The sequence below is a fragment of the Papaver somniferum genome, chromosome 7 (genome assembly GCF_003573695.1).
Source record: "Papaver somniferum cultivar HN1 chromosome 7, ASM357369v1, whole genome shotgun sequence".
NCBI lineage: Eukaryota > Viridiplantae > Streptophyta > Magnoliopsida > Ranunculales > Papaveraceae > Papaver > Papaver somniferum.
Window position 1 is genome coordinate 73,819,260 of NC_039364.1, and position 72,089 is coordinate 73,891,348.

General features: G+C 41.4%; 1 protein-coding gene across 1 annotated transcript; it reads right to left on the bottom strand.

Annotated features, from left to right (window-relative positions):
• Positions 1–35,815: 35,815 nt before the first annotated feature.
• Positions 35,816–36,199, bottom strand: LOC113294767. Its single transcript, XM_026543144.1, has one exon. The coding sequence runs from the start codon at positions 36,197–36,199 to the stop codon at positions 35,816–35,818; it is 384 nt and encodes a 127-aa protein (XP_026398929.1).
• Between the last annotated feature and the right edge of the window lie 35,890 nt (positions 36,200–72,089).

The following is a 72,089-nucleotide window of genomic DNA, read 5'->3' on the forward strand; positions in this document are numbered from 1 at the left end:
ACGTGATGTGTACAGCTCAAGGATATGATACTAAGGAGTATCGATACCTCTGTTGAACTGATTAAGCTAAGAAATAAATGGTATCTAAGATCACAATAATAACAAAGAACATAAGAGTAATGTAAAAGCCTCTAAGTTATCATGAGACACAAGATGTAACGTGGTTCGACATTTGTCTATGTCCACGGGGTAATGAGTGATAGAATCGTATTAAGTATGTGGTGGTTACAAAGATCTTAAATGCTTCCCAAAGTAATAGAGAGAACTCAAGTTGAAGTAACTACTTAAGTTCTAAACATTAAAGAGGTATAAGCTTAATACTAGATCTTCTCTCCTAGATATTGAATGCCCCTAATTTATTGGTGAAGCTTGGTATTTATAGCCCCTTCCGCTCCTGGTACATCTTTGCTGCCTCTGGGTCCATCGTCTGCTGATATACCTTCTGTACCAGTGGTACCTTCGTCCACCGCATGCTTCTCCAGTTGTATCTCTCCACCTCAGCTGACCCACGTTCCTTTGGGAACTACCCAGCCTCAGTGCACATTGTACCTTCGTTCACAGCTTGCTTCCGCCAATCAGGTTCTGACACGCTTCCTCTCTCCGCGTTCTTTGACTCATGCGTGTAGATAAGAATCAGAGCATTTAATGCTGATTGGATGCGTCATCTACCTCTGTTCCTTTGCCAGCTGACCCTATGTAGACTAGCCTTTTTCTTCCTTTATCTTGACCGTTCACGTCCTTTCTCTTGGGATGATATAAAGCAGATCTGCAAAGGTATCCCTTGCTACTCACGCTCCTCTTTCTAGCAAAGGCTATACAGTTTTAGACACGTATGCGGCCACTAAGATCGTGACACGTGCTCTGCAAAATATTGGTATTCACAGTTTTCCCCTTTTCTTTCATCTTCTGCCGTTTGGTAGAAGTGGAAGGAAACTTCCGTTACGCCGCCAATTTTGCACGTACCGATTGGGTGGCTGTAGATGGGGAAAAACGATTTGCTGGTTTCTAAGGAATTGAGGAGACGACCGTACGGAGGAGACTCCTCGAACCGAGCGAAATGTTAAACCTCACACAGATGCACCGCTGCAAAGGGGGTGCTTTAGATTCGAGAGATCAATCTGTAGTACTCCGGCCTAAATCAAGACAAAGACCGTTCCAGAGTAAATTCGGTCACAAGAGAGGATGGGTTGATCTGTAGGAGGGAAGCTGAGAAATGTGTGGAATCAATGGTAATCAAAGATTGTGGGTGTGTGAATTCTGAATATGATAAGCTCTGCATGATTGAAATTGCTCAATTGAGAGTAGTTGCTCAATTGATGAATTGATGATCTCGTGTTGTCAGTTTGACGTGAGATTGATGATACTGATGATGCCGATGATTCAATCATGTTTTAGAGACTTATTTATATTGCTGGAATTTTAGACACCATGATTCCATGAAGTGTGACAGTTGATGGAATCAAGGAGTGGGGAAGTGGAGATCGTGTTTGAAACCATTTCTCAACATGTGGAGACTTGGTCTATTTTCCACCCACTACCTCGTGAATTCCTTCAACTGATTGCACGACTTTCTCACATTCCATCGTGTGTTTGAACACACGTGCCGTAGACCGCCAGACCAAAACCCTAAGTGATATCCCCCCAAGTGACACGATTGACGTCTTGTTAGTCAATTGATGACTTCGTGGTTTGATGGGATGATGAGTCCATGTAGTTGCTGAGTTGAACATGATGTTCTGAAACTCATGAATTGAACATGTCATGAGACAGAGGTATAGTTCTTACGATGAAGTGAGCAAGTGTTGCTCATTCGATGGGTCGTTGAATATTGATTGTTGAACCAATATTCCTTGGTTTGAGCAAATATTTATCATCTGAGCAAGTGTTGCTCATGTGATGAATTGTTGAATATTTGATCGTCTGAGCATGTGTTGCTCATCTGATGGATTATTGGTACCAAAATATTAAATAGAATACTGGTCGTTGAACCGAGCATAATTAATAAAATTAATGACCATGAGGTCGTCATAAAATTATTAAGGTTGGAATCTGGAATGATGATCCTTGGATTCAGAAACCCTAATTTGATCAATTGATGATCAATTCATGGTTCGTCAGAAGTTTAACCATGGAACGAAGGAGGGAGCGACTACATGGGAACGTGGATCAAACATATAGTGTCCATATGCTCACGTGAGCAAATACAAAGAACTCCTGAAGAGTTGACGATTTGTTGGTGGAAGAATGATTAAATGCTGGCTTAATCATTTATTCAAAATACTCGTCTGAGCCTTAGGTGAGAAAACCTAATTAATTACGACGAGGCGAGGGACCGACCATGGGGTCATGAAACTGGCCCTGGGTTTTCACGTGACCTCCTGACGATCGCTTGATGAAAATCCAAAGTGTTTGGAAGAGTTTTGGACCTAATACGAGCAATTGTGCAAATTAGGTCAAAACTGTGAAAATTGATGGGACTGGCTTCCGTAAGCCAAAGAGCCAATCTTGGTCGGTCAAGATAGCATGCTCGTGTACCTAAGGCGTCTGCGTCTCAGTCCTGAGAATTTTGATATTTTTTGGTGTGCAATTGAGCATCCATTCGAGAAAATATGCCAAAATTAGGGTTTCGACGAAACTGAGGAAAACACCATGAGATAATGAAATGTAATTATAAAATAAGGAATGAGGAGGCGTGGGACCGCCGTGGTCAAGGCATGGTCGGCCGGTCGTGACCACGGTCCCGTGGTGCCTTTTTCTTAATTTTATAATATTTTGATGATTTTATGAAACATTCATGAATTTTGAGAAATTTGATGAATTTAAGGAGTTTCCATGAATTGAAGGAGTTTTCATGAGTTCATGGAAGCAAAATATTAAAATAATAAAAAACACGGGCGTGTGGGACCATGGAGGCATGACCGGCCGGCTATGGACCGGTCCCACGAGTTTTTCATAATTTTTTAATATTTTTAGGTATTTTTGATGATTTGAGGGAATTTTTCCTAATTTGAGAGAAATACCATAAAATCAAGGAATTTGATGAATTCAAGGAAAAATAGGAAAAATAATAATAAAATAATAAAGCAAAGGGCGTGTGGGACCGGCTAGGGCATGGCCGGCTAGTGGCCCGGTGCCAAAAGTTTTTCATAATTTTATTTTATTTATTATTATATGACGATTTGTGCAAAAATACCATGAAATCAAGGAGTTTTTTCATGAAATTAGAGAAATAATAATAATAATAATAAAATAATAAGGAACCGTGGTGTGTGGGGCCGGTTGGGACCAAGGCATGGACGGTTGCCAATGGTCACGCCCCACACTCCTTTCCTTAATTTTATATTATTTTTTATGGATTTATGGAAGTACCATGAAACCGAGGAGTTTCCTCGAGACGAAGGAGATTTGATAAAATGAGAGAATTTTCATCAAATAATGGAAAATAATAAAAATACATTAAAAATATAAAACTGGCGTGGGATTGACCACGACACGGTCGGTCGGTCGTGTGTCCGTGCTCCCAGCACCCTGGTCAATATTTTTAATTATTTATTATTTTCTTCTCTATTTTGTATAGGTTCATCGTTTCGTTGTATTTTTGAAATACTCGTTTGTGCGGTGACTGTTAGTGTATCGTCGTTGAATACACCTTCACCATTTGAATCGGGGCTTACTTAGAGGTAGCTCAGACGCCCGGTTGTTGATTATTTATTACTAATTGTGGAATTCGGTGGAGAATAATTCACAAACTGAGCAATAAGATATTTATTATTAATTCGTAAGATCAGCTGAGGATTCGACTACGAATTCAGAATAATAAAGTGAGCATTACCATTCCATGGGATCGTAGATTCGACCATAGAATCAGAGTAATTAAGATTTATCTATTACCATTTATGAGACCAGTTATGGATTCGATCATGAAATCAGAGTAATGAGATAATATAATTATTGCTATTCTATGAGATCAAGCTGTGGATTCGATCATAGAATCAGAACAATTGTTTATTGCCATTCCATGGGACCAGTCGTGGATTCAACCATGGAATAAGAGCAATTGTTATTGCCATTCCATGGGACCAGTCGTGGATTCGACCATGAAATAGGAGCAATAATAGATTATTCTGGGAATTCAGTAGTGAATGTCACGACAGAATTAATCTTAATTAGGAATAATTAATTTTGTGGCTCTATACTAGCAGAGCAAGCTGTCTAGGAGCATTAATTATCCCCATATGAGCTTGTCGGTAAGTCATATCCTTTATATAGTCAGGGTAAACTTGTTGTTTGTTCCTCAAGACATTATCGCTCTATACTAGCAGAGCAAGCTGTCTAGGAGCCGTCCATCTCGTGATACTATATAGAAATAATCACTGAAAGTATTCAATATTAATGGGATATGCCGTTGTTTAGTCGTGAGACTACATATCTACATGTACTCTGGGAGAAAGTACTCTCCGTTGAGAATTCGATGAGAGACCCGTGTCTCGATACTCACGTCTAATTGCTGAATCAGAGCTTCGTATAATTATGAGTTTACGATTTTAGACTTTGTAGAAAATCCACCATCTACATTAAGTCCCCTGCTTACTGAGTAAAGTTGTGTTCCTCAGTCAGCATTAAATGGTGATTTTCCGTCCATAAATAATAATACCAGTAATTGAACTTAGTCGTAAGTTGAGACGTTACCGGATTTAGAGAGCATGAGCAAACCACGACTTGATGAAGGCTTCAATGTCATGATTGGAGCGTCGTTTGATGAGCATAAATTGGTGTTGAACCGCTGGTTTGGACGACGAGTCCGTGGTCGGTTAGGATTCGCGGGTCGGGCCCAATAAGGAAATCCTTAGAAAATTAGGTTTTGGAAATAAAATTGATATAAAAGGGATTAATCCTTTTTTTTTAATTATTTTCCTCACACACGACCAGCACCTTCATCACCTTCACGCCAGGGAAGAAGGGTTTTTCCGCCGGAGCCGCCAGCCGCCACCGATCGTCGGCGCCGTCCGACCGTCGTCTGGCCAAATTCTGGCCGCCGCACGTTTGGTAATTTTTTTTTTTGCTGATGTTTATGATCCTCATGAGTTGTTCATGCTTTGATCATGATGAATTTATATACATGTGTGTATATTAGTGTGGGTTTTATGAAAAACCCTCGTTTGTTTTGAAAACGCATGTTCGTTCAATCGTTAGTTTTGAAAACTAACTATAATCCCTGATTTAGGAGAGATTTTTTTTTATATGAACCTAGGTCCAGTGATAAAACTTAGTTTATGAGTTTTCATGTGTACCAAGGTTTTATCATAAAAGAAGTGAATTTTCATGAAATCGGAATAATCCTTCGTTTTAAAGACAAATAACGATGACACGAAGGAAATATGTATGATGAACTTGTGTCCAGTGATAAAATTTTGCTTATGAGCTTTCATGTAAATACAAAACTTTATCATATGTATGAGATGTGAGCTTTCACAATATTTTTTGAAATAAACCTTCGTTTTAAAGACAAATAATGACGATACGAAGGAAAAATAGTTTATATATATATATATGCAGCCGTGACATATATTGTGCAAAATATGATGATTTCTGCTGGAAGTATGGCGTCGGCTCCATAGACAAGGGAATATGGCGAAGTACCGATTGAGCTCCTTGGTGCAGTTTTGTAAGCCCATAGAGCCATGGGTAATTGTTAATGCCATGATCGAGGATTGTCATGAATCGTCCGACTGATAATCCTAATCAAAGTTTTGTTGGTACTTTCTGCTTGACCATTTCCTTGTAGATAGTAAGGCGTGGAGAAGATTTGTTTGATCCCATATTTATTGAGCAGCTTCTCAACATCTTGATTGGAAAAAGGAGTTCCGTTATCTGTGATGATATGCTTAGGAACTCCGAATCTGCATATTATGTGCTCTTTGATGAAGGCGGCAATCGTAACTCCAGTAGTGCTTCGAAAAGGAATAGCTTCGACCCACTTGGTGAAGTACTCTGTCGTAGTGATGATGTATTCATGTTTTTTTGAAGATGCTGGATTGATCTTCCCAATGATATCTAGTCCCCAGCTGTGGAAACGCCACGAACTATTCACAGAATTCAACGGGACACAAGGAGTGTGGATGAGATTACCATAGGTTTGGCATTGGTGACACCTATGAACGTGTGCGGCTGCATCATCTTCCATGGTCAGCCAATAATACTTCTCATGAATTTGAAGAAATAGTTTCCTCTTTCCTTGATGTTCTCCATCATGTACTTCCTTCAGGATTATAGGGATTTCATGTTCGGCTAAGCACCTCAGTAAATTTCCACCAAAGCTTTTGCGGTATAAGATCCCATTGAGATAGACAAATCTCTTAGCTTTCTGTATGAGTTTGACTGCTTGCTTCTTTTCCAGTGGTAGTTCGTTGTCCCGGAGGTATTTGATGTAAGGCTCTCTCCAGTCCCCAGTGTGGTGGACCTTCAAAACCTCCAAGTGATGAGGAGGTGTTTGGAAATCAGGACAAGATCCTTGTAAATCTCTTGACTGAGTCTCCATGGATGGCCAGTAGTACCCCATTCTTTGAAGCTTTCTGTAAAGTGTTACCACTAACGTTTTCTCACAGACTTCCTCATGTATGCGCTTGAGATGTTCTTCCGCTTCGTCGCTCCCAAGACATCGTGATAGAGATCCATCAGGGTTTCGATAGTATATCCCTCTATGAAGCAAGAAGTAGTTCTTCAATTCCTTGAGGATGACTTGGCCTTCTGAAATAGAGCTGCTCAATTCATGAATGATGGGTGCTCGCCAATCGTTCGCTGGAATGTCTTCGATCTGAGTGAGCCAAGTCGAAGATACTGTACGCCTCTGTACAGTGATCGTTTTTTGTGCTCCTTCGAATTGCAGCTTGGAGGCGAGAGTTGCTAGGCAATCAGCATGCCTATTGTTAGTCCGTCCAGTATGGACGATCGTTGCGTCGGCAAAATAGGTCAACAGTCGCTGAACTTCGGTTCTGAATGGAACAAGTGTGATTTATTTGAGAGAATATGTTCCATTCATATGGTTGACCAATAATTTTGAATCTCCCCTTATCTCGATGTGTGTTGCTCCTACTTGCTTGGCCAAAGATAATCCTAATAGGAAGGCTTCATATTCCGCTGAGTTGTTGGTGCAGTGGAAATCGAACTTGAACGAATGTGAGAAAACTTCACCAGATGGAGACGCCAGCACTACGCCCGCTCCTCCGGTGTCACTACTAGGGGTGGTAGATCCATCAAAGTATAGAAGCCATGTTTCTTCCTTGATGACCAAGATGTCTGGGAATTCGCCGGGCACTTCTTCATGTAGTGTTGTTGTGTCTTCCCCTGGAAAAGCAGCGAGCAAGTCCGCGACCGCTTGACCTTTGATGGCCTTAGGTGGCGTGCAAGCTATGTCAAATTCCGACATCTGGAGTAGCCACTTCGCTGGTCTCCCTATCAAGGCTGGCTTTGATAGCAAGAACTTTATGGGATCAACTTTGGAGATGAGTACGACCATGTTAGATAGTAAGTAATGTCTGAACTTCTGGATTGCATGTACCAATGCCAGGCATGCCCTTTCGGCCTTTGTATATCGGAGTTGAGCGTCTATCATTGTGCGGATGAAGTAGTAAATCGATCGTTCGACGCCTTCGTCGTCTTCCTGAGCGAGGAGTGCGCCGATGGCGACGTCACTGGAGTCTGTGTAAAGAATCAGAGGTCGTCCCTGTACTGGAGACCTCATGACGGCCGGTGACAATAATATCTGTTGTATTTTATGGAAAGCTTCTTGTTGAATAGATGTCCAGGTGAAGTTTGCTCCTTTTTTCAACAGAGGTGTGAACGAAGCAATTAGTTGAGCTAATCCAGGAATGAAGCGTCGAATATAATTTAACTTTCCCATAAAGCTCCGTAGTTCCTTCATGGTTCGTGGAGGAGGCATGGTGGTAATAGCTTTTGCCTTGTCCGGGTCGACTTTGATCCATTCAGCCGTGACCAGGAATCCTAAGAATCTTCCGGAAGAAACTCCGAATGCGCACTTTAAAGGATTCATTTTTAATTTGTATCCTCTACATCTTTCAAACACCTGTCTTAGAACTTCGAGATGAGATGCTCGAGTCTTCGATTTTACCACCACATCATCAACATAGTCTTTTACTTGCTTGTGCATCATGTCGTGGAATACGGCAGTCATGGCTCGTTGATAGGTGGCACCAACATTCTTTAATCCAAAGGGAATCACAGTGTAGTGAAAATTCCCAATGGGAGTACGGAACGCAGTCTTGTTGGCGTCATGTTCATAGATCTTTATCTGGTTGTACCCACTATAGCCATCCATGAATGAGAACATACCGTGACCACTGGTTGCATCGACGAGCATGTCAATGTTGGGTAGAGGAAAATCATCCTTTGGACAACATTTATTCAAGTTCCTGAAGTCGACACAACATCTGATTTGACCATTTTTATTCTTAACAGGTACCACATTTGCTAGCCACGTTGGATGAAGAATAGGCTTGATGAACCCTGCTGCTAACAGTTTCTGGATTTCGACCTTGATTTGCTCCTCGACTTCGTGTCTAAATTGTCTGCGCGGTTGTTTGACAGCTTTGGAACCAGGGAAGATGTGCAGGTGATGGGTGACGAGTTTGTCATCCAGACCCGACATTTCTTCGTACGTCCAGGCGAAGACATCTTGATATTCTTTCAACAATTTTATCAGCTCGGTCCGCTCCTCTGGTGATAGTGCTGAACTGATCAGGATTGGCCTTGGATCGTCTTCAGTCCCAATGTTGATTGTTTCAAGATTGTCAATGGTAGAGTCAGTGCCGTCCTGTAGTTGTCTTGGGGCATCCTGTAATTCTTCTTCAAGTGATAGCTCAGTCTGACACGATTCTTCGTGGTGTGGAGACTTTTCATCGTTCTCCCCGATTAATTGCTAATCTTTCCGTCGGCGATAAATAACTCTCCCTTTTACATCTCGATCGGTCGTAAAGTTTGACCCTGGAGTTGAGACTTGATCATTATGGCGTTTAGTCGGTGTGGAAGGTGACTTGATCATTTAGCAGTTGAGGATGACGGATCGTCGTTATCATCCTTTTCGATAGTCTTCCAGCTTGGAAGTGGAGTACTGCGAATCCTGCTTGGAGGTTCCGGGACGCCTTTTTGAGATTCAAGGAACTCAGTATCATAGACGGGAGCATAAGGAGATGATGAATCCGGAATGCGAACGATCTTGTTGTCGAGCAGAGCCTTCATGCATTGATGGTATGTTGAAGGAACCACTTTATTATCATGGAGCCATGGGCTTCCCAGTATTATGTGGTAGTCAGGTTCTTTCTCGATCACATGAAACTTTGCTTTCGATCGAATCGGCCCCACCCTCAAATCTATGAATGCATATCCATATGTATGGCTTTGACTTCCTTCAAATCCTGTCATTAGGATGAGATATCGAACGATTTTACCTTGTGGGAATCTGGCCATCCTGAGAGTCTTTATATTGACAATGTTGGTGGAAACACCGGTGTCGACGAGAGCTCTTCTAAGTTCGGTGCCTTTGATGAAACCAGTGACATACAATGCTCGGTTGTGTCCTTCATCCGTCATGCGATCTTCTTCTCCAAAAGAGATGTTGTCGATCGAATGCCCAGGCACTAGGGAGACTTCTTCAACTGAGGGTGTTGGTGGCGTTATTTGCACGCTGGATGATATCTGGTTGAGTGCTGAAAAATGTGTCTGTGCGCTGATCCCTAGAGAAGTGCAAGAGTTCACATAGATTTTCAATCAAATGTGTGGCCTCTTGTTCCACCGACTTCTCGTATGTGGTGAAGCTGTTGATTTGAGGGTTAGATGACGTCTCAGTCCCCGGTGTTGAGGCTTATGGAGCGGAGATACCTCCTAACTCGGATGTTAATCTGATGAGAAAGTCGAGGATGTGGTTTATTGTCTCCTTCATCAGGTCCATGTTCCTGGTATGGACCTATAGGATTTGATCCAACTCTACCAAAGTTGGGATCCCTCTGCATTCCATGCCGTCAGGTGTAACATGAGGAATGTTGCCGTTTGTTCTGATCTGAATTAGTCCTAAGACCAACCATATTGTGAGATTGTGAGATTGCAACCGAGAGAATGATCTCCCACTATGGTCGCCAATCTGTAGATGGGGAAAAACGATTTGCTGGTTTCTAAGGAATTGAGGAGACGACCGTACGGAGGAGACTCCTCGAACCGAGCGAAATGTTAAACCTCACACAGATGCACCGCTGCAAAGGGGGTGCTTTAGATTCGAGAGATCAATCTGTAGTACTCCGGCCTAAATCAAGACAATGACCGTTCCAGAGTAAATTCGGTCACAAGAGAGGATGAGTTGATCTGTAGGAGGGAAGCTGAGAAATGTGTGGAATCAATGGTAATCAAAGATTGTGGGTGTGTGAATTCTGAATATGATAAGCTCTGCATGATTGAAATTGCTCAATTGAGAGTAGTTGCTCAATTGATGAATTGATGATCTCGTGTTGTCAGTTTGACGTGAGATTGATGATACTGATGATGCTGATGATTCAATCATGTTTTAGAGACTTATTTATATTGCTGGAATTTTAGACACCATGATTCCATGAAGTGTGACAGTTGATGGAATCAAGGAGTGGGGAAGTGGAGATCGTGTTTGAAACCAGTTTCTCAACGTGTGGAGACTTGGTCTATTTTCCACCCACTACCTCGTGAATTCCTTCAACTGATTGCACGACTTTCTCACATTCCATCGTGTGTTTGAACACACGTGCCGTAGACCGCCAGACCAAAACCCTAAGTGATATCCCCCCAAGTGACACGATTGACGTCTCGTTATTCAATTGATGACTTCGTGGTTTGATGGGATGATGAGTCCATGTAGTTGCTGAGTTGAACATGATGTTCTGAAACTCATGAATTGAACATGTCATGAGACAGAGGTATAGTTCTTACGATGAAGTGAGCAAGTGTTGCTCATTCGATGGGTCGTTGAATATTGATTGTTGAACCAATATTCCTTGGTTTGAGAAAATATTTATCATCTGAGTAAGTGTTGCTCATGTGATGAATTGTTGAATATTTGATCGTCTGAGCATGTGTTGCTCATCTGATGGATTATTGGTACCAAAATATTAAATAGAATACTGGTCGTTGAACCGAGCATAATTAATAAAATTAATGACCATGAGGTCGTCGTAAAATTATTAAGGTTGGAATCTGGAATGATGATCCTTGGATTCAGAAACCCTAATTTGATCAATTGATGATCAATTCATGGTTCGTCAGAAGTTTAACCATGGAACGAAGGAGGGAGCGACTACATGGGAACGTGGATCAAACATATAGTGTCCATATGCTCACGTGATAAAATACAAAGAACTCCTGAAGAGTTGACGATTTGTTGGTGGAAGAATGATTAAATGCTGGCTTAATCATTTATTCAAAATACTCGTCTGAGCCTTAGGTGAGAAAACCTAATTAATTACGACGAGGCGAGGGACCGACCATGGGGTCATGAAACCGGCCCTGGGTTATCACGTGACCGCCTGACGATCGCTTCATGAAAATCCAAAGTGTTTGGAAGAGTTTTGGACCTAATACGAGCAATTGTGCAAATTAGGTCAAAACTGTAAAAATTGATGGGTCTGGCTTCCGTGAGCCAAAGAGCCAATCTTGGTCGGTCAAGATAGCATGCTCGTGTACCTAAGGAGAGAATTTTCATCAAATAATGGAAAATAATAAAAATACATTAAAAATATTAAACTGGCGTGGGATTGACCACGACACGGTCGGTCGGTCGGTCGTGTGTCCGTTCTCCCAGCACCCTGGTCAATATTTTTAATTATTTATTATTTTCTTCTCTATTTTGTATAGGTTCATCGTTTCGTTGTATTTTTGAAATACTCGTTTGTGCGGTGACTGTTAGTGTATCGTCGTTGAATACACCTTCACCATTTGAATCGGGGATTACTTAGAGGTAGCTCAGACGCCCGGTTGTTGATTATTTATTACTAATTGTAGAATTCGGTGGAGAATAATTCACAAAACTGAGCAATAAGATGTTTATTATTAATTCGTAAGATCAGCTGAGGATTCGACTACGAATTCAGAATAATAAAGTGAGCATTACCATTCCATGGGATCGTAGATTCGACCATAGAATCAGAGTAATTAAGATTTATCTACTACCATTTATGAGACCAGTTGTGGATTCGATCATGAAATCGGAGTAATGAGATAATATAGTTATTGCTATTCTATGAGATCAAGCTGTGGATTCGATCATACAATCAGAACAATTGTTTATTTCCATTCCATGGGACCAGTCCTGGATTCGACCATGGAATAGGAGCAATTGCTATTGCCATTCCATGGGACAAGTCGTGGATTCGACCATGGAATAGGAGCAATAATAGATTATTATGGGAATTCAGTAGTGAATGTCACGACAGAATTAATCTTAATTAGGAATAATTAACTTTGTGGCTTTATACTAGGAGAGCAAGCTATCTAGGAGCATTAATTATCCCGATATGAGCTTGTCGGTAAGTTATATCCTTTATATAGTCAGGGTAAACTTGTTGTTTGTTCCTGAAGACGTTATCGCTCTATACTAGTAGAGAAAGCTGTCTAGGAGCCGTCCATATCGTGATACTATATAGAAATAATCACTGAAAGTATTCAGTAATAATGATATATGACGTTGTCTAGTCGTGAGACTACATATCTACATGTACTATGAGAGAAAGTACTCTCCGTTGAGAATTCGATGAGAGACCCGTTTCTCGATACTCACGTATGATTGCTGAATCAGAGCTTCGAATAATTATGAGTTTACGATTTTAGCCTTTGTCGAAAATCCACCATCTACAGTGGCCCTACATGTCCTTTCATGCAATAACTTCCCCTTCAATTTCGGGACATCCAAAATTTTTGGATTTTCCAGCCGCCTATAAGAGGAGAACAAAGAGAAGGGAATTTCATTAACTCCCTTTCCTTCTTTTCTTCTGAACTGTCTCTCTCCATCACTTTCGTGGAGATGTTCTTCTGCTGTTAACTGCTCTTCCTTCTGTTTTCTTCTTCGATTCTCCTCGTACGTTGGCTTGACTGTGTCGATCGTACAAGTAAGTGATACTCACTTTCGATCATGATTTTCTTCTTGTAGTTATTGTTATACTTGTATGTGAGAATTTTCGCTCGTTCTTAATTGCTTGTGATGATTGAGAACTTGGGTTTTGTTCCAATTTGGCTTTTGATGTTAATTTTTCCATGATTGTTTCTTCGCCTGCCAGTTTGGTCGTGTGATCAAATATTTTCGCTTTTGCGTCATGATATGTTCAAACGGGTCTTTTTGGTTGGTTTATAAAACCCATGCCCAAAATTTCCCGTTTCTGCCCCTTTATTTGCCTTTTGGAGGTACTGTAATTTTTCTGCCGCCGTTGTTGATGATGAAGTTTTTCCTGATGGTGTTAGGTATAATGAGGCTTCCGAAGAAACCTACGCGTAAATCGAGGGTTCTTCGTCGACTGATCCTCCTTCGCGATGGATCATCCTGATGCTACACCCATCCCCTCCTGAGGATACTGACTGCCTGATGATTGCTGATATATCTACGGTTGCTGAGGAGGCCACGAGTCTGGGGCTGAAGAGTTTGATGTTGAAGATCTTCCTCCTCTCCTCATTATGAGCTGCAGAGGCTTCAATTACGTGACAAAGATGGCTACGGTCACTTGTCCCTTGCTGAGATTGCAAAAACTTTCGTCTTCACAAGTTTGAGATATTTTTTGTTAACGGCCTGATGTCCTCACCGAGTCTCTCATTCGAGATTTTCCTTACGATGAGAACAACCTTTTGATTAGTGTTGGTCAGCTGGCCGCTGGTATGTTTCTTCCTCTTTATAGTAGAAAAGATTCTTTCTATTATGATGTCTTATCCACTAGGGATGACCCGGCGACAAGACTCAAGTTCGAGGAATCTATCAGTATACTGGTAATTACTTGGCGTGCCCTTCGTGAGTGCTGGTACCGTAGTAGGGGAAGACCACCTTGGAGTCTTATGATCCCTTTGCTGAGGGGAGATCTAAGCGAGAAACTATACTCCCGCCAACTTCAATGCCACCTATGATGATGCTATTCAAAAGACTAACCTTCTTCCTTGGAGCGTTGGCCCTCGTCGCATCCATGTTACTGCTAGGAAGATTAGGGAAGGTAACAACCTTCGTTTGCTGGAGGAAATTGACAAGACCGGTTTGACTACGATCCCATACTCCGCTAGGCTGTCTCTCCCAAAGTCTGACCGCATTCGTCTTGATCATGATGAACCGCTGGGCTCGTACTCCCCTTCGTGTGGTTGGTCCTTGGGCCTATGGTTTTACCACTGCGGACCCTTCGGTTCCTCGCTCAGCTCGTTCTCGTCTCTGCCTGAGAAGTATGATGGTTATCAGCCTTGGGTTTTCAATCCTGCTGCTTCTCACGAGGTACCCTTGTTGTAGCGCCTTTGTCCTGCTTAGATAGATTCGTCTGCTATGGTATCTTTGCTAACTTTAGCGTCTTTATTTCGATGGCTTCCAGTCTGCCCCTGCTTCTTCTCTGCTGGGACTGCTCAAGGCTCTGCTGGTAATTCCGTGGCCACCAGGACTAGGAAGAGGAAGGCTTCGTCTGGTACACCTGCGGAGGTAAGGATCATACCTTTGTGTTTATATATTCCTTAGTACCTTGCCCCTGATTCTTAGCTGTCGCATGTGTTTTTTGCAGTCTTCTCAGAGGAAGGGAAAGCTGAAGATCGTGGTTGATCTTGATGCCTTGGATGATGACCCTAAGGCCGCCGTTGAGGAACCTGTTGACGAAGATATGGAGGATATCGAGGATACTGGCTTTAGTCCTCACTTGGATGACATTGAAGAGGATTTTGCCAAGGATAACCCTAGCCCAGTCCGAGCTGCTTCCGTTGAGGGTGAGAACCTCCCTGCTGGTGCCGGTCCTCAGTTGATCGAGCTGTTAGTATTCAAGCGCCTGCGCCTACGTTGTCTTTGAAGATGCCTTCGCTTTCTGCTCCCTGCAAGGCTTTTCCCACCGTTTCTGCTACTTTCTGCTACTGCTGGATCTGCTGTTGTAGCTTCGAAGAGCCTTCCTTCGTCTCCCGCTACTTCCCTCCAATCTAGCGGTTCATTTGCTAAGGTGTTGCCCCTTCGGCGAGGGCTGGTAGCTCAGATTCTCAGCAGAAGAAGAAGGTTGTGATTTCACTAGCCAGCTTCTCCTTCGATGCTGCTCCTGCTTCACTAGGGAGTGCTCGGTCTGTTTCTACTACTGCCCCTGCTAGCAAAGCTGTTGGAGTTCCACCTTCGTCACCAGACTGGGCCATACTGGGAAATCTTCCTTCTGCTGGTGATATGGATTTGGGCGGCTCTCAGGCTATTCCTTCGTTCCTAGCTCTTCCACCATGCCATCCCTCCGTCGTGGTGAGGGTTCAGCTGTCGTGCCCCTTGCTCGTGCAAACGAACGAGGGTGCAGTTGCTGAGTCTAGCCAAGGTCGAATGTCGGAGACTTGAGCTTAGGTAGCTCTGATGATGCTATTCTTGAGGCCATCCTTCGTAATTCCAAGGGTCCCTTTGCTGTTGGAGTTGACCATCATCATCTTGGTAGTTCTTTTGAGATAGCTTCGCAGTTGGATGTCTTGTCTGCTCAGTACCGTGCTGCCAAAGACTTGTTCTTTGATCCTGATTGTCTTCGCTCTATTCAAAGCTTTGGTGAGATCCGCCGGGGTAACATTCAAGAAATGAAGCTTTTATGGATACCTACGCCAGCTTTCTCCCTCGTCTCTCAGCATTCTCGGTAAGTGATTCTTACTTTGTCGCCTTTCTTCTCGATTTACTCCGCCTGCTCTCATACTGCCTTGTTTGCAGCTCTGCAAGCAAATCGATGTTAGTTATACCTTGTTTAAGGTATATAGGGCTAAGTGTACTCATCTGAGTGCCCTGCTGGAGCGTGCTCGTCAAGACTATGCCCTTGCTATTGCTCAGCAGCCTTCGTCTAGTGATGCTGCTTCAATTGCTAGGATATCTTCGTTGGAGGGTGACCTGAGGAAGACGCAGAGGTCTCTGGAAGCTTGCTTATTGGCTCTTGAGAGAGCTAATAACGCTGCTAAGGTTGCCGAGGAGGGTCGTAAAGCTGCTGATTCTGCCTTAGCCACTGAGTCCTCCAAATCTATTGGTTAGTTTTTTCCTTCTCCTTAGCTTGTTTCTTTACTTTGTGGTTGCTTGGTTCTGAGACAACCTTCGTCTGCCAGCCAGTAGTTCTAGTGAACTTAGATATCTCCAAGATCAAGTGGCTAAGCTAACCTCCGACGTCTGGTATTACCAAAAGAAGTCTGATAGGTTGATGAATGTGACCGTTCATAATGAGGCCCAGCTTTCCCTTGAGTCTGCCCATAATGCTGATTTAGTGAAGCAGATGGTGCGCTTCGTAAGGAGTGTGACGAAGCCCTTAGATGGAAAGAAGGTCTTATTTTAAAGCAAAAGGAGGATATTTCCTTAGTTGAGAAACGTCTCTCTGCTAAAGAAGTTATTCGTAAGAAATATCATGCTGATTTTGAAGATGCTTGCGCTTCTTTAGCCAAGGTCACTGTAGAGCGTAATGTATTGACCTCCGAGGTCTTCTCCCTTAAGAAAAAACTTGTCTACGCCGGCTCCGTGCCTTCTTCCATGTCTCATGCATCCTTAGTAAAAATATTTGAAGAGTTAGAGAATGTGTACCGAGCTTTATCTTCTGAGACTGCGTCGCTCCGCATAGATGTTGACGATCTTCGGACTGAAAGGGATACCCTTTTGGATGATCTTGATACGTCTGAGGTGGACCTTGCTGAAGCTCATCATAGTTTAGAAGAGTCCCATATCCATGCCGGAGGTAGCTTAGGATGACTATTCCCTTCGTAGTATTCCTTGTATCTTTAGTTGCTTTGCATTGTCTCTAATATCCTTCGTATCCGTAGGTCTCCAAGAACAGCTGGTGGGTGCAAATGCTAAGATCAGCAACCCTCGAGGGTCAGATATCCCAGTTGGAAATATCTCGCCAGTTTGATGCTGCTGCTAAATCTAAGGCTGGGGCTCTTCAGCGAGCTAACGATCAACTCAGTGCTCAGCTTAGGGAGCTTCGTCAGAAGTCGGCTTCTGATCTTTCAGCTCAAGCTTCTGAGATGGAGGCGCGGTTTAAGCGTTCTTCCATCGATTATATCAACAATTCTTTTGCGGAGGCTGATCTCCAAGCGGAGGGTGTCACCTTTCCTCGTCTTCCTTATCCTTGATTGTGTTATGCTGACTTCGTTTTTAACCGAACTCCTTTGTTGTATTATGCCCCCAGCTGAGGGGCCTTCGTTGTCTCCTTTCTTTTGAAATAATGCTCCGTTATTTGTAACTGTCGGACCTTTGTCACCTGTAACTTCTGGGGTGCAGTAGTCTTCTTTTGGAAACTCTATTATGGTACCTTTAAATTCATATATATATATATATGTATGTAGACGTATTGTGTCTAATTATTTGCACGTTCGAGTCATCACTAGGTGCTAAGGTATTTTTATCTTTTTAACCTTTGGTAGAACATTCATCGTCCTACGTTAGTATCCTTTGGCCAGAAGGTACCGTGGTGGCGAGGGTTCCTACGTGGGCAATATTTTTCCTGTAACCCTACGCGTTTAGCGTAATTGGTGCTTTACTTCGACAAGGTATCTCTCTTTATGGGATATATTGCTTATTATTTTCCTTTTGGAGGGATTCGTTTGCCCTTAGGATCCGAGATTGACATATGCGCAGTTATGCCGTGCCTTGTCTCATCGTCAATTCTGATGGAGGGTGTCTATTCTAACCCACTTTGTTTTAATCAACATACACTTTATCTTAGAAAAAAGTTTATTTCATTGATTAGTTAGGTTTATAATACCTTTGATCAGGGATAGAACATGGTGGGCTTCCGCCCCTTCCATTCTTCTCCTGAGTGATAACCATTCTCTTACGGGTAATACTTCTTTAGGTACATTGCGTTCCAGGGGTGTTGTAATACCTCCCCTTTGAGGTTCCTTAGGTAGTATGAACCTTTCCTAATAATGTCGTGTATGACGTAGGGTCCGTCCCATGTTGGAGCTAGCTTTCCCCATTCATTCTTCCTTTGGTATGGTGGTGTGTGACGTAATACATATTCTTCTACCACAAAGTTTCTAGGGATTACCTGCTTGTTGTATTCACGAGCTATCCTTCGCTGATAATTCACCATCCTTTGCAAATCTACTTCCCTCCTTTCTTCGAGGTCGTCGAGCTTTTCTAGCATGAGGTATGTTGTTAGGTTCTTTTCCCACGCTTCTGTTTTTGTCGTTGGCAGTATTATCTCCGTTAGAATGACTGCTTCGTCTCCGTAGGTTAGTAAGAACGGAGATTCTCCCGTGGCTTCCCTTCTTGTAGTGCGGTATGCCCATAAGACATTGTGTAGCTATTCGCACCATCTCTTCTTGTATGCCCCCAGCTTCTTCCTTAAGTTCATCGCTATCGTCTTGTTAGTGGCCTCCGCTTGTCCATTGCTCTTAGGGTATATCGGAGTGGACTTGTTTTTCTGAATGTTGAAGGCGTTAAAGAGCATATCTATGTTCTTTCCCTCCAATTTTTTGCCATTGTCAGAGACTATGACTGCTGGTCTTCCGAACCTGCAGATGATTTGCTCGAACAAGAACTTGAAGACATCTGTGTCCATAATTCTTTCCAAAGCCCTTGCTTCCACCCATTTGGTGAAGTAATCCGTAGCTACAATAAGATATCTTCTTTTTGACGACCCTTCTATCAAAGGTCCAACGATATCAACACCCCATTTGACGAATAGCCAAGGGCTGATGACTAAGTTAAGCTCCGTTGCTGGCGCTCTGATTTTTCTTGCGTAGCATTGGCATCTTTCACAACTCTTTGCTACATTCTTCGCATCTTCGTCCATGCTCAACCAATAGTACCTTTGCATTTCAGCTTTGATTGCTAGTGACCTTCTTCCGCTATGAATGTCGGCCTCTCCGCTGTGTATATCATGCAATATCCTTTTACCTTCGGTTTGTGAGAAGCATCACATCAAAGGTCCAAGAAATGACATTCTATATAATACCCCGTCTCGCAGGCTGTACATTGCTGCTTTTGACGTGAGTTTTCGTGCCTCCTTGACATCTGCTGGTAAAGTACCTTTGTCGAGGTATTGGTGAATTGGAATTCTCCAATCGTCCTCAGCTTCATCTTCATTGTTTTCATCTGACATGGGTTTATCTTCGTCAGACTCCTCGGCTTCATTGTCTGGTTCCTCCAATCTTTCGTCTTCTTTTTCTGCTTCCCTCATAGCCCTGGTTTGGACAGCTAAGGTACCTTCGGTAGCGGAGGTTAATCCATCTACCGAAGGTTCATAAATTCTCCCAATTTGGATTGAGGTAGTATTTTTTGTCCTTCAGCATTGATGATATGAATGCTAAGGCATCTGCGTGCCTGTTGTCTTTTCGGCAGACGTGCCTAAACACGACGTTGTTGATCTTCGCCGCATGCTCCTGTGCCAGCTTTAGGTACGAAGATAGTATTGGATCCAAAGTTTGATACTTGAGTTCTATTTGTCTAATGAACAGCTGCGAGTCACTAGTTAAACGAACATCTGACAAGCCCAACTCTGGTGCCAATCGTAGGCCATGTATGACTGCCTCATACTCTGTGATGTTATTGGTGTATTGCTCGAATTCTAACCTGAATGCATAGATGAGTCGGTCTCCAGTAGGGGTCGTTATCACGATCCCTATGCCTGCTCCTTCTCCGTTTGAGGAGCCGTCTACGAATATTTCCCACCTTCGTGCGTTCTGCGGTTCCAAGAGGTCTTCTGGTTCCGGATTTTCTTCTTCCATTCCTGGAATGTCGTCTATCTCCGCTTCGTCGTTTAGAGGTAAGTCCGCCAAGAAGTCTGACAAGAGTTGTGATTTCTCCGCTTTCCTGGTTTCGAAGATTATATGGAACTGTTTGATCATGGCATTCCATTTTGCCACTCTTCCGATCTTCTCCGTGTTGTCAAGGATTTGGCTTATCTGAGCTTTTGTGAAAACATTGATGGCGTGCGCATCGAAATATATCCTTAGCTTTTTTGTTGCTACTACTAAGGCATATATGAGTTGCCCCACCTTAGTGTAGTTATGCTCCGCCGAACTGAGTGTCTTGCTAACATAGTATATGGGCTTTTCTCCTTGCCCTTGGTATCTTACCAATACTGCGCTTACATCGTAGCTCGTTGCTGCTAGGTATAAGGTGAGTGTCTCACCTGGCTCCGGCTTTTGCAGGATGAGTAATGATGCTAAGTATTCCTTGATCTTGTGAAGAGCTTGCTCACACTCTTTGGTCCATGTAAACCTGCTTCCTTTCCTTTGCGTATCGAAGAATGCTTTGCACTTATCTGACGACCTGGATATGATTCTTCTCATGGAAGTTAAAATTCCGTTTAGCTTTTGTACTCCTTTTAGCGTGGCATCTCCATTATTGCTCTGACCCTTTCAGGATCTACTTCGATTCCTCGTTTGGTGACCAAGTAGCCTAAGAATTTTCCTGAGGTAACTCCGAACGTACATTTGTCCGGGTTTACCTTCATGTGAAATTTTCTCATAGCTTCAAATACCTCCCTTAGGTCTAAGAGATGGTTTTTTGCTTCTTTGCTTTTAACAAGCATGTCGTCTACGTAGACCTCCAGTATCTTGCCTATCCATGGCTTGAAGATTTTGTCTACTAATCGTTGGTATGTTGCCCCCGCATTTTTTAGTCCAAAAGGCATCCTTGTATAGAAATACAAGCCTCGTGGGGTAAATAACACAATGTGCTCCTGATCTTCTTCTGCAAGGGATATTTGGTTATAGCCTGAGTATCCATCCATGAAGGATAATCTTTGATGACCATCTGTTGCATTGACCAGTTGGTCGATATTTGGCAGTGGGTAACTGTCTTTGGGGCACACTTTGTTAAGATTGTTGGAATCGATGCAAATGCGTACGCCTCCGTTCTTTTTTGGAACGATGACCATGTTGGATATCCATGTGGGATATTTGACTTCTCGTATAAATCCTGCTTTAAGTAACTTTTGCAATTCTTTTTCTACCCCTTCATGGTAGATGTCCTCCACCTTACGTATGCGTTGCTTGAATGGTAGTATCTCAGGTTTGAGCCGAAGGTGGTGTGAGACCAAGTTCGGATCAATTCCTGGCATGTCTTCCATTGACCATGCAAAGACATCTGCGTATTCTTTTAGTAACCTTTGTATCTGCACTTCCTCTTCATCTTCAAGCAACGTTCCGATGCTTAACATCTTTGGTTCTGCCTCCGTTCCGATGTTGATTTTCTTTGTTGGTTCAATTGGCGAGGAGATGTGAGGAGTGGTTTTCTGTAATTGTTATTTGGTGGAGACGTCTGCACCTGGATTGGTGGCGGTGTTTGCTTCTGGTGCTGAGACATCCTTGTGTGCGGAGGCGTCCTTGTGTGCGGAGGGTGCTGCGTTCTGCACTTCCTTAGTATTTGCTTTACGCCTCTCTTTTTTCATGCTGCTGAGCAGCAACTCTTTCTTCGTTGAGTCGGATTTCTGCTAAATTGCATAGCCTCGCGTCTTGCTGGTCACCTTTGATCTCCATTTCTCCCATAGGTGTGGGGAAGCGTAGGTACTGATGATACGTTGAAGCTGTTCCTCGTAATCTATGGACCCATAGTCTTCCCATGATCACATTGTAGGGCGAATGTACTTCTACCACGCAGAAGCGTGTGCTGGTTAATAAGGGTCTTGCGTGTACCTGCAAAAAAATTTCTCCTTTTGGTCTAGAGACTGCTCCGTTAAACCCATATATCGTGCAAGTGGAAGAATCCATCTGCTCTGCTGTCAGTCCCATACGTAGGTATGGTTCGTAAAATAGCACATTTAACGAACTGCCTCCGTCGACGAGGACCTTCGTAACATTCCATCCATGTATTGGGAGGGTGATGACCAGTGGATCGTTGTGCATTTCCATTTCTTGGTTGACATCTTTTGTTGAAAAGGTTAATGGTGTATCCATCCAGTCCTCCCAAGTGCTAGAAGGTGGTCCGCTTAGCTTGAATACTTCGTGGGTTTCTACCTTCTTTCTTTTTCGAGCTAATTCGAGGATATCTTCGAGCATCTCTTCTTGACCTCCGTTGGAGAAGGTGATCATGTTGATGTATTTCCCATCCTGGGGTAGTTCAACCCTTTTCTTTGGGATGTCCTCCGTCTCTGTTGGCTGCAGTTGTACGTACTCCATGAATTTACCTTCATCAATGAATCTTTGAATCACATTGCGGAGGTGGTAACATGAATCAATGGTATGCCCATAGTATTGGTGGTATGCGCAGTAATCCTTAGATTCCTTCGTTCTGTCAGGCTGCTACCCCTTAGTATTAGGGTAAGGAAAGCCCGACTTTGCTCCCTCCTTGCCGAGGATGTGAGAAAAAGTTGTGTTCAGCTTCGTGTACACTTTATCTGCAAATTCTTCTCTTCCTTTGCCTCTTTTTCCATCTCCGTGTTTGGATCGCTTGTCTCGAGAGATGGCTCTGCCCCCTGCTTCATTGTGTCGCTTAGGTATCTATGAAATTGGTTCCAGAGAGTTGGTCCTTTGTGGAGCTGCTACTGTCTTTGTTTGTGCCCTGGGGTTGTCCTTCTGGATTTCTTCGAGTCCGATGTATCGGTCTTGGACAACTCTGAGCTCGCCTTCAGAATTTAAGGCTTTGTTGTGGATCTCCACGAAGATGGCTGAGGTTCTGTCAAGTCCGTACTTATAGCAGTTTATGCTAATTTCTGGATTGACTTTCCCAATTGCTTGACATGTCTTTTGCCATCTGTCTGTGTACTGCATCCGTGTTTCGCGGGGTCCGATGTCTAAAGCAAATAACCTATCTAACCCAGACTTTGTTGATTTGTTATACATGTACGTCTCCAAGAACACCGTGGATAATTGCTCGAAGGAGTCAATTGAGTTTGCTGGTAAGTTGTCATACCATGCTAGTGCTGATCCTGTTAAGCTTGCTGGGAAGTATCTACAAAGTACTACTTCGTTTTTTTCCCAATGGGAAAGAACACGAGTGTAACACCGTAGGTGTGCTGCGGGATCATAGGTACCATTGTATGCTTGGAATGTAGGTACCGGGCATTTCGGAGGGATGGACTCCCTCAAAATGCGAAAGGATAGCGGAGACGTAGTTGCTTCCTGTAGTACCTCTTCCAATCGCGCGCCTGCTGACCAGTTTTTAAGCCTTGGATCTCCTTCCACATTTTCTCCATTTGTTCCATGACCATGTTCACATTGTGAGCATCTTTAGAAAATGCTTCGTCGTAGTAGCTTTGAGAGGGCTTGTATGTTGAATCCGTCTCTTCTGGATCGTGATGTGCTTTGCTTGCTCCTCTAGGTTGAGTCGCCTTTGGTGGGTTGGTATCCAACATTCGTCTTCCTGAGATAGCTCCGTTGTCACGCCTCCGTTGTGGGGGTGAGTTTGTGAACCTTCGATCTGTGTGTTTAACATACCTTTGAGGTTCTGATTCTCCTGAGCCATGTTGTGCATGGCATCTTCGTTTTCCTTTTTACAGAGTAACAAAGCTGCTATTTGTGCCGCCATTTGATCTTCATTGTGGGATCCACCTCCCTGAGGAGTGTTGTCGTCTGGATTTTCGAAGTTTTCCACTCCTTCTTCTATAATTGGCGTGTCTGGATCTATCTGAATTGGAGTTAGGTTTCCCAACCCTCGTCCCCTAGGGGCTAAGGTTCTGGACAACCCTGCGTTGGCCGCAGGTGGCTTTGTCGTAGTTGCATGCTCCGGTAACGGCATGCCGTAGATTGGTTGAGCTCCTGATGTTTGCCCCATCCCTTCAGCAGGAATAGGTGATTTGTTAGCAACTGTTCTTCTTGCTATTTCACTTTGGCCGTCCTCCGTTTCATTTCTTTGGTTTGATTGAGATGGCTTTTGGGATCTCCCTCTTGTGATAGTTGGTTGTGAGTTTGTTGGTGCATCAGTTGGTTTCTGCATACCTTTGGTTCTTGGTAACCTGCGGTGACAGAAAAGACGAAAAATTTCTGCTACTTGGGTGCCTTCGTTAAAAGTAGCAATTAATGCTCTGACACAGAAGACTATTAAGCAGCTTTTTCAGAAAAGAACTGAAATAAAGCTTTTGAAAGACGGGTATTAAATGCTTATGACACCTTTGGAAAAAAAAACCTTAAAGCGTCGAAAACCAATGAAAAAGGGGTGTCGGATCTTGCGAAAAACAGGGCTATTTAATGCGTTAGAAGATCTTTTATCCTTAAAATCTTACTGAGATTCCTCTGTCAGTCAAAGGTTCTCATATCTGAAACGTGGTGTGTTGTTTTAGTAAAAAACAAACATTTTGGCGTTTTGTGAGTGTGTTTTTTGAAAGTTTTTTGTGGATCTGTAGTGTGGAACGGTTTTAGAGGCTATGAACTCCAAAAACATACACAAGAAATGGATGAGCGAATCACTAGAGAGTGAAATTCACCGCTAAAACACAGACCCCTTCGTTTTAGAAGATATATAAGCAAAATATAAACTGTGTCTGAACTCCGGTGCGTGAGCAAAACACGGTGGGCGCCAAACTATGACTACTCGTTTTCCCGTAGCCTACGTGATGTGTACAACTCAAAGGATCTGATACTAAGGAGTATCGATACCTATGTTGAACTGATTAAGCTAAGCAATAAATGGTATCTAAGATCACAATAATAAAAAAAAACATAAGAGTAATGTAAAAGCCTCTAAGTTATCATGAGACACAAGATGTAACGTGGTTCGACATTTGTCTAACTCCACGGGGTAATGAGTGATAGAATCGTATTAAGTATGTGGTGGTTACAAAGATCTTAAATGCTTCCCAAAGTAATAGAGAGAACTCAAGTTGAAGTAACTACTTAAGTTCTAAACAGTAAAGAGGTATAAGCTTAAGACTAGATCTTCTCTCCTAGATATTGAATGCCCCTAATTTGTTGGTGAAGCTTGGTATTTATAGCCCCTTCTGCTCCTGGTATATCTTTGCTGCCTCTGGGTCCATCGTCTGCTGATATACCTTTCGTACCAGTGGTACCTTCGTCCACCGCATGCTTCTCCAGATGTATCTCGCCACCTCATCTGACCCACGTTCCTTTGGGAACTACCCAACCTCAGTGCGCGTTGTACCTTCGTTCACCGCTTGCTTCCGCCAATCGGGTTCTGACACACTTCCTCTCTCCACGTGCTTTGACTCATGCGTGTAGATAAGAATCAGAGCATTTAATGCTGATTGGATGCGTCATCTACCTCTGTCCCTTTGCCAGCTGACCCTATGTAGACTAGCCTTTTTCTTCCTTTATCTTGGCTGCTCACGTCCTTTCTCTTGGGATGATATAAATCAGATCTTCGGAGGTATCCCTTGCTACTCAGGCTCCTCTTTATAGCGAAGGCTATACAATTTTAGACACGTATGCGGCCACTAAGATCGTGACACATGCTTTGCAAAATATTGGTATTCACAACAGGGCGCGTGTATAGGTGTTAAGAGTAAAAGGAAGAAAAAAGTTGTAAAGGAAAAGAATGAGGAGAGAACAGAATAATGGATATATATATAAGTCTCAAGGTTCGAACGTGGAGGTTATGAAGTGGGAATAATAACCGGAAGAAACTGAAAAGGAGAAGAGGAAAAGAACTGCATGTTGTAGAAGGTGAAACGCCGCTCGGGATCGTGGAGCCGATAAAAAGGGGGGAGAACTCTCATCCCTGGACCCCAAGCAAAAGAGGGGAAGCACTGGAAAGAATCATATGACTACTGGGCTATTTTATAAATATCCTAATAGTCAGGGGACTAATGTTGATACATGAAAAATAATACCCCTCAACAAGTTTAGGGTGCCCCCAAAGGGGGTGGCAAGCCTAACATGATACATAAGGACTTGGGAACTAATCCCAAGCCCAAATAAGAAGATACCCATGAAACAGAAAGGACAAGGAAGAGATTAATAGATAAGAAGGAGGTTATATTAAGGAAAGAATGACATTATGAGTAATTAAGGAGGTTTAGGACATGTGGCATGATGTCATAAAAGGAAGGGGCTTTTGGAAAGTCTATATAAGGAAGGACAAGGTACAATGGAAAGAAAACTCCCTCTCTTACTATTCCTAGAAATATGAGGTCACTTGGTGTAGCTAAGACGGGTAGAACCAAAACTAAAATCACCCATCAACATTTAGCACTCGGAGTTGTGTTGAGTTTGTCCATACAGATTTCATACGAAAAATTTGGTGGTGTATTTTGGTACCCCAGTGCTTTCAATCATCACTGCTACTTTCACCACTATTTTGTTTGCTTTCATCACTAATTACCTTTTCTGTAAACATGCCTACAAAAGTACCAGCCGCTAAACCTAAAAGGTAATTTTTTTTTTCTTGTATGTGTTTTATTTTCCTTTTCCTTTTTACATGTTTTTTAATTGTTTGTACACTCTCCGTACAATCTTTCTTGACAACCTTCTTTTTCCGATGTTTTTTTTTTCCAGCTGTGACTACTAATTTTCCCATAGTCTACGTAATGTATACAGTTCGGAGAATCGAATACTAAGTAGTATTGATGCCTCTGTTGAACTGATAATGCTTAGTTATAAAAGATATTCAAGATCACAATAATAACGAAGAACACAAATGTAATGTAAATGATGCTAAGTTATCTTGAGACACAAGAGATTACATGGTTCGACTTTTGTCTACATCCACGGGATAATGAGTGATTGTTTTTATTAAGTTGTGGTGGTTAGAAAGATCTTAAATGTTTCACAAAGTAATAGATAGAACTCAAGTTGAAGAATACTTAATTAAAGAGGTATAAGCTTAAGACTAGATATCCTCTCCTAGAAATTGATGCCCCTGGTTTGTTGGTGAAGTTTGGTATTTATAGCCCCTTCTGCTCCAGGTATATCTTTGCTGTCTTTGGATCCACCGTTCCCTGATATACCTTTCTATACAAATGGTACCTTTTGTGCATTTAATGCAGATTAGATATGTCATCTACCTCTGTCCCTTCGCCAGCTACCTCCCTTTAGACTAGGCTTTACTTTTCTATCTTGGCCGTCGAGGTATCCCTTCCTGGGATAAGATAAAGTAGATCTACGAAGGTGTCTTCTGCTACTCAGGTTCCTCTGTATAGAGAGGGCTATATATTTATCTTGCACACGACCACTGAGACCGTGACACGTGCTGTGTAGAATATTGATATTCACAGTTTGCCCCTTTTCTTTCATATTCCACCACTTGGTAGAATTGGAAGAAAAAACTTCCGTAACGCCGCCATTTTTGCACGTACCGGTTGGGTGGTCCCCATGTGTCCCTTCATGCAATAATTTCCCCTTGAGTTTCAGGACATCCAAATTTTTGGATTCTCCAGCCGCCTATAAGAAGAGAATATCAGAAGGAATTTCATTAACTTTCTCCTCGAACTATCGCTCTCCTATCTTTCTCATAGATTTTCATCCTTCTCCTGTTTTCAAATGTTGGTCTTCTATCGACTCCCAAAAGCTTTTGTTCTTCAGCATTTGATCATCACATACAGGTAGGTGATCCTCTTTTTTGGTCTTTCGAATAGTTTATCTCGGATTTTCCTTGCTCCAATTTCGTTTTTGAATGCCCTCGACACTTTTGAATGTTTGCATGCACTATTTGCAACTTTCGATGTGTTTTGTGTGTTGTTTTATGGTGTGGGTTACTTCCCATTTTTCAATTTCATCATGAACATGCCATGATTCTTTATTGTCTGCAACTTTGATGACTGCGGTTTATGATTCTCCGCTTCGTCCTATAGAAGAATTAAGTTGCTTCCCTTGGTTATTTTAGATAAACCCATGCCCGAAGTATCTTTGTTTTTGCCCCAAGTTTGATTTTGAGTCTACTGTAATTTTGGTCCGCCATTGTTGATGGACTGTTCTTCCTGCTGATGTTAGGAATCATGAGACTCCCGAAGAAGCCCGTGCGTAGAGAACCGAAGCCTAAGTCGTCTACTGAGCCACCTCCGCATATGGATCATCCTGATGCTACGCCTTCTCCACCGCCCGAGGATACTGAGATACTTGAGGGACCTGAGATGGTTGTGGAACCTGAGGTGATTGCGGATGCTGAGGTTGAAGATGTTGAAGATCTTCCTCCTCCCCCTCCTCATTATGAGCTCCAGAGGCTGCGGCTGCGTGACAAAGATTGCTATGCGCATTTATCCTTGGCTGAGATATCCAAGTCTTTTCGTATGCATAAGTTTGAGATCTTCTTTGTTGATGGCCCTGATGTTCTCACCGAGTCTATGATTCCGAGTTTCCGTTATGATGAGAACAACCTCTTGATTAGCGTTGGCCAGTTGGCCGTAGGTACGCTCCTGCCTTTGTTTAGTAGGAAGGATCCTTTCTACTACGATTTTTTGTTTACCAGGGATGACCCGGTGAACAAAACTCAGATCCGAGGTATCATGCAGTACACTGGTAACTTCTGGCGCGCCCTATGTGAGTGCTGGTACTGTAGCAAGGGTAAGACTACCCTAAGTTCTTATGACCCCTTTGCTGCTAGGAGGTCTAGGCAGGAGGATTATACCCCTGCCAACTTCAATGCTACCTATGCTGATGCCATTCAGAAGAGTAACCTTCTTCCTTGGAGTGTCGGCCCCCATCGTATCCATGTTACTGCTAAGCAGATTAGGGAGGGTAACAACCTTCATCTGTTGGAGGAGATTGATAAGACTGGTCTGACTGTCATCCCTTATTCTGCTAAGCTTTCTTTTCCGAAGCCTGACCGCATCCGTCTTGATCATGATGATAGATGGGCTCGTACTCCTCTTCGTACGGTGGGTCCCTGGGGCTACGATTTTACTACCGCAGATCCCAGCGCTCTTCGTATACCCTTTTCTTTGACTGCTAAGTATGATGGATATCAGCTGGGTTTTTAACCCTGCTGCTACTCATGAGGTAACCTTCGATTTCTTCGGAGGTTTTTCATTTTATTCTTTGCTTTGCAGCCTTTGTTTGGTATTCTGATGGCTTTTTTGCAGTCTGCCCCTGCTTCTTCTGCTGGAACTGCACCGGGTTCTGCTGCTAAGACTGCTCTGGGCTCTGCGGGTAACTCCGTGGCTGCTCGGACAAGGAAAAGGAAAGCTTCAATTGAAGCAGCTAAATCTGTACCTGCGGAGGTAAGGATTATACGTCTGCCTCCGTGTTTGTGTATTCCTTAGTATTTTGCCCCTAATCCTTAGCTTGCGCATGTGCTGTCACACAGTCTTCCAAGAAAGGAAAGTTAATGGCTATAATCGATGTTGAAGAGTCTGATGAGGACCCCGAGGTTGGTGAGGAGGAACTAGTGGACGAAGATATGGAGGATGTCGAGGACACTGCCCTTAGTCCTCATTTAGATGATATTGAGGAAGATTTTTCCAAGAACAACCCCAGTCCTATTCGTGCTGGCTCTTTGGAGGGTGAAAACCTTCCAGTTGGTGGTGATGCTTCATTGGTGAGCCCCATTAGTGTTCAAGCTGCGACTCCTACTCCGTTGCCAAAGGTTCCTTCGTTTTCTGCTCCTGGTGATCTGCAACCTGTTGTCTCGGTTACTACCAGTACTGTAGTGATATCTTCCAAGAGTCTTCCATCATTTCCCGCTACTTCACTCCACTCGAGTGGTTCGTTTGCGAAGGGTGTTACTCCGGTGGTGAGGGTTAGTAGTTTAGACTCTCAGCAGAAGAAGAAGGTTGTGATTTCACTGGCCAACTTCTTCTTCAATGCTACTCCCACCTCATTAGGAAGTGCTCAGTCTGTTTCTACTGCTCATGTTAGCAAGGTTGTGGGGCCTCCGCCTTCGTCACCAGATTGGAACGTATTGGACAATCTTCCTTCTGCTGGTGATATTGACTTAGGTGGTGCTCCTAGTCAAGCTCTTTCTTCGGTTCCCAGCTCGTCCATCATGCTGTCTCTTAGTCATGGTGAGGTTCAGTATTTGTGCCCCATTCTCTCTCTCAAGCGATTGGTGGGGTTTCTACTGATCCTGGGAAGGGTAAGCTGCCTGAGAACTTGAGCCTTGGGAGTTCTGACGATGCTATCCTTGAAGCTATTCTGCGGGATTCAAAGGGTCCATTTTCTGCCGAGGTTGATCGTCATCAAATGGTTGGTTCTTTGGAGGTAACTTCACAGCTAAATGTTCTATCTGCTCAGTATTGTGTGGCTAAGGATCTATTCTTTGACCCGGACTGCCTTCGCTCTAGTCAGAGATTTGGTGAAATCCGCAGGGGTAGTATCCAAGAGATGGAGGCCTTCATGGAAACCTATGCTGATTTCCTTCCTCATCTTTCGATATTCTCAATAGTGATTTTTATCTTACTGTTTCATGCTTTGTTTTGAACCTCTGTCTGTTCTTATGCTCCGTTGTTTGAAGCTTTGCAAACAAATCGATGTTGGTTGCACCTTGTTCAGGTTTTATAGGGCTAAGTGTACTCACTTGAGTACTCTGTTAGAGCGTCCCCGCCAAGATTATGCCCTTGCTGATGCACATCAACCTCCTTCTAGTGATGTTGATTCTGCTGCCAAGGTATCTTTGTTAGAGAACGATCTGAGGAAGGCTCATAGGTCCCTAGAGGCATACTTGTTGGCTCTTGAGAGAGCTAATAATGCTGCAAAGGCTGTTGAGGATGGTTGTAATGACGCTGATTCTGCTCTGGCTACTGAACCCTCTAAAGCCATAGGTTTGTTTCTCCTTTTCCTGAGCTCTATTTTTATTTTTGTTTGGTAGTATAGTCCTGAGACAACCTACGCCTGCTAGATGGTGGCTCTAGTGGGCTTAGATATCTCCGGGAGCAGGTAGACAAGTTGACCTCCGATGTTTGGTATTATCAGAAGAAGTCTGACAGATTGATGAACGTGATTGTTCATAACGAGGACCAAATTTCTCTTGAATCTGCTCATAACGCGGATCTTGTGAAGCAGATGGCTTTGCTCCGTAAAGAATGTGACGAAGCCCTCAAGTGGAAAGAGGGTCTCATTTCAAATAAAAAGGAGGATATTGCCTTAGTTGAGAAACGCTTCTCAGCTCAAGAAATTATCTGTAAAAAGTATCATAAGGATTTCGAAGATGCCTGCGCTTCCTTAGCTAAGATTACCGCAGAACGTAACGTCTTATCTTCTGAGGTCTGCTCTATTAAGAGAAAACTTATCGAGGATGGTTCTGTGCCTTCTTCCATGTCCCGTACATCCTTGGTTAAGAGATTAGAAGAGTTAGAGAATGTTTACCAGGCTTTATCCTGCGAGAATGCTTCGCTCCGAATTGATGTTGAGGATCTTCGGACCGAACGTGATACCCTCGTGGAGGATCTTGACTCTGTTGAGGTGGATCTTGCCGAAGCCCATCATAGTTTAGATGAATCCCTTAGCCGTGCCGAAGGTAGATTAGGATTTTCTTGTTTCAGCGCTCTTCGTGCCCCATACCGTATTTGCTTTTTACTTATCCCTTTTGCGTTCGCAGGTCTTAAGAAGCATCTTGTAGGTGCAAATGCTAAGATTAACCGTCTCGAGGGACAAGTATCTTCGATGAAGAGAGCTCGTCAATTTGATGCTGCTGCAAAGTTTAAGGCTGTGTCACTTCAGGAAGCTAATGACCAGCTTAGTGCTCAGTTGACGGATCTTCGTCGGAAATCAACCTCAGATCTAGAGACTCATGCTTCTAAAATGAAGGTGAAATTCGAGCATTCGTCCATTGACTACATCAAAAATGCCTTTGCAGAAGCTGAACTCCAAGCTGACGGGGTCGTTTTTCCTCGTCTTCCTTATCCTTGATCCTGTTGTCTTATGCCTTCAGCTGAGGTGCCTTTGTGATGTCCCCCTTCCTTGAAACAATGCTTTTGTTGGTTTGAACCTTTGTTATCTGCACCTTTTAAGACATATCAGACAAACTTTGTAAGATTATTATTCCTCTGGGAGGTTATTGCATGAATATTTTGTTTTTAGACGTATTGTGTCTGATTGTTCGCACATTCAAGCTATCACTAGGTGCTAAGGTATATTTAACCTTTGGTGTAACATTCATTATCTTACCTAAGTATCCTTTGGCCAGAAGGTACTGTGGTGGCGAGGGTTCCTACGTGGGCAATAGTTTTCCTGTAACCCTACGCGTTCAGCGCGAAGACTGCTTTACTTTGACAAGGTATCTCTATAGGGGATATATTATTTTTTCTTATGCCTCATGAAATGAGCCTTCGCCCCGAGGATCCGAGATTGACATATGCGCAGTTATGCTTTGCCTTGCCTCATCGTCAATCCTGACAGAGGGTGTCTATTCTAACCCAATTTTATTTAATCAAAACTAATTTTTCTTTAGCAAAAAGTTTCTTTCATTGATTAGTAAGGTTTATAATACCTTTGATCAGGGATAGAACGTGGTAGGCTACTGCCCGTTCCTTTCTTCTCCTGAGTAATCACCATTCTCTTACGGGTAGTACTTTTTTAGGTACATTGCATTCCAGGGATGTTGTAATACTTCACCTTTGGGGGTCCTTAGGTAATAAGACCCTTTTCCTGCAATGTCGTGTATGATGTAGGGCCCGTCCCATGTTGGAGATACCTTTCCCCACTCCTTCTTTCTTTGGTATGGTGGTATCTGATGTAGTACGTATTCCTCGACCACAAAGTTTCTAGGGATGACCCGCTTGTTGTATTCCCGAGCCAGCCTTTGTTGATAGTTTGCCATCTTTTGCAAAGCTACTTCTCTTCTTTCTTCAAGGTCATCCATCTTTTCTAACACCAGGTTTGTTGTTAGATTCTTTTCCCATGCCTCTGTTTTTGTTGTTGGAGTATTATTTCCGTTGGGATGACTGCTTCGGCTCCGTAGGTCAACAGGAATGGAGTGTCCCCCGTAGCTGACCTTCTTGTAGTTCGATAGGCCCATAGGATGTTGTGCAGTTGTTCGCACCACCTTTTTTTGTATACTCCCAGCTTCTTCTTCAAGTTCATCGCTATGGTTTTGTTGGTTGCCTCCGCTTGTCCGCTGCTCTTAGGGTATATAGGAGTGTACTTGTTCTTCTGAATATTGAAAGTATCAAATAACATGTCGATGTTTTTTCCTTGCAATTGTTTGCCATTGTTGGAGACTACGACAGCTGGTATTTTGAACCTGCATATGATTTGCTCAAATAAGAATTTAAAGACGTTTGTGTCCCTAATTCTTGCCAAAGGATTTACTTTGAAAAATTGGGAGATACAACAACCACACCCAATATTTCGCTTATTAATCTGTATGGACAAACTCCAATATACTTTTTAGAGAATCAACTAGACAATCATACTCAATCTAGATAAAAAGTATATCAAAGAGTTTATATCTCAATCTCTCGATTTGATATATATATATATACTCAAGCAAATAGAAATCTGCGAGTCTTTATCAAATACTAGAGAGATAACTTGGATGGTACCAAAGACCAATATCCAAGTGTCAATCAATTTAAATCAACAACCAAAAGTTCGGATATTCTAATTGATTGAACAACGCACAACCTGTGATATTTCAATTATATAACAAAATATAATGCGGAAAAGAAATAACACAGACACCAGAATTTTGTTAACAAGGAAACCGCAAATGCAGAAAAACCCCGGGACCTAGTCCAGATTGAATACACACTGTATTAAGCCGCTACAGACACTAGCCTACTCCAAATTAACTTCGGTCTGGACTGTAGTTGAACCCCAACCAATCTCACACTGATCCAAGGTACAGTTATGCTCCTACGTCTCTGATCCCAACAGGATACTACATACTTGATTCCCTTAGATGATCTCACCCACAACTAAGAGTTGCTACGACCCAAAGTCGAAGACTTTAATTAACAAATCTGCATCACACAGAAAAGTGTACGGTAATAGATAAATCCGTCTCCCACGAATATACCTACGAGTTTTGTTCCGTCTTTTGATAAATCAAGGTGAACATGAACCAATTGATAAACCGAACTTATATTCCCGAAGAACAGCCTATTATTATCAATCACCTCACAGTAATCTTAATCGACGCAGCGAAAAAAGATATTGTGAATCACAAACGATGAGACAAAGTATTTGTGATTTCTTTTATATCTTGCCTATCGGAGATATCAATCTCAAGCCAATTATTACAATTGTACTCGTACGATAGAAACAACAAGATCAGATCACATAACTACGAGAAAGTAGTATCGGTCTGGCTTCACAATCCCAATAAAGTCTTTAAGTCGTTAACCTGGTTTAGAAGAAGAAACCAAAGGTTAAAGGCGAATCGACTCTAGCTTAGCACAACTAGTATCACACATAAGGTGTGGGGATTAGGTTTCCCAGTTGCTAGAGTTCTCCCTTATATAGTCTTTCAAATCAGGGTTTGCAATCAATGTTATCTTGGTAACAAAGCATTCAATATTCACCGTTAGATGAAAACCTGATTTAGATTCAAGCTAATATCTTTCAACCGTTAGATCGAAAACTAGCTTGTTACACACAAATGAAATTCACGTTTCTAGGCTTGTGTAACTGTACCCAAACTTGCACATTTATTGGTTCAACAATAGTTAACCAAATGGTTAGCCATATGATCACTTTCATATAAACCATATTCTTCTTCACCATAACTAGTTCAAGTGACTCAAATGAACTAGTTAGAGAGTTGTTCAATTGCAAGGAAATCTTATGTAACTACACAAGACATAATCAAAGCAAAAACGATTTGATTCACTCGAATTGGTTCATGAACTATGTAGCCACGGTTTGCATTTGCATTCCTTAGTTTAGATAAGAATAAGTTCACAAACATCGTTTTTAGATATGACCTACTCAAGTTCGCGGACTTAAGTTCGCGGACAGAGTTCATAAACTCCAGCAGAAATTCTCGGTTCGAGAACTTCTGCCAATTCGCGGACTTGGCTCGCGCCACCATGCCGGTTCTCTTGATCAACAAAGTTCGCGAACTTCGGTTCAAGGAATAAGGACTTATACATATATGTGTTTCCACAACAATGCTTATATCCTCCAATGGTTATGTAATCTAAACTCTCATTTCAATCATTGGAACATTCCTAGAGGACGTTGATATTCTATAATTGTTATTCACAAACTATTTTTCGTCAAAGTAAGCAATTTACAAAGTGATTGAAACTTGTCATGACTTTCGTCACTAGGTAAAGATGAACTTGGTTAAAGCGAAAGCTTACCAACACATATTTCGAGAAATAGATAGGCGAGATAAACTCGGCTCGAAATAGCAAATGTGTATAATTTAAGTCTATATAGCAAAACGACTTTTGTCTAAATATAAGAGATAAATAGACTTTTGAGTGATAGATAAGTTCAAGTCTCCACATACCTTTTAGTCGATGAAGATCCACCGGTTCCTTGAGTAGTCCTTCGTCTTGTATGATGATTGCCATGGAGTTCTTGAGCGCAGCTACACTTTCTATCCTAGTCCGAGACCTTAGCTACAGTAGACTAGAAATCAAGACTTTTAGTTTTGATCACTAACATTGACAAACATGCTTGAGATAGCAACGCATGCGAGTTCGACCGAGCAATGCTCTAACACACTTCCACCCACTTGCTGAAATAATCTGTAGCCACAATAAGGTATTTTCTCTTTAAGGTTCCCTCTATCAGGGATCCGAGGATATCAACTCCCCATTTGACAAATGGCCAATGGATGATGACTGAGTTGAGATCCGTTGTTGGTCCTTTGATTTTCCTAGAAAAGCGTTGGCATCTTTCACTACCCTTAGCCACGTTCTTTGAATCCGTCCATGCTTAACCAATAGTATCCTTGCATTTTGGCTTTGACCGCCAAGGATCTTCTTCCGCCGTGGTTGCCTGCATCTCCGCTGTGTATATCGTGGAGTATTTTCCTCCCTTCGGTTCGTGAGAGGCACCGCATTAGTGGTCCGAGAAATGACCTCCTATACAGTATCCCATCACGAAGGTTGTACATTGCTTCCTTTGATTCGAGCTTTCGAGCTTCCTTAATATCAGCTGGTAAGGTACCTTTACCCAGATACTGGTGGATCGGAATCCTCCAATCATCTTCTGCTTCGTCTTCATTGCCTCCGTCAGACATGGATTGGTCCTTTTCAGACTCCTCAGCTACTTCATCCGATTCTTTCATTTATTCGTTTTCTTTTCTATCTGCTTCTCTCATAAACCGAGTTTGGACATCAAAGACCTCCTCAGCATCTGAGATGGTCCTTCTATCGAAGGTTCGTAGATCCTTCCAATTTGCACGACGGTGGTATTTATATCTTTTAGCATAGAGGATATAAATGCTAAGGCATCTGCGTGTCTGTTGTCTTTTCGACGTACATACCTGAACGTTACGTTGTTGATATTGGACGCATGCTCCTGAGCTAGCTTTAAGTACGAAGATAGCACTGGATCTAAAGTTTGGTATTTGAGTTCGATTCGTCTAATGACCAACTGTGAGTCACTAGTCAATCGAACATCTGATAATTCTAGCTCCCGTGCCAAGCATAAACCATGTATGACCGCCTCATATTCTGTAATGTTATTGGTGTATTGTTCGAATTCTAACCTGAATGCGTAGATGAGTCGGTCTCCGATGGGGGTTGTTATTACAATCCCTATGCCCGAGCCTTTTCCATTGGAGGAGCCATCTACGAATATCTCCCATCTTCGTGAATTCTGAGGTTCCAACAGATCTTCTGGTTTCTTGCTTGTCTTTCTCCATTCCTGGGATTTCGTCTATCTCCGCTTCGTCGTTGAGGGGTAGGTCTTCCATAAAGTCTGCTAAGATTTGTGATTTCTCACCCTTCCTAGTTTCAAAGATTACGTGGAACTGTTTGATCATGGCATTCCATTTTTCCACTTGTTTGAGGGTAAAAACTGGTTCTGCTGTTTTTGGTAAATTTGGGTGTGTTGATGAGGAACGAATTCAAACCCTAAACATTGCACTGCACGGGAGTACTTTTAGATTCGAGAGATCAATTTGTAAGTCTCTGGCCTAAACCAAGAAATGGTCGTTCCAGATTCAATTCGGCCACAAAGTGAAGGAGAAGGGGTTGATCTTAGGGAGGGAAGTGAAGAAGGTGTTTAAGATCAAAATGTTGAATTGTGAAGGTGTGGCTGTTTTATGACTTGTATCAGAATGTGGAACTGGCTTGCAGAATGTAATCTATCAGTTCTTGGTGTTTTCTGGGTATTGTGTTAATAACACTTGTGTTCTTGTTGTCGAAATAGGTTGAAAACCTATTTATACAAGTCATTTGAGCGCAACCCTGATCTCGTAGGAAGTGGCGAAAGTTAAGTGGTGAAGTAATGGAGTTGTGTAAGAGGTGGTGAACATTGCGTGATCACACCTTCACCCACTACTCCATCATTGTTAACCATCCGTCTTTTCCTAACACATTCTCGTAATGAGCGCGTTGCACGCTGCATGCTGTAAACCGCCAGGCCAATACCCCAGTAAGCATCCCCCAGTTTGTGACATGTTTGATGTCTCGAATAAGTGGGTCAAGTCGTGGGACCCGCCGCGTAGAATTGCATGGTGCTATTAGGTGAAACAACAAAGTTGTTTATGAGGCCAATAAAGACATTGTATGTATTCGATGCATGTGAAGCATCGCATTTCAGCATCTCAAACTAATCGATGCGCATGAAGCATCATTGTTTTTGAGCTTGATTGAATAAGTCATGAATAAGCGTCTTAAAAGTGGAAGCTTGATCGACCACCTTTGGGTGATCGTTTGGTGGCTTTAGAGACACGCCGTTACTTGGCCGATCACTTCATGTGGAAGAAGGACGGCCGGTCTTCATAATGTTGCTTTGCTTGCTTTCTAAAAATAAATATATACCATCCAACTAGGCTGGCAAAGTTAGATGGTCGTGATCATTTGCGGCAGTTTCAAACTGCAATTGACGCAATTTTAGGGTTTAGGAAGTCGTGCGTCCAACCCCTCTTTAGGCGTGCGCTTCGTGGCATTGAGCCCTGGATTGCGTAGGCCGGTCAATCACGTGTAAAGGTGGGTCTACAATGATCATGTTGACATCTTCGGGGCCGTTTTATATTAAATCTAAGCCACTTAAACCAGCTGGTCAAGATGAGTGGACGAGATCGATTTTGCGGCAGTAATGTGTTGCCGCAAAGTGATTTCAGGTTTTTGAAAATAGCGCAAATACCCATGTTTGGGCCTGCGGTTTTATGTTTTTTGGACTTGCTATGAGCAAGTCGATTGGCCACATGTGGAGTTGGTTCGATGATGAACGCGTTGACACCTCCTTGATCTTTTGAAACACGATCTAAGCCGTCCAACTAGGTTGGCGAAGTTGGACGGATATGATCGATTCGTGGAAGTTGTATAACACCGCTTATTCAATTTAGGGTTTCTAAGGTTGCGCGATCATCCTAGTTCAATCGAACGATTTGGTGTGTCATTGACTTCCTTGAGTAAGTCGATCAAGTGAGGATAAAATTGGGTCGGTGGTGGACCCATGCGTACTCTCTTGACTGTATGAAACGCGATCTAGGCCGTCTAATTAAGCTAGCCAAGTTGGACGAACACGATCGATTCGTGACAGTTGTAAACTGCCGCAACCCGAATTGAGGGTTTCGAATATAACATGCCTGCTCGAGTTTGTGCAAGCGGTCGAGCACCCTATAGGATTGCCGTAGGCAAGTCGATCGTCAAAGGGGAAAGTGGGGCCGCCAAGGACCATGCTGACACTTCTTTAATCGTTTGTAGGAAGATATAAGTCGTCCAACTAGGCTGGCAAAGTTGGAAGGTTGCGACATTTTTTGAGACTGTTTTAGACAGTTTAGCTCATTCGAGCTTCTTTCAATAACGATATTACCCTGTTTAGGGTTAGTGTTCGGAAACACTAGGACGTGTTGAAGCAAAATCCGGTTGGTTGGGACGTTGGTGGGCCCACAGTCGGTCGATGCAGTAATTACCTAGTTCTGCCAGGAGTGGTCTAGGTTTGCTAAAACATGCAGCCAAATTGTGTGGCCGTGATTGTTTCTGAGACTGATATTAACAGTCTAGATTTTCCTTAAGGAATTCAAGCGTGATCGAGCCCACTTAAAAGTGCGCCACTACGAGATTCTCTTTGTCAGAGAGTGATGCAGCCTGAATGAGTACTTTCATGCAGACTTCAATACTGAGACTTCGGGAGATTCATGCTACTCTGCTGAGAGTGAACATTAATCGTCATGTCATGCCAACATTGAGGGTTCTCTTGCGGGACATAGCGTAGGAAAATACAAGGCACACAATGCATTAAATGGATAATGTTACTAGAAAAATTCATAGAATATTCGGGATTGTTGTACCATTCTGAATGGATTCCATACATATTGAGTTGCTCAATGAGTGAAGAGGTTTTTTGCACTCATCACTTCTTAAATGACTTTATACCCTTGCAGGGCGTCAACCATTAAATACAGGGTTTTATAATTTTACCCCCATTCGAAAAACCACCATCAACATTAAGTCCCCTGCTTAGCACGTAACGGTGACATTGTTGCGGGGTAAACAATGGATGGTGACAGTTAAATATAAAACTTATGAGGAAAGGTAGACATATGTTACCAGGATAGAGGCCGGCTAGGTCTTTGAGCAAGATATCTTTAACGAAGTATCAAGGATTGCAGTGATCGTCCTCCTATCATACGTCAATTTCCTCCAGGTAGATTTCGAAATTTGTTAAACTCCATTGCGCTCGATTGCGAGAGGCCTTGACTTAAGTTCCTTGGAGTCCGGAATGCTGAGTCGCAAAGAAAATCTTTTTTAAACTCCTGAACATTGACTGGAATGGAATTGCGTTCATTCTGACCCTTTATCTCATAGGCTTATTCTTGCCCTTCTGATTGCGATGGTGAAATGCTTGGAATGCTTGTATCGACAAAATCTTCCGGAGTCTTTGAGTGAAGTAAACGAGCTGAGAGGCGTTCTGTTGCTGACGTGCTGCTATCAAGTCTTCAAGGACTTTATTCTAAGCGACATCCTTTGAACCATCTTCTGAATCTTGGATGGTTGTATGGAATGGGATGCGATGAGCAACCCCCAGTTACATTTCATATTCGATAGCGTGACTGGATACGTGAAACCATCTCCGATTTGTACCTTTGGAGTCTTTAATGCACATGTACGGCTTCATGTTGAGAATTTTGTGCGGCTCGTAAAGCTTCAATAGTGATGATGCTGATATTAGAAATGAACCGGTTGAGGGACGTGAAGGCATCCTGGAAGTCCTCAGGTGTAATTATACCGAGCTTATTTTCTCTTGAAAGACGTACTTCCATTGCATTTGCTGGTAAGGTGTTGGAGTGTCTTCAGCCTCTGAAGAGAGCGCTGAAGCGGCTTCAGGGGAGAGTGCTGAAGCAGCTTCGAGAGAGAGCGTCGAAGCGGCTTCTTCTGGAGAGAGCGTTGAAGCGGCTTCGGGAGAGCGCGCACGTTGAAGCAGCTTCTTCTAGAGAGAGTGTTGAAGCGGCTTCAGGAGAGATCGTGTGTTGAAGCGGCTTCTGGAGCGTGCGTTGAAGCGGCTTTTTCTTCAGTTTGATTTCCCTTGCAAATTACATGCTTCTTGATTGACCGTCTCTCTTGTGTTGAAGAAATCCTTGACTGACGGTGAAGGAATTTCATGCTGAGTCCCAGTCTCCAAATGTGAGTTATATGGCTCTATCTTGTATGGTCGGTGGGTTTACCATAACAAAGATATCACCATATCTCCTCCGTACTGGTGATTCTATTACTTCTTCATGGGAAAGTAAAATATGCAGAAGTTCGGATTACCTCTGTCCGTAGTGGTTGTTGCTATGGTGAAGCTCTGGCGAGCAACAACGATTCTTGGCAGCAACTCTGATCAGAAGAGACTGGCAGGGAGAGGCATGGTATCTACTTGCACGAACTTAGCAGTCTTCATATATGAGATTTCAACTTGATAGATGCTATCACGCTGGGTCTCTGAAGAAATAATTTTGGAGAGAGTTGGAGTTGAACCCAATGTTGATGAGGATAGTATGAGGCCGTCTAGGCGTCTACGTTGTGTTTCATAGACATCCAGGCATATCGCTAGTCTTTAAACAATACATCTGCTCCCTCGAACACGTCTACGTCTTTGGGAATCTTGGAATCATAATGACAACGGGCTTGCGTCTCTCCAAATTCAACATCTTTGAGATGGGTAGTGCTAAGCAGTCTCCAGCAATGCTCTTTGCCTTTATCATTTATGGATCGTTTCTTTGAGGAGTAGGGAAGTCCCCTCATGCTAATTACTTAACTAATAGGTTCTGCAAATATGATGAATCTCTTGACATGGAGAGTCTGTGTGTACCTCTTAAGTTCCAGGCATAACCTCATTTGGTGACGCAACTACTTCTTCTACGGAAGACGAAATTCTGAAAGCGTCCCTCATAGATGTTGTTGCCGTCGAGCCAGATATGGAATATCTTGGACGTTGTTTTATCATTATGGCAGTCGTGCATGTGGTACTGGAGTTGAAGTGGGCGATTTTGGACGCGCAGAATGTTGTACCTCGGTGGTTTTTCTCTTGCTGCTTCAGTGAAACCGCTTACAGAAGGTTGAAGGTTGTATTTCATGTTGGTCCGACGTGTCGAAGAAGCTTTATCCTCCATTCATGTCATGATCAGCGTGACTGGGTGCACTGAGGAGGTGGTTTCAAACTGGGAGTTCCACTGAGATGTGTTTATAAAGTTTGAATTCATTGCTTTCTGGTTTTATGAAGGGTTTTTTAGAATCCAGAAGCTGTAAGATGAAACAAACGAAGTTCCCTCCGTGGACTTCATTGCTCGGAAAGAGGAGGATCTCGAGAGGCTATCCTTGGAATTGAAGCTGAAGCAGGCTGTTCTCCGCAAAATGAAAGACGCTCTTTCCAAAAAGAACGAGTTGTTGCTGAAAGACTTCCCTTAAATATTTGCGCATTTTCTCTTTTATATTTCCCTTTTAGGTGTCTTGAGTGATGTAAGGAATTCCTTTCATAGTTTGATTTTCTGGTTTTTGAACTAGTAGGTGATTGAATTTTTGAATTGGTTTATCTTTGAGATGATTTTATGAATGACTTTCTGAAAGGAATTATCCACCATTATGGTTTTGAATTCGATCATTCTAAGTATCTCGTAAAAATTGCAAATGTTGCATAAAAATAGAAACATGTAAAAGGGATATAATGTGGTGTCTAAGAACAACTGCATCATTGACTTCCTTCCTCGATGTGGGACGCATGCGTCAAGTCCCCAGCAGGATTTTAAAATGTAAAATTGTTTAATGAAACTTAATTGTTCACAAGATCTCGGTTGAACGAGACTTGAATTCTCCACGGGTGATCGCTTCGAATCCAAGTTGTTATGGCGCGCCTCGAGAAACCCGTAGTTGGTTCGATCACTTTGATGAAACTGCGCACGTTAATCTTCAGAGAAACGGGGTAACTCTCCTGAGTTAATCTTCCTTTGGAGAATATGCTTCAGGCCGTTGCATTCACTGGTAAAGCGATGAATGAATCTACGGCAGTGGCAGTACCTCGGGTCCGTCATCTCTTGATCATTTGGATGTTCGTTGTTTCGCTGAAACATTCTTGAGTGATTCACCCAAACTGCGGATTCTTTGTCGACATGATGACGCAGGCATCGTTATCTTCTTGAGGCTGTTCTCTTGAGGTGTCGGCTCCAGTAGACCTGAAGATGTCCCGGGATCGCTCCTATTTTGGGTTGACATAATAGGCGAACCCTTTATGATGATTTGAAGATGTGTCAAGCCTCCTTTGTTATTGTAGATGTATGAATTCTCGGAATTACACCATATTCTGGATCTACACGTTTTGTTGATAAAGTGATAGCGGATACTCCTGATCTTAAATTGGTAGAAGTGGTGGAATAGAGATAAACCTTTTCTTTTGTGACCTCCGCAGGTGTCTTCCCAAGATTCTTCTGGTGTTGAATTTGTTGTCGACTATCTCCATACTGAAACAACGGCTACGCGAATCTTCACTTCGTCTTTCTGTGTGTGGACCCTTTGAGGCATTTCTGGCTTGCTCCATACAACACTTGTGGTGTTGCAGAAAAGGTGATTGCTCCATCCGGATCTCGAGAGAAGCCGTTGCGTTCTTCTAAGTAGTAGTCGCGTCATGTGTCTCCATGCGGCTTTCCGGTCCTTTCATCTGCGAGATTTACTGGTGCTCAGCTATCCAAGGTATTTCCAGTAGCATTGTTTGAAAAAGCGTTTTTGTGAAGCTTCTTAGTGAATGGAACACCGGAATTAAAATTGGTTGTTGAACCTAAATTGAATTTAATGATTGAATTGAATCTGGGATCTACCCTTTTGAAATTGAGAAAATTGGAATGAATCTTGAGAAACTGATTTTGCAACCGAGAGATCAATCTCCCACTGTGGTCGCCAATTGTTTGAGGGTAAAAAATGGTTCTGCTGTTTTTGGTAAATTTGGGTGTGTTGATGAGGAACGAATTCAAACCCTAAACAATGCACTGCACGAGAGTACTTTTAGATTCGAGAGTTAAATGTGTAAGACTCTGGCCTAAACCAAGAAATGGGCGTTCCAGATTCAATTCGGTCACAAAGTGAAGGACAAGGGGTTGATCTTAGGGAGGGAAGCGAAGAAGGTGTTTGAGATCAAAATGTTGAATTGTGAAGGTGTGGCTGTTTTATGACTTGTATCAGAATGTGGAACTGGCTTGTAGAATGTAAGCTATCAGTTCTTGGTGTTTTCTGGGTATTGTGTTAATAACACTTGTGTTCTTGTTGTCGAAATAGGTTGAAAACCTATTTATACAAGTCATTTGAGTGCAACCCTGATCTCGTAGGAAGTGGAGAAAGTTAAGTGGTGGAGTAATGGAGTTGTGTAAGAGGTGGTGAACATTGCGTGATCACACCTTCACCCACTACTCCATCATTGTTAACCATCCGTCTTTTCCTAACACGTTCTCGTAATGAGCGCGTTGCACGCTGTAAAACTCCAGACCAATACCCCAGTAAGCATCCCCAAGTTTGTGACATGTTTGATGTCTCGAATAAGTGGGTCAAGTCGTGAGACCCGCCACGGAGAATTGCATGGTGCTATTAGGTGAAACAAAAAAGTTGTTTATGAGGCCAATAAAAACATTATATGTATTCGATGCATGTGAAACATCGCATTTAAGCATCTCAAACTAATCGATGCGCAGAAGCATCATTGTTTTTGAGCTTGATTGAATAAGTCATGAATAAGCGTCTTAAAAGTGGAAGCTTGATCGACCACCTTTGGGTGATCGTTTGGTGGCTTTAGAGACACGCCGTTACTTGGACGATCACTTCATGTGGAAGAAGGATGGCCGGTATTCATAATGTTGCTTTGCTTGCTTTCTAAAAATAAATATATACCATCCAACTAGGCTGGAAAAGTTGGATGGTCGTGATCATTTGCGGCAGTTTCAGACTGCAATTGACGCAATTTTAGGGTTTAGGAGGCCGTGCGTCCAACCCCTATTTAGGCGTGCGCTTCGAGGCATTGAGCCCTAGATTGCGTAGGCCGGTCAATCACGTGTAAAGGTGGGTCTACAATGATCACGTTGACATCTTCGGGGCCGTTTAAGATTAAATCTAAGCCACCCAAACCAGCTGGTGAAGATGAGTGGTCGAGATCGATTTGCGGCAGTAATGTGTTCCCGCAAAGTGATTTTAGGTTTTTTAAAATAACGCAAACACCCATGTTTGGGCCGGTGGTTTTATGTGTTTTGTACTTTCTATGAGCAAGTCGATCGGCTACATGTGGAGTTGGTTCGATGATGAACGCGTTGACACATCCTTGATCGTTTGAAACACCATCTAAGACGTCCAACTAGGTTGGCGAAGTTGGACGGATATGATTGATTAACGGCAGTTGTATAACACCGCTTATTCAATTTAGGGTTTTCAAGGTTGCGCAATCATCCTAGTTCAATCGAATGATTTGGTGTGTCATTGACTTCCTTGAGTAAGTCGATAAAGTGAGGATAAAATTGGGTCGGTGGTGGACCCATGCGTACTCCCTTGACTCTCCGAAACGCGATCTAGGCCATCTAATTATGCTAGCCAAGTTGGACGAACACGATCAATTCGTGACTGTTGTAAACTGCCGCAACCCGAATTGAGGGTTTCGAATATAACATGCCTGCTCGACTTTGTGCAAGCGGTCGAGCACCCTATAGACTTGTCGTAGTCAAGTTGATCAGCCAAGGGGAAAGTGGTGCCGCCAAGGACCATGCTGACACTTCTTTAATCGTTTGTAGGAAGATATAAGCCGTCCAACTAGGCTGCCAAAGTTGGACGGTTGCGACATTTTTTGAGACTATTTTAGACAGTTTAGCTCATTCGATCTTCTTTCAATAACGAGATTACCCTTTTTAGGGTTAGCGTTCGGCAACACTAGGACGTGTTGAATCAAAATCCGGTTGGTTGGGAAGTTGGTGGGCCCACAGTCGGTCGATGCAGTAATTACCTAGTTCTGCCAGGAGTGGTCTAGGTTTGTTAAAACATGCAGCCAAATTGTGTGGCCGTGATTGTTTCTGAGACTGATATTAACAGTCTAGATTTTCCTTAAGGAATTCAAGCGTGATCGAGCCCACTTAAAAGTGCGCCACTACGAGATTCTCTTTGTCAGAGAGTGATGAAGCCTGTGTGAGTACTTTCATGCATACTTGAATACTGACACTTTGGGAGATTCATGCTACTCTGCTGAGAGTGAACATTAATCGTCATGCCATGGCAACATTGAGGGTTCTCTTGCGGAACATAGCGTAGGAAAATACAAGGCACACAATGCATTAAATGGATAATGTTACTAGGAAAATTCATAGAATATTCGGGATTGTTGCACCATTCTGATTGAATTCCATACATATTGAGTTGCTCAATGAGTGAAGAGGTTTTTTGCACTCATCACTTCTTAAATGACTTTATACCCTTGCAGGGCGTTAGCGCATTAAATACATGGTTTTACAATTTTATCCCTATTCGAAAAACCACCATCAAGACCACCCTTCCAATTTTCTCCATGCTATCGAGGATTTGACCTATCTGAGCCTTCGTGAAGACTCGAATGGTATGCGCATCGAAATATATCCTTAATTTTTGTGTTGCCAGTACTAAGGCATATATAAGTTGCTCTACCTTGGTGTAGTTACGCTCCGCTGTACTGAGAGTTTTGCTGATGTAGTAGACTGGTTTGTCTTCTTGCCCTTGATCTCGTACCAATATTGCGCTTACAACGTAGCTTGTTGCTGCTAAGTATAGAGTGAGTATTTCACCTGGCTCCGGCTTCTGTAGGATGGGCATTGATTTCAATCACTCATTTATTTTTTGGAGAGCTGCTTCCGTGATCCACGCGAACCTGTTTCCTTTCCTTAGTGTGTCAAAAAAATGCCTTGCATTTGTCCGATGACCTTGCTATGAATCTTCCCATGGAGGCTAAGATTCCATTTAGCTTCTGTACTTCCTTTACACTGTTTTTGGAAATGACATCTCCAATATTGCTTTGACCCTTTCGGGGTCCACTTCTATTCCTCGCTTAGTTACCAAGTACCCTAGGAATTTTCCTGAGGTTACTCCAAACGTGCATTTCTCCGGGTTTACTTTCATGTGAAAGTTTCTCATGGCTTCAAATATTTCCCTTAGGTCTGACAGGTGGTTTTTCGCCTCTTTGCTCTCGACTAGCATGTCTTCCACGTAGACCTCTAGTATCTTGCCTATCCATGGCTTAAATATTTTGTCTACCAATCGCTGGTATGTTACCCCGTGTTCTTTAGTCCAAAAGGCATCCTTGTATAGCAATACAAGCCTCGTGGGGTAAAGAATGAAGTATGCTCCCGATCTTCTTTTGCAAGGGCGATTTGGTTGTAACCAGAGTAGCCATCCATGAAGGATAATCTCTGATGACCTTCGGTTGCATTGACCATCTAGTCAATATTTGGCAGGGGGTAGCTGTCCTTGGGGCACGCCTTGTTGAGATTGTTAAAGTCAATGCAGATGCGTACATCTCTGTTCTTCTTAGGTACAATGACCATGTTGGATATCCACGTGGGATACTTGACTTCTCATATGAATCCTGCTGCTAGGAGCTTTTACAACTCCTTCTCTACTACCTCTTGGTATATATCTGCCACCTTGCGGATACGTTGTTTGAATGGTGGCATTTCTGTTTTGAGCCGAAGGTGGTGGGAGACCAAATTCAGGTCAATTCCTGGCATGTCTTCCATTGACCATGCAAAGACATCTTCGTAGTCACGTAACATCCTTTGTAATCGCATCTCCTCATCCTCTTCTAGTAAAGTTCCGATGTTGATCATCTTTGGTTCCGCCTACGTTCCGATGTTGATTTTCTTTGTTGGTTCCACTGGTGAGAAGGTTTGTTTCTGAGGTCGTGGAGGAGTGCTTTTCTGTAATTTTCATTTGGTGGAGACATCCGCTACTGGTGTTGAGGATGTGCTTGCTTCTTGAACTGATGGGGCTTCGGGCACTTGGAATCCTCCATCCTTTACTTCGTTGGCGTTTGCCCTTCGTATTTTTCTTTCGTGTTGCTTTGCGGCAACTTTTTCTTCATTGAGTCTGACCTCTGCTATATTGCATAGCCTTGCATCTTGTTGATCACCTTTGATTTCCATTTCACTCATGGGTGTAGGGAATCGAAGGTACTGATGATAGGTTGAAACTTTCCCTCTTAACCGATGGACCCATAGTCGTCCCATGATGACGTTGTAGGGCGAAGGTGCTTCCACTACACAGAACCTTGTATTGGTTACTAAGGGTCCTGCGCGTACATGCAAGATGATTTATCCTTTTGGTCTAAAGACTGCTCCGTTGAAACCGTATATTGCGCAAGTGGACGAATCCATGTGTTCATCCGTCAAACCCATACGTAAGTAAGGTTCGTAAAACAATAAATTTAATGATCTTCCCCCATCAATGAGGACCTTCGTAACATTCCACCCATGTATTGGTAGGGTGATCAAAAGTGGATCGTTGTACATCTCGACTTCCTGGTTGACGTTGTGGATGGGGAAAAACGGGTCGCCGGTTTTTCGGGAAGTGGAGAGACGAGCGTGGTGTCGAGATTCCTCGACCGGGCAAAATGTTAATCCTCACACAGATGCACCGCTGCAAAGGGGGTGCTTAGATTCGGGAAATAAATCTGTATGACTCCGGCCTAAACCAAGACAATGGCCGTTCCAGAGTCAATTCGGTCGCAAAGAGGGAGATGGGTTGATCTGTAGGAGGGAAGCTGAGAATTGTGTGGGATCAGTGATGATCGAGGATTGTGGGTGTGTTGAAGGTTTCTGAAATAGTGGTGAATTGCTGAAGTTGAGTTCTGTGAATAAGTTTGTATCGAGTTGTTGACGGAAAATGTTGATACTGATGATATCTGTTGTCCTCGATTTTGACTTATTTATATTGCAAGAATGATGAACCACTAATTCCTGTAAGCCTGACGGTTTCTTGAGTGAAAGAGTGGGAAAGTGGAGACTTGGCTGATCGTGCACCCACTACTTTGCTAACTCCTTCAACCGTTTACACGACTTACGCACATTTCTCGTTGTGGATGAATCCACGTACCGTAGACCGCCATACCAAAACCCTAAGTGATATCCCCCCCCATTTGTGACGTGATTGATGTCTCACAAATCGTGGAGTCTACAGGGTAGACGTGTTTTGATTAGTCAATTATTGACTGATTAAACAATGAGTCTAAGTTTTGGTGAATCGAGCATGAATGGTGAATGCTCAGCGATTCATGGATCGAACATGTAATTCTTTGAAGGGACGTCAGTATTGTTGATTCATTGATGAATTACTGACTATTTGAACGATTGAGCAAGTATTGCTCAATTCTTCGAATTACGGGAATTTAATGAGCAACTGAGCAAGTATTGCTCAACTCTGCAAATTACTGAATATTAAGAATTTGATGGGCAACTGAGCAAGTATTGCTCGATTCAGCGAATTATTTACTGGTGTCGTGACCCAATAAAATATTAATTAAAATATTGGTAGATTACCGAATATTGCATTAATTTAGATGTCGATTGCTGGATCGACATAAATTTATTAGTGTTTGAAGAATGCTCAGAATGATGGTTTCACAGAGCGTTTGTTCAAAACCCTAATTTTCGATCAATCCTCCATCAATTGGGGAATTGGTGAAAAATTTATCATGAGTGAAAAGGACCGACCACATGGGATTATGAGCGTCCATGTGGTTCCCAGTTCTCGAGTGAGTACGCACCAGGATTCTCAGTTTGAGAGTTGGTGAGAAATCATGAATAAATGGTGGATTCACCATTTACTGAAAATATTGCGGGTTCAACATTAGGTGTAAAACCTAGGTATCAGAGATGAGGACCGACCAAGAGGGTATGGGACCGGCTCTAGGTGGTCACGTGACCAGTTGTTGGTCGTTTGGAGGATTCTCCAGTTGGTTGGAGAGAGTTTGGGCCCAGTATGAGCAATTGAGCAAATTAGGTCAGAATTGCGAAAACGTGTGGGACCGGCTTCGTGCAATCCCTAGGAACAACCTGGTCGTTCATAGGCACGCATGTGTTACCATGATGTCTGTGTATCCATACTGAGAGTTTCAGTATTTTCTGATGCGCATTTGAGCAATATCGTGAATTTTCAGAAGAGTTTCATCTTGGCTGAGAATTCTCGATTTTTTGGTGGAATGAGCATGTATGCTCAATTCATCAATATTTTAAAAATATTTTAATATTTAAAATTACCGTGAGAGGCTAGCCGGCCGTGTGATCATGTTGGCTTTTGGTTTTTTCGTGATTCGAGCAATATTTGAGAAAATATGGAGAACTCACGAATTTTACTCAAACCCAGGAGTTTCATGAATTGGGAAAATAATAATTATGAGAAAAGGAATTGCAAGGTGTGGGATTGGCCACGGCTAGGGAATGGCTGACCGACCAAGTTTTCCGGTCCCGCACACCTTTCCCTATTTTATTATTATTTTTCATGAATCCTTGAAGTTACGGAGAGTCCTTGAAGATATGGAGAATCCATGAAGATATGGAGAATCCATGAAGTTTTGACATAATAATTATAAAAAGTTAAGGATTGTGAGGTATGGGACCGGCCACGGCTTGGGCATGGCCGACCGGCTAGGTTGCCCGATCCCGCACGCCTCTCCTTATTTTATGATTTATTTGGTGAATCCACCAAGTTATGGAGAACTCACGAGTTTTGCACAAAATTAGGAATTTTTCTAAGATGGAGAACCCTCATGAGTTTATGAAAATAAAATAAGGAAAAATAATGGGAGGGGCGCGGACCGACCGTGGCTAGGGCACGGCCGGCCGGCGGGCCGTGGGCCCACCGTGAGCGCCTCCATTATTTTATTATTATTTTAATGTTTTCTCCTGTTTTGCGAAGGATTCCCCATTGTTTCAATTTTTGGATGCTCGTTCGTGCATCTGGGTGCTCAGTCGTGCATCATTGCCGAGTGCACTTGCACCATTTTTGTGGGGCTTACTCAGTGATGGTCCAGATGCCCAGTTGTTGAGTATTTATTACTAATTTATGAGATTCAGTGGAGAATAATTCATGAAACTGAGTAATAAAAATGAATAGTTGTTCATTATTAATTCATAGGATCAGATGTGGATTCGACTATGAATTCAGAATAATAAAACGAGCATTACCATCCTATGGGATCGTGGATTCGACCAAGAATCGGAGTAATTAAGATTTATCTATCACCATTTCATGAGACCAGTGGATTCGATCATGAAATCGGAGTAATGAGATAATACAGTTGTTTCATTGCTGTTCTATGAGATCAAGCCGTGGATTCGATCATAGAATCAGAACAATTGTTTATTTCCATTCCATGGGATCAGGCCGTGGATTCGACCATGGAATAGGAGCAATGATAGATTATTCTGGGAATCCAGTAGTGAATGTCACGACAAAGGTAATCTACTTCAAAAAAGATATTAGCCAGTTAAAGCGTCACATCTATTCTGAGTGGTGCACAGTCAGGGAGTCACGATGTTGTTTACGAACCGAAGGCGTTAGTGTTCTCAATCTACGGAGAACCGCCTGAATCTATGCACTCTCTCCACATAATCAGGGAACGGTGAAGTGTCACCGACGTCCAACTATTCTTCTATGTGGAGGTGGGTCACTCTCCAGCAGTCAGGGAACAATGAGTATCACCGACGTCCTGAAGGCGTTAAGTCCTCAATCTACGGAGAACCGTCCAAATATGTTATTCTGCATAGAGGGAACGATGAAATGCCAGGGATCGAACGCTCAGCTAGTGGAGGCTTTTCTAAAACATATTCATCATGGCTTCGTAAAATATGAATCGTTGCATGCCTGAAAGCCGCGTCAAAAACATGCTTCATGATTTTACGGTTTTGCCCTTTATTGAAAATCCACCATCTACATTAAGTCCCCTGCTTAGTGGGGAACAATCATGTTACGCAGTATGCATTAAATGGTGATTTTCAGTCGACGAGATCAATGGTTGAACTCAGTCTACAAAGGTAGTTTCAGAATGATCGATTTACCCCAATGATGCCATGTACGAGCAACTGCGCGGATGAAGACTCTGATTGTAAGGTGGAGTGTCATCTCATGAGCTGGAGAGATGAGGCACTGCTGCTTTGGGCGTTCAGAATCTTAATTATGGTCGATTTAGGATTTGCGGGCCCGAGCCCAAAAAAGGAAACCCATGTTTTATTAGGTTTTGGAAATAAATTTGATATAAAAGGGAAGAAGCCCTAAAATTCTTTTTTTTTGTTTTGATTGACCGACCACTCTTCTCCTCACCATCACTTCACGAGCAGTAGCAGGAAAATTCACCGGAGCCAGTAGCACCGCTGCCCGTCCGATCACCGCCGGCCGAATTCCGTCCGGCGCCGACAAGTAAGTTCGTGAATATTTTTTTTCCTTCTGTTTTTATGATTGATGAGTTGTCCATAAAAACAAAATCCCATGGCCGTATGATGTGATCTCAATAATGTTGTAGTAATAAGGTTCGTTGAGGCTTGTGAAAGCAATGGATTTTTAGACTTATAAAACTTAAAAATAAAGAAAACTTATTACAAAATTGACTTCAAGATATGAGAAAATAACCAAGACACTGATTCCACTATTACACATGAATTAATGATGGTAAATAATCCAAAACTCTAATTATCTTTTAAGTCCTTTATATCTTAACTCACTAATAATCAAGCAAATTCTCAAACATCAATTGTATCCCTTAAGCATAGATTATCTAAACAAAGCATAACCTATCTAATTGAATCACAACTGATTAGGAAGATTACGCAAACAATTTAAAACTCTGCGAAAGCAGTGATTGAGTGAATTATAATTAAATATTAGAGAAAATAAAATAGTTACCAATTATTCATGCGTAAATAGCTTCCTCATTGCCTTGGTTGTGGGAGAATTAGCCGCTCATCATGTTGGAAACACGCTTTAAAGTTGATTTCATTTATGCTCAAAGATGGTTTACAAATGATGAAATTGGGAGAATTATAATAAAAATCGGGTTTGTAACAGTTATAAATGTTACAAACCGAGCTGTTACAAAGAACGATAGAAGGTTTCTGTCATTGTTACTGTTACTTTAAGACTGTCTGTTAACTACGACACACGGCTGTGAGTCGTTGTTACTGTTGGAAAACGACGGCCTTGAATGGTCCGTTCTTCGTGTTCTTCAATGGCAGCAGCAGCAGCAGGTCTCTCTGCAACTTGGTGTTTTGTCTCCGTGGTGCTCTATTTCTCTCCCAAATTCTCTGTATGCTCCTGCTCGACCCCAGCAACGCATTTATACACCTTTGGACCAAGAATCACTACTCATTAACTCAGAAAAATCTCTCCATTACTCGGCAGTTAATGAAAATATTTCCGAGAGCTTTTCTTTCCATTCTTGTCTTCTCACGCTGTTTTCTCTGGTTAACATGTTCCAACACGTTCCTTAGTCTTCTCTGACAACAACTAACACGGTGTGCCAACGATCATACTTCCCAAAATAACTCGGCGTCTTAACACAGAATATCCGAGGAAATATTTCTTTCCCTGCTGTTTGATAATTTCTTCCATTACTCCCGTGCATGAATCAACTACCTTTCCAGTTTTAGTGAAACAAGATAATTATAAACCAAATCATCGAGAATATCTCAAAGAATCTCGTCCAAATCACTCCATGAAATTTACGCAGCTTCAAAACTCTTTTCCCGCCATTTTTGTTCTTCACGAGAAAGAAGAAGGAGGTGCCGCAATCCAACATCCATGGTGCCGAATAACAGTGGGTGCTAAAGATGAAAATGGGTTACACATAGCCGTGGGTGCCCCTTAGAAAAAGTGGGGGTCCGTATAGCAATTGTCCTCTGGGGGTGCTCAGAGGAACTTTTCGAGCCGAACTTTCCAACAATATTTATTTCCAAAAAAATACCTACAAACACACAAAATACCATAATAAGGAAGAAAACGAGTACTAACAATACGAAACATCGAGGACAAATTAGACACATAAATGCGTCTATCAAATACCCCCAAACTTATTTTTTGCTAGTCCTCGAGCAAAACTAATAAAAAAATAGAACCTAGTTAATCTCGGGAGGGTTTACCAGAGGTGTACCCACAAAACCATGACTTCTAATTGGTCACAAGTATCCAAAGAGCTATGAGGACATACATATTCTCAACCTATCTCCAAGTAACTAGAATGCCAAAGAAATTAAAGGTGCCAGCTATAAAGCTGACTAAAGAAAAGGGGACACACATCTGCACCACTTCTAGATAAAGAGATATCCGCTACATAGCTAGATAAACAATGTAAGATGCGTCCGCTGATTTACAGCTGGATAAGATTAGGAGAGAGATAAAGATGAGAGGGACATCTGCTACACAGCTGGACTAATTACGTGTGATGAGTTAAACCAGTGCTAGAAAGATCTTGTGCCAGATTGAAAGCGGACTAACAAAGCAACCAAAATGCATCTTTCTTCGACTCTCTCATAGTGCTCAGTAGAAACAACGTCTTCTTCGGTCTTCAACTGTTGATGATAAACTCTCGAACCTCATAAAACCTTGACAATTAATTCTTTTCTTCGATTTCTTGCTTGACTTAAAGATTTCTACTTCCCTATGGCCTTATTGAACAAAGAACTAATTATAGAAATAAACGAACGTAATGATGATTTTTTTTTTCATTTTTATATTTTCTTTTTCTTCAATTTTTTTTTCTTTGACACAAAAATTACAAGACAACAATTTACATGGCCATGAGAGAAGGACTTTCAAAACTTGGATCTTCACAACTTGTGATGTCTTGGTATCATGAATTCTAACAACTTATATCATTTGCTCTTATAACTTCAACTTTGATTTTTGAATTACTATTGTTACTTTTAAACCTAAAACGTCTTCAACTTTCTTCATAGATTTTGATGTCGCTCCGCTTGTTGATGATGATAAGTTTCTACTGAGAGAGAGTCGCAATCCAGTATCTAAGACTACATTGTGAGGTTGCTTTGTCTTTCTGGCATTTCCTGACCTACTTGCCTTTCCATCATGTATGGTTAGGTCCATCACGGTTACCCTCTAAAAGGAACAAGTTCTCTCCTGAATTTCAAGGATCTCAATGTCTTTTTCTCTAATGTCTCAAAAGGTTGTTGATGTAGTTTTTAAGTGGTAGTAAAGTTCGCTCAACTCGGATTGTGTAGACTCGATAATAGACTCAAATTAAAATAGAAAACTTAAAAAGAAATTGTTATCAAGATTATAAAAAGCACTGAGACTCAGGATTCCACCAATCTCCAATTTTTATGTGATTTAATCTAGTCAATATTTATGCAACTCTTTACGTTTAAAGTGATTCTAATATTTTTTCCTAGAGAAGTAGATTCTCAAAACAATAGTTGTAAATGGAAAGCATGGACCATCAAAAGACTTAACCTAAGCATGACCCATCAATTGAGAACACAACCACTTAATCAGAACCATATATTCAATTTCAGTTCAGTGCAAATAATCATAAAAGAATTGCAAAAATTAAATTAAATAGAATTTACCACATAATAATTGGAAAAATGGCTTCCTCCGTCGCCTCGGCAATGGGGTTTAGCTCCTCATATTATTCACATACTCAAAATAGGTTTTCATAGCTCAAAAGGGTGAAAAACAAGAGAAAACTAGTTTAGCAGACAGTCTGCAACAGTTTATAAGCGTTACAAACAGCTGTTACAGAAACGATATATGAAAACTGCTGTAGAAGAAACGACTGTCTCTGGGAGTAGTATGTTCTTCGTGTTCTTTCTTCTAAACTGCTGTAGAAGAAACGACTGTCTCTGGGAGTAGTATGTTCTTCGTGTTCTTCCCCTACACCAGCAAAACTGAATGTCTGTAATTTCAATTTTGAGCTTTCTGTGGTTATCTAAACTACCCCAAACTGTTCGATCCCCTTTTTCAGACTCCCACCGCTTTTTTTATACACCACAGCCGAATAAATCCCGAGAATCTTTCCCTACCTTTCAACCAAAGTTTCGGCTTTTGTTTCTCTCCTACACGTCTCTGCCTTGTTCAATTCTTTCCTAAACTCCGTCCAAACATGATAGAAATAATTCTTGGGGAATATCTTCTCCATACCTTCACGTAACTTCCATATATATCCAAAAAGCCGAGAATACTTGTTCTTTCCCTGTTTAACGAAATCCGGATTATCCAGCCCAAGTTATTCGATCAAAAACATCATACCAGGCCTGTTTAGTTAATTCAAGTCCATCCCATTAAAATCTGGTGATTGAATCTCGTTAATACTCGTTCAATAATCCAACCCTAATTCTGTGTTCTCGCTGCAAATTTTCCCGCCAATTTCAGTTTTTCAAAAGCTAGGGGATGACCTCCCCCTATCCTGTGCTGGTCTCCCTTTAGAAGATGCCTGGAAATGGTTCACCCCTTAGTAATTAGGTTACCCCTTATCCAAAGTGAGAGTCCGTATAGTAATTTTCTCCCACGAGCACAAAAAACCACTTTTTTAGCCAATTTCGCCGCAAAAGCTTATTTCTCCAAAAATACCTACAGGGACATAAAAAGCCATAATAAATATAAAATCGAGCACTAATAATATATACAATTGAGATTATATAAGACACAAAAATGTGCTTATCAAATACCCCCAAACTTATTATTTGCTAGTCCTCGAGCAAATCAAATAGAAAATAAAATCCTAACTCATTGTCGCAGGCATCGTTGATTGCATTTATCGCATGCAATAAGCCTTTAAACCCCTAGGTGGCCCTAGTGGCCGAGTTATAGTCTCGGGAGGGATTACAAGAGATATACCCACAAAACATGTACTCCATACCCTAACTATCTACGCAGAACCTTGGAAGGCACTAAAGAATCTCCTTGGTTGGCATACTTATTGACTACAAGAGGAAGTACCCTGATACGAAATTCCAATTGTTGTACACGAGTTTGCACTCAAGCATACTAAAATTCATATAAAGTGACAGAGCTCTACTCCGATAGTCGCACTATGAACATCAATATACGGAGTGAAAACTAATCACATGGATAGATCAAGAATATGGATATAGAGAAAAACATAGATGGTTTTGATGTTTACTAAGTGAACGGCGTTTCCCATATCTGTATGAAGGCCTATGCCAAAATGAACCTATCCTAATGGATTGAGATACTAGTCTGACTAATATCAACACACTGGCATATACAAGGGTACCAGTGATTGATAATCCTAACTCTAGGTCAACACAACTGGCATATACAAGGGTACCATTGGTCGACTTTATTGAATTTATTCCTTTTGGTCAAATGGTCTGGTCTCAATTTCTTTTTTTATTTATTTCTTTTCATGGTATCTCAATCACTCTAATTCACCCTAGCATTGGTAACAACTTGAATCGTGAGCCCCACCAAATCACTTAGAAACATAGTTTAAAAACAAAACAACATCAAAAAGAAGTGAAAAGGATTCAACGAGATATGGTGAAACTATCATGTTATTCCTAACAACTGAGCTCTGTGCTTTTATGAATAGACTCTTTAGATGTTTCCATCTAATCAGATTGGTTCCTCAACTCCTACAACCAAAATGCTTCCATCCACTTAGATTAGTTAGTGCGATCCTTAATATGCATAAATTTCTAGGCTCTGGAGTTTATTTATTGCAACTAAAAAGTTTCTCCCATACCCCCAAACTTAAATCTAACATTATCCTCAATGTTCTAAAGATAAAATTAAAAGCATGAACAAGGAGAAAATGTTACCATTTGAAGCAAAAGAGATAAGGAAAGATATTATCGTGTCGCATGAATATTGGTTTACCTCCCAAGAAGTTCTAAGTTTAAAGTATTCAGCCAGACTAATAGATGATTAGTCACCTCATGGAATCATAAAGTAATAGTCGAAATTTCTGGGGGTCATCAAAACCAAATAGATCTATCATAAATAAAAGGAATCTGAAACCTGTCAAGAAAATAAACAAATAAAACACACCCTTGTCTAGTTTCCTGTTTAAGACAACTACATCTAGCTGTGGTTCAGGTTCAGGTTCTATAACTGGGTCCAAATAAAATATTTTCATGGGTTGGAATTCCTCAAAGCTAAGATCCGGTTCAGGTATTAGAGTCTGGAAAAACTCAAGTAAAAACTTAGAAGCACATAATAATAACCTGAATAATTGAGGATCCTCTAAGTCAATTAGTTTTGACTCACATAATCGACCACAATAAGGGTGGTGGTCTTCCTTAAATAAATGTGTCGACCCTAATCTCTTAAAATTAGGTTTAGTCTCAAAACTTAATAATTGAGCATCTGAAAACTATACGTTCCCACAATTGGTTGAAAAATATTTGGTGGGAAAACAAGGTCGATCTTGGTATCATAGCCTGGTCTAACCTCATCAACCAGAGGATGGGTTTCTAACAACTGAACTTCCTTATGGACATCACTAGGTTCAGGAAAACTTGTATGAAGATAATCTTGCAAAATGGTTGAGGCACATATGTCAAGTCCTAAGTGAGGGACCTTTGTAAGAGTTAAAGCACATGGAGAATGATAATCACCCCCAAACTTAGATTTTTGGGTATCTCTAGATAGACTAGCTACAATTTACTCAATTTCTAGATCGTTGGAATCCTGAAAATAGTCAATTGCTTCTTCTAGGTTATACTCAAGTGACGCATCCTCACTCATATTTAATAGTTGTACGAGTTCATTTTCTTCGTCTAAGGCCATTGTTTCTAAATCGCTAGACTCTAAAACGGTATTCTCAGAATAAACTCGTTCCTCTAAACCATTATCGACTGCGTAATCATAAGGAAATACTACATCATCTAAAGAAGTGGTATCTCCAATCAAATCCTCGTCCTTTTGAATAGGTGAATAATCATTAAAATTATCGGGATCTAAACCAGAAATAACACTATCATCATAAAGTTCATTTGGAGTAACAAATTCCTGATCACTATGCCTACATATTTCAAATTCTTCATCAACACTATCCATATCATAATCATCATAATAACATGAAAATGGTTGAACCTCATCTAAACAAGTAGTGTTACCAATTTTATCCTCGTCATCTTGATTATGCAAATAACTATCCTCATTTTCAAGGGTACTATTGGAATCATTGTATTGGAAATTAAGATTATTTCGAGCAATTCTTGCGTTCGTCTCAGCTATCAGCTTGAAGGATTCCTCTATAGAAAGTTCTCTTTCGTCATAAACTAAGTTATTCATCTCAGCTAACTTACGTGTCGACTCCTCTAATTTCCCGAGGGACTCTACTAAAGGAGAAATATAAGAATTTTGCTCGTATGACCGGTGCGTGTGTGGATAGTAATTGGGCTCATCAAGGTATGAGCCATAACCTTGAAAAGGCTGATGTTCCCAACCACTATTCACACTATGGTCAAATTAGTAACGTCCATTTTGAAACTCAGTCGGATATTCGTTGTATTGTCTCTTGTAATACCAGTTCGACATTCTATTGCAGGGGTGTGAGTTTTCACACAAAATAAAACCCACTGACAGGGGATTCGTGGGTGGATAGAGTCTTACCTCCCGTACCAGACGGGCGAAGAACCGCTGAAGTCGACTCGGGCCACGACTCCTATGTCATGTACGAACCCGAGGGGACGAGGTGATATCGTAATCACCGTCCTTCTCTGCACACAGTTTTTTTATTTAAACCAACCCTTACTTAGGGTTTAAAAATAATAATGTCCCAGTCCAAAAATAAAGTCCAAAAAGTATCCAAAAATAAAAAGAAAAATTACAAAAAATAAAACCCTATTTACAGTTTCTAAAAATAAAACAAAATAACTATATACGAAATATTCTTCTTCACTCCTTTTGGATTCCTCTTTTCTTTCCTTCTTTGGCGATGCTTTCCTTTTATAGTACTTTTTCTTTCCTTGTAGCTTCGCTCCAATCTGAAAAGAATCGAAAAATACCAAAGGCGTAAAAGAGAACAAAAATTCTAAAAGAAATAAAATAAATCTAAAACCTAAAACCTAATACAAATCCGCGCCGGCGGCGCCAAAAATTGATGTAGTTTTTAAGTGGTAGTAAAGTTCGTTCAACTCGGATTGTGTAGACTCGATTTTAGACTCAAATTAAAATAGAAAACTTAAAAAGAAATTGTTATCAAGATTATAAAAAGCACTGAGACTCAGGATTCCACCAATCTCCAATTTTTATGTGATTTAATCTAGTCAATATTTATGAAACTCTTTACGTTTAAAGTGATTCTAATATTTTTGCCTAGACAAGTAGATTCTCAAAAAAATAGTTGTAAATCGAAAGCATGGACCATAAAAAGACTTAACCTAAGCATGACCCATCAATTGAGAACACAACCACTTAATCAGAACCATATATTCAATTTCAGTTCAGTGCAAATAATCATAAAAGAATTGCAAAAATTAAATTAAATAGAATTTACCACATAATAATTGGAAAAATGGCTTCCTCCGTCGCCTCAGCAATGGGGTTTATCTCCTCATAGTATTCAATACTCAAAATAGGTTTTCATAGCTCAAAAGGGTGAAAAACAAGAGAAAACTAGTTTAGCAGACAGTCTGCAACGGTTTATAAGCGTTACAAACAACTGTTACAGAAACGATATATGAAAACTGCTGTAGAAGAAACGACTGTCTTTGGAAGTAGTATGTTCTTCGTGTTATTTCTTCTAAACTGTTGTAGAAGAAACGACTGTCTCTGGGAGTAGTATGTTCTTCGTGTTCTTCACCTACACCAGCAGAATTGAATGTCTGTAATTTCAATTTTGAGCTTTCTGTGGTTATCTAAACTACCCCAAACTGTTCGATCCCCTTTTTCAGACTCCCACCGCTTCTTTTTATACACCACAGCCGAATAAATCCCGAGAATCTTTCCCTGCCTTTCAACCAAAGTTTCGGCTTTTGTTGCTCTCCTACACGTCTCTTCCTTGTTCAATTCTTTCTTAAACTCCGCCCAAACTTGATAGAAATAATTCTTGGGGAATATCTTCTCCATACCTTCACGTAACTTCCATATATATCCAAAAAGCCGAGAATATTTGTTCTTTCCCTGTTTAACGAAATCCGGATTATCCAGCCCAAGTTATTCGATCAAAAACATCATACCAGGCATGTTTAGTTAATTCAAGTCCTTCCCATTAAAATCTGGTGATTGAATCTCGATACCCGTTCAATAATCCAACCCTAATTCTGTGTTCTCGCTGCAAAATTTTCCGCCAATTTCATTTTTTCAAAAGCTAGGGGATGACCTCCCCCTATCATGTGCTGGTCTCCCTTTAGCAGATGCCTGGAAATGGGTCACCCCTTAGTAATTAGGTTACCCCTTATCCAAAGTGAGAGTCCGTATAGTAATTTTCTCCCACGAGCGCAAAAAAACACTTTTTTAGCCAATTTCGCCGCAAAAGCTTATTTCTCCAAAAATACCTACAGGGACATAAAAAGACATAATAAATATAAAATCGAGCACTAAAAATATATACAATTGAGGTTATATAAGACACAAAAATGTGCTTATCAGTTGTTATCCCTAGCATTCCAATTTCTATCTTTTCGGTGAGAAACAGTATGTAAACTTAGCTAACCGGATACTATGTGACGCTAGAAGTTTCAAAAGTGCAACTAAAAAGTTCTTCCCCACCCCCAAACTTAAATCTAACATTGTCCTCAATGTTTCAAATAAAAGAGCAATACCAAAAGTAAAATAACACGAGGAGAAGTTGGAAAGATAGTACCTGGGTGAAGAAAATCAAAAACTAATATACAACATACAACTTCCTCGATGGTCAATCAAGGGTAAACAGGGTCCTCAAGAGGGACCTCCTCAACATCACCTGTAGGAAAGGGCTCTAAAAAGGGTTTCAGTCTCTTACCGTTAACCTTCGAAGAACTACTACCATCCTACGAGAAATGGTTCCTAATTTCCGGCAACATTCACAAGTAACACAGTAACTGTGGGAGTCTTTAAACAACAAAGGCCAATAGAATCCACACTGCAATATCTTAGCAGCAGTCTTCTTAGCACTAAAGTGACCTCCACAAGCATGATCATGACAAAAGGAAATAATACTGGACTGGTCACTCTCAGGTATACATCTCCTAATAATCTGGTCTGGACAATACTTAAATAAATAAGGATCATCCCAAAAGAAGTGCTTAACCTCGGCTAAAAACCTAGAACGATCTTGTTTACCCCAATGTTGGGGCATTCGACCAGTAACAAGATAATTCACTATATTCGACCAAGGTGCTTGGGTAACAAAGAACAGTTGTTCATCAGGAAAGCTATCCCTTATAGGAAGGGATTTATCATGGGAATCAACAACTAGCCTAGACAAGTGGTCTGCTACTACATTTTTGACACCCTTTTTGTCTCTAATGTCTGGATAAAACTCTTGCAACAAAAGTATCCACCAAATCAATCTAGGTTTCGTATCCTTCTTAGACAAAAGATATTTCAAAGCAGCATGATCAGTATATATGACGATCTTAGAACCTAAGAGATAGGGTCTAAACTTGTCTAAGGCAAACACAATGGCTAACAGTTCCTTCTCGGTAGTGGTATAGTTCAACTGGGAATCATTCAGAGTTTTGCTAGCATAGTAAATCACATGAGTAATTTGTTTTCTCTCAGACCTAGCACAACACCAATAGCATAATCTGAAGCATCACACATGATCTCAAAGGGTAGGTTCCAGTTGGGTGCCTGGACTATGGGGGCGGTAGTGAGTAAAGTCTTAAGCTTCTCAAAAGCCTCTAAACAAGCATCATCAAAGACAAACTTAACATATTTTGCAATAAAATTGCAAAGAGGTCTAGAAATCAAGCTAATATCCTTAATGAATCGACGATAAAAACCAGCATGCCCTAAGAATGACCTAATACCTCTTACGATTTTTGGGACTGGTAAAGTTTTAATAAGGTCAACTTCGGCTCTATCTACCTCTATACCCTTCGAAGATACGATATTCCCTAGAACAATTCCTGAACGAACCATGAAGTGACATTTCTCCCAATTAAGCACTAAATTCTTTTCCTTACACCTAGTCAAAACTAATGACAAATGATGCAAGCACTCATCGAAAGACGAACCAAACACTGAAAAATCATCCATAAAGACCTCTAAGAACCGTTCTACCATGTCATAAAATATGCTCATCATACAACGCTGAAAGGTCGCAGGGGCATTGCATAGCCCGAAAGGCATGCGTCTATACGCAAAGGTACCAAAGGGACAGGTAAAAGTGGTTTTCTCTTGGTCTTCTGGGGAAATAGGAACCTGATTATAACCGCATTATCCATCTAAAAAGCAATAATGGCTACGTCCATCTAATATCTCTAGCATTTGGTCGATAAAGGGAAGGGGAAAGTGGTCCTTCCTAGTGACCTTGTTCAATTTTCTATAGTCAATACAGACACGCCAACCCGTAGTCATTCGGGTTGGGATTAAATCATTGTTATCATTCTGGACTACAGTAATACCGGATTTCTTAGGAACAACCTGAACGGGGCTGACCCACTTACTGTCTGAAATGAGGTAGATAATACCTACATCTAATAGCTTAAGAACCTCGGTTCGAACTAATTCTTTCATATTAGGGTTCAGTCGACGTTGCATCTCCCTAGAAGGTTTGGTATCTTCCTCTAAATAGATCTGATGCATACAAACAATAGGACTTATACCCTTAATGTCTGCTATGGTCCACCCTAAAGCTTCCTTGTTGTTTTGAAGGACGGTCACTAGCCTACTTTCCTGATCACTATCCAAGTCGGAAGCAACAATCACAGGTAAAGTCTCAGACGGGCCTAAAAACACATACTTCAGGGTATCTGGCAATGGTTTTAGGTCCAACTTAGGAGGCTCTTCTAACGAAGGAACTAGGGTAGACTTATAAACTGGTAGTAGTTCGAACTTAGGTTTCCATCCATTACTAGTGTCTAACAAAGGGGTTGAATCTAACAAAGCATTCACCTCATTAATCACATTATCATCATCGAAATCAATCCCAAAGTGAGCTAGGCATTTCTCTAATGGATCTTCTAACAAAGTGTTTGGTAATGACTCCTCAACTAATGTTCCTATCATGTTTACCTCTTCTATGCTCGAGTCATCTAGTTCAGAGGGTAACTTACTAATATGAAAGACGTTCAGCTCAATAGTCATATTACCAAAAGACAAGTTCATAATACCAGTTCGACAATTAATGATCGCATTGGATGTTGCTAAAAATGGGCGACCTAATATCACTGGTATCTGGTTCTTTGGGTCAGGGACAGGTTGGGTATCTAGGATAACAAAATCCACTGGATAATTAAACTTTTCGACCTCAATAAGAACATCCTCGATCGCACCACGAGGAATTTTAACGGACCTATCAGCTAACTGAAGTGTCATCTGGGTAGGTTTCATATCACCAAGTCCTAGCTTAAGGTACACATGGTATGGAAGTAAATTCACGCTGGCTCCTAAGTCAAGCAAAAATTTCTCAACACGGTATTTACCTATTGTGCAAGAAATAGTAGGGGACCCTGGGTCTTTATACTTAGGAGTAGTGGTATTCTGAATGAACTCACGTGACTAGCTAGGAAGGCTTTCTTCTGAACACTAAGTTTTCGCTTTCACGTACACAAATCCTTCAGAAACTTAACATAAGCGGGAATCTGCTTAATCGCATCCAACAATGGTAGGTTGATAGTAACCTGCTTAAAAACCTCCAATATGTCATTAAAGTTCGACTCGCTCTTAGTTGAAACTAGCATCTGGGGAAACGGGGCTCTGGGAACAAAGCCGGGCTCAGAGGGACCCTCATTGGTCTCTTTAGAGACTCTATCAGTCTCTTCATTTTCTGGCTCAGAAGGGTGAACTACAGCATGTTCACTATCAGGCATGGAAACCTTATTGTCAACTTTCTTTCCACTCCTAAGGGTTGTAATAGAGTTCACATGATTGTACGATTTCTCTGCTTTAGGATTGGGTTGAGTTTGACTAGGAAACTTACCTTTTTCCCTCAAAGATTCATTTATCTGACTAACCTGGTTTTTTAACTCAGAAATAGCTTGGAAGTTAGCATAACCTATATTTTTACTTTCTTTTATCCCTTGAACAACCATTAGGTTGATCTTATCAGAGTTTTTAATAAACGCGGCTAGAGTGTCTTCTAAACTTGTGATCTTTTTATCCGAAGAGTTCTGAAACTGGGGTTGACCTGAAGAGTTCTTAGCATAACCAAAACCTGGGGGAGGCTGAGAATTACTGACCTTGATTCTGGCCCTTAGACCAAGAAAAATTAGGATGGTTTCTCCAACCAGGGTTGTAGGTTTCTGAGTATGGGTCAAACTTCTGACGGTTATCAAACCTAGCGTTGTTATAGACAGCATGGGCTTGTTCTTCACTAACATGACCTTCCCAAAACGAGTTATTGGGCTCTACCCCACAACTAGAGACTTGAGCGGCTCTAATCCTTTCATCAGGTTCAACAAGAGACTTATATTTAGGCCGATTCAATTCCAAAGCTTCTAACTTTCTAGACAAAGCAGCAAACTTAGCATCTGACTCGAATCTTGTATCTACCACATTGGTGCTACTTATATTGACCAAGAGTCTTTTAGGGGGTTCAACACAAGACTCCCACTGTTGGGATTTTTCAGCGATAGCTCCTAAGAAGGTAAAAACATCATCAGCATTTTTATTAGTGAACTCACCAGCGCACATAGACTCAACCATGACTTTGGTCGAATAATCTAGACCATTAAAAATAATCTCTACAAGTTTCATCTTATCAAATACATGGTGAGGACATTGGGATAGGAGATCATTGAATCTCTTTAAAAAACTATAAAGAGATTCTCCCTCTTGTTGCACACTAGCACTAATTTTCTGCCTAACAACTGCATTTTTATGCTTAGGATAGAATTTCATATAGAAAGCAGCAATAAGTTCCTGCCATGTTTCAATGGATTCAAATGGTAGGTTGTTCAGCTAGGTCTTGGCTTTATCTCTCAAGGAAAAGGGAAACATCTTAAGTTTCAAAACTTCATCAGTGAGGTCTTTTATTCTAACTGTCCCACAGATTTCCTCAAAGTCCCTAATATGAAAATAAGGGTTCTCATCATCTTTTCCTAAGAACATAGGGATCATCTGAAGAATACTAGGTTTTATCTCGAAATTAGCCGTACTGGCTGGCAATTTAATGCACGAAGCTCGGTTGGTCCTAGTTGGGAACATGTAATCTTTCAAAGTTGTCATCGCTGGCACAGCTGAAGTACTAGGGGTACTTTCCTCACAAAGAGACAGATTCTCAAAACTGAAGTTTCCAAAAACGGGGCTCTCAAAAGAAGAGTCTTCGAGCTCTCCGTCTTCACAAGAAGAACTACTAGGTTTATCACTAATCAAACGACCTAGAGTGTTTATTTTCCAAGCCCGCTCTCGAATAACCTCGGGCATACACTAGAAAAACAAAAGAAAAAAGAAAAATCCTAAAAGGAAAGGAAGTTCTATGCAAACCCAAACAAGGCTGACTCCACCACAGCAAACCTACTGATTTCTAGCAAACAAAAAGCATGATGGCTCCACTTAGATTGTTTCTAGACCAGCTTCTAATCCTTCGAATGGGAATTCGTTATAATTTGAGCAAACCCCTCTGGAATCAATCCGAGTCAAAGTAAGTTGAATAGAGGCGAGGGAAGCTGCGTAGAGCTTTGATACGCAAGGCCTCATCGCATTCCAAGGCGGCGCAGTCACGCATTCAACTCACAGAAACCATCATGAACTTCGAAGTATGCTCAAAATAGTAACCAATATTTTTTGAACGACTTTCCTATTAAGCTCGTTACCCTATAGGTCTCGTTCTATTCCAAATTTTAGGTTTAGGTTCACGTTTGGTTTTGTTTTCCTAAGGCGGGAAAGAAGAGAACGGTGATGAAATCCGAACCCTTATCTTGTATGGCCAGTCCTTGCCCTTTACTAGGAAATTAAAGCATCCGTTTTCAAGTCCTCAGCATATATGCAAATGAAGGAATACAGTAACTCACTGACAGGGGATTCGCGAGTGTTTCGACAAACTTACCTCCCGTTCCAGACGGGGGATGAACCGCTGAAGTCGACTCAGGCCACAACTCCAATGTCGTGTACGAACCCGAGGGGCCGAGGTGATATCGTAATCACCGTCCTTCTCTGCAAACAGTTTAATATTTAATACTACCCTTCCGTAGGGTTTAAAAATAAAAGAATGTCCAAGTCCAAAGTCCAAAAGAAAAGGAAAGTCTAAAAAAAAAATTAAAAAAATAAAAACAAAATAAAATGTCTCTCTTTTTTTCTCTCTTTTTTAATAAAAAAAAAAAAAAAATTCTTCTTTCGCTCATTTCGCTTTGTCTTTTACTCCAAGTTTTTAAGTATTCACCAAAGCTTTGGCAAAATTTTCTTTCGCTCTAAATTCCAAAATCTGTAAGGAAAAGACAAAAACCCAAAAACGTAAATAAGAACAAATAAAATAAAAACAAATAAAAACCTAAAAAATATAAAAACTCTAGCCTAAAGACAAGCCCGCGTCGGCGGCGCCAAAAATTGATGTGATCTCAATAATGTTGTAGTAATAAGGTTCGTTGAGGCTTGTGAAAGCAATGGATTTTTAGACTTATAAAACTTAAAAATGAAGAAAACTTATTACAAAATTGACTTCAAGATATGAGAAAATAACCAAGGCACTGATTCCACTATTACACATGAATTAATGATGGTAAATAATCCAAAACTCTAATTATCTTTTAAGTCCTTTATATCTTAACTCACTAATAATCAAGCAAATTCTCAAACATCAATTGTATCCCTTAAGCATAGATTATCTAAACAAAGCATAACCTATCTAATTGAATCACAACTGATTAGAAAAATTACGCAAACAATTTAAAACTCTGCAAAAGCAGTGATTGAGTGAATTATAATTAAATATTAGAGAAAATAAAATAGTTACCAATTATTCATGCGTAAATAGCTTCCTCATTGCCTTGGTTGTGGGAGAATTAGCCGCTCATCATGTTGGAAACACGCTCAAAAGTTGATTTCATTTATGCTCAAAGATGGTTTACAAATGATGAAAATGGGAGAATTATAATAAAAATCGGGTTTGTAACAGTTATAAATGTTACAAACATAGCTGTTACAAAGAACGATAGAAGGTTTCTGTCACTGTTACTGTTGCTTTAAGACTGTCTGTTAACTACGACACACGGCTGTGAGTCGTTGTTACTGTTGGAAAACGACGGTCTTGAATGGTCCGTTCTTCGTGTTTTTCAATGGCAGCAGCAACAGCAGGTCTCTCTGCAACTTGGTGTTTTGACTCTGTGGTGCTCTATTTCTCTCCCAAACTCTCTGTATGCTCCTGCTCGACCCCAACAACGTATTTATACACCTTTGGACCAAGAATCACTACTCATTAACTCAGAAAAATCTCTCCATTACTCGGTAGTTAATGAAAATATTTCCGAGAGCTTTTCTTTCCATTCTTGTCTTCTCACTCTGTTTTCTCTGGTTAACATGTTCCAACATGTTCCTTAGTCTTCTCTGACAGCAAATAACACGGTGTGCCAACGATCATACTTCCCAAAATAACTCGGCGTCTTAACACAGAATATCCGAGGAAATATTTCTTTCCATGTTGTTTGATAATTTCTTCCATTACCCCCGTGCATGAATCAATTACCTTTCCTATCTTAGTGAAACAGTATAATTATAAACCAAACCATCGAAAATATCTCAAAGAATCTCGTCCAAATCACTCCATGAAATTTACGCAGCTTCAAAACTCTTTTCCCGCCATTTTTGTTCTTCACGAGAAAGAAGAAGGAGGTGCCCCTATCCAACATCCAGGGTGCTGAATAACAGTGGGTGCTAAATATGAAAATGGGCTACACATAGCCGTGGGTGCCCCTTAGCAAAATTGGGGGTCCGTATAGCAATTGTCCTCCGGGGGTGCTCCGAGAAACTTTTCGAGCCGATCTTTCCAACAATATTTATTTCCAAAAAAAATACCTACAAACACACAAAACACCATAATAAGGACGAAAACGAGTACTAACAATACGAAACATTGAGGACAAATTAGACACATAAATGCATCTATCACCGTATGCATATGATTTATGAAGGATTTTTAGAAAACGTATGTATATGCACGTTTGTTCGTTAGTCGGAGGAACGAGCAAAAAATCCCTAATATGGAAGAGACACATAAAATTTATAATAGATATGACCTAGTTGCAGTAGCAAAAGGTTTTGTTTATTAGGTTTCATGAAAACCCAAGTTTGTTTTTGAAGCATGAACTTTGCAAATACTTTTAGAAACGTAGGTTCGTTCGTAAAAGTAATAAATAATAATCTTTAGAGTTAAAGGAGTTTTGAAAAGACCTGGAGTTCATGATGAAAATTTGTTTGAGAACTCTCGAGATTTTATTTGAAGTATGAAGAGTTCTACAAAAATAGAAAAGTCTCTCGTTTCACAGACGAACGCTCGATTGAGCAAAAGTTTTTTTCTTTTAATTTTTTTTTGTGTGTGCGTGACTTATTCACGCTTTATTGAATGAAAATTGAGTTTTTGAAAACACACAATTTATGAGTTTGGTGAATTGTATGTGTGAATTCAGCGATTTTATAGCGTATGTACACGCAAAATTCAGCGAGTGCTCACATAGAAGGTTATATGAATTACTCATAGTTTCTCGAAAAATCGGTGTTGACTCTTGAATAATATGTTTCATGCTCGATTTTGCATGTTTGAAAGAACGAGCAAGTTTTGGAGGTTTTACGTTGTTATCACTAAGTTCGTGAAATCATAAAGAGGTGAGAATTGAGGAATACCATTTTTTGCAGACGTTGATGGTCTAGTCGCTTTAATTCCATTGTATTGATGAAATTCATGTATGGATGTTGCAGCAACTTTGTGAAATGGCTTAATACTGTAGTGTTTCTGAAGATGATGTTTCTTCGAGAGATGATGTTTCCACAAACGCCTCTTCCAGAGATGATGCTCCAGAAATGATGATTCTGAGATTTCTAAGGAGAAATAGGGAAGTACCAAGACTAAAAACATTCCCACCGCTGAAGAAAAATTCTTTGTGTATCTGTACAGACCTGAGAAACATCCCTTAGGCTCCTCATTTCGGTTGCTAATAAATCCCAAGATCACTAATCAAAATAAATTGGTGTCTCCCAAAGCAGTAATTCGTATTTGTCTGCAAGGGAAACACTTCACGACTTCTCAGGTGGAGTTCAAGCTTTTTCGGGGACCTCTGATGCATTTCTCTGGATGGGCGAGGAACATGTTAAGTCACAGGCGTGTGAGGGCCATATTGGATAGTGCCCAGGTGACTCGAGCCATTCAAGCTGCTGGAGATTTGATAATCAACCATGATATACCAGGTATGGAAGCCTTGCTCGCCCGTTAGTGCGTTCCCACTCACACGTTTATATGCAGATGGGGAGAATTCACCATTACTCTGGAAGATGTAGTTGCTTTGTTGCATCTTCCGATTACTGATAATTTTCCTGAAGAACTTTCGATAGAGGAGAAGGAGATATATGACGTATTAGAATCCAAGATGCACGAATTTAATGAGTCACCCGCATCCTGCTATGCTCGATGGTTATCACACTGGTGGCCAAGAGATAGAACTCCTGAAGGACCGGTTGATGGCGTTTTAACAATTGCGTCTTTCTTGTGTCTGTGGATCTCCAGGGATATCTTTGAAGATTTTGGACACTTGCTGAAGCCGTTTGTGATTCGCTTTGCCATTAAGATGGACAAAGGTGAGAAAATTCCCATTGGAAGTCTATTTTTGGGTTCTTTGTTCGCCAACTTGGACTCTTTAGTTATAGACTCCAGTATTTCTGATGGCTTCATGAAAGTTGAGACGTATGTCAATACCATGTTTCTCCAAACCTTGATGTGGGAGCATCTTGAGAGTTACGCCCCAATTCCCCATAGCATTTTGCAAGGACGCAAGGTCGACACTCGTCATTCCCTCCTTGAGGAGAATAATGCTAGGATCATGCGCTGGTCTAGAAAACAACCACAATATAAGATATGCATTACTGACGTTTTGGACATTGAGTCTGAGTTCAATTTCCGCCCCTGGGTGTCGGTTCCTTCTCTATTCTCACAATTGATCACTTTTAATGTTGCTGAAGAGAATATCATGTTGAGTACTGGTGCTAGTCTGAGCGAAGGAGAGAGATATTTTGTCTTGAGTTGCACTCCTTGTTTCTTGATATCAGTAATGAACGGAGGATTCCAGGTTGAAGAATATAACATTGATAGAGCCGCTAGACAGATGAGACTTGATCAATGCGTTCCGGGCTATCAAACAAACAAGCCAGAGATTGAGTACCTGAAGACTCACTTAGACTGCACCCATGTGGAAGGAAATAAATATTTATTCCCATGTTCTGACCGAGACACCTTCGTAACTCCTGGTTATATAGACTTTTGGCGTCAGCAACTCGAGCGTGTATACAAGTTTGTAATGGATGTTCAGTCCCAAATTCGAGAGTTCCCCTCTTCTGACATGATTTTCGGTCGACCCAGACTGAGATACCTTCCTGGTGGTGATAAGAGGAAAACGTCTCCGAATGCGTCACAAGTAAGTCCTCTTTTTTGTGATTTCAACTGAAGTATGCCGATCACATTTTAATTGCATTGTTGTACTTGTGATAGGGTGGCCGTGCTGTGAGGCCTCGAATCGACGTAAACTCTCCAAACTTTCTAGAAAGTCCCCAGGAAGGAGAAGGCAGGAGTAAGACTTCTCATAGAATGATACCAAACAATATACAGTCCCCTGTCGCTTCTTTGGTGAGTTGTTAGCGCTTTCTTCATTGTAACTTCCTCGTCGATGTAATTAGGATCTTAAAAGAATATTTTCAATCCATTCCAGAATTTTGCTCTATCGGTTATTGATGGTCTCCGTTTTTCTCTTGGTCGAACAATTCAGGAATCCAGCACTGAGGAGGTTGACGTAAGTATTCCCTTTTCGCATTGATAATTGTAACGTGCCTTAGGACGAATGAGTGATTTGTTGTTGATGTGTCTAGGAGGAAATAAATATGGATAAGAAGCATGTTGATGAAGCACATTCCTCTTTGGATCATGGAAGCATGGAGAGTTCCCGAAATTCCGAATCGAATGAAGATAACGGAGTTGCCAATGGAGATTCCAACATTGCCGAGCCCTCAAATCGTTTAGAGACTCCTCTAGTAAGTATTTATCATTTGGTCTTTTCATATAAGTATGAGGTTTCTGATTTGTGCATGAATGAATGAGAACCCATATGAATATATGAATAATTTTTCCGAAATACGTCACCAGAAAATTTCAGACTTCAGCTTTTAATGAAAACACCGTAAAAACTTCGTTTAGTGTTGGATTTTCAATGTCTGCATATGCATCCTCAAGCCCAGGAAATTTCCAAGCTTGAAATATGAAGCTTTTCGAATTTTGAGCAT

Coding starts and splice junctions, on each gene's coding strand:
- LOC113294767 (XM_026543144.1), bottom strand. CDS start 36,199: ATGAAAGAATCGGATGAAGTAGCTGAGGAGTCTGAAAAGGACCAATCC.